We start from the raw sequence: 69,584 nt of genomic DNA, 5'->3' as shown, positions 1-69,584 counted from the left end.
GGGGTTTAAGAGGGTGCGCCCTATATTACGAGAAAAATAAAAATCCGGGTCGCGCCTAATAAAGAAAAACCGAGGGAGTAATAATAACCTTTAATTGTTTGATCTTCTCGGACTCCCGTATCTTGTTGATGATTTCCATCCTTGACTGAAGAGCTACCATTCAACTCTAACCTCTTCCACATTCATGAAGAGCTAGCATTACTTAACATACTTACACTTGACCAACAAAAAAATATGCCCAAATTCTCATCAAGCTTTTTACAAATTGGGCGTACTGTGTCTATGCCCACATTTCTGCTCACGTATTCTAAGAACCGCATATTTAGATGATCGTGTTTTCTAACGTTGCGTGCGTGTCGAGTGAGTGCAGACCATAAATTGGACTCCCTTTAGTATACAAAGAAATCACTTCGTATGAACTTTGAACTCTGCTTATTGTCACTTAAATAACAGTGCAGTGCTCCTGCAAGTTCTTCAAAAATAAAAGTATAAAAAGAAAACAGATAAGCTCTTGTAATCTAAACCGTTGGGACTCAGATTGACCCCACATGTCAGTGTGATAACGATATCAAAATTTGAAAGACCGCTGAATTGAGACTCAAATATCAAAATCTCTCGACTTGAAGGTATTAATAATTCAAAAGAAAAAATATTTTTCAGTCGGCCCCTGATCAGTTCTTGAGGCTGTTTTCAATGGTTGCCTCCATCTCTTCCCCTACCGTCCTTTAGGGGCGTACTGTAGAAACTTACCGCTCCAACGGTGCACTCCAAAGGCAACGCTATAGTGGGGGACGGTGCGAGCACACTCCAAATGAAGAGGCCGGCCAGAGCGCCCCCATCGGATGAGCATTTACTCGCGTCGCCAACTGCCGTTGCTGCGCGTGCGAGGGTGGAAGCAGGGCGGCGCAGTGGGAGTGTGGTGGAAGAAGAGGCCGGTACGCTAGCGCCCTAGTGCCGGCGACGCAACCGAGCGGCGGCGAAGGAAGGCGGCACATCAGGGAAGTGGGGCCCAGATCTGGCGGAGCCCGAGCGCATCTCCACCGACAACAGCGACGGAGGGGAAGGAGGGGCGTTGGTGGGCAAGAGCACCGGGGCGACATTGAAGCTGCCGAGGTCTGTGCGGCTCCGTCGTCGATCCAGGCAAAGTTTCGGAGATCCCTCGTCCTCGACGAAGCGCCGGCGCACAAGAAGGTACCTCTACTGCATCTCAGTCTGATTCCATGTCGAAGCTAAGGATTCGTACATTATTTATTTAGATCCATTACCGCATTAGCTTTGGGCAGTGGAATATGGAGCATGTTGAAGATTTCCTTGGTAGATCTAGGATTTCTGAGCATTCGGGCAATGGGGAGGGGATACATGTGCCTAGCTTGCAAGCTGTAGTTGCAACGAGCAAGAACCCTGGCTCTGGGGTTCACATAAAAAAACTCAAATATTTTCATGTCCCAGAACCTCACACATGTGCATGTGTCTTGATGTATGTTGCCTGATTTAAGCTAGTGTTGACGAACTCTTTCTGTTGGTACTCTGGAAATGTGTTATATATGTAATATACATTATCATGTCATATTCATGATTAAGGATATTTGTATGAGCAATGGGGAGGGGATACATGTGCCTAGCTTGCAAGCTGTAGTTGCAACGAGCAAGAACCCTTGCTCTGGGGTTCACATAAACTCAAATATTTCCATGCTCCAGAACCTCACACATGTGCATGTGTCTTGATGTATGCTGCCTGCTTTAAAAGCTAGCTTTGAGGAACTCTTTATGTTGGTACTCAGGAAATGTGTTATATATATATTATACATTATCATGTCATGTTAATGATTAAGGATATTTGTATGCGCAGACTATTGCCTAAATATAATTGTGTGTGTTTCATGCCATCTGTGTTTGAACCACAATTCTCATTGGTTTTTATATGTTCTCTTTTACAATCAGTAGCATAGTGTCACTGAAAAATTGAAATCAGGCAGGTTGGTTGTCATTCACAAAAGCTATGTACAGTCAGCTTTGAGTTTTCATTCAATTGTATTTTAACTTTGATGACAATGACCTGTGCAGGAAGATGCAGCACGTCATCAACAATGCTTACCAAGGTTGCGACACAGATGAAGAGTGGCTCCATCTTGATGCAACGGTCAATTCAGCATCCCAGCCATGGATGCTCCGCAACCAGCACTATGGCATGCATCCACAAACCCCTCCATATTACCGCTCTCCTCACAATGTGGGAATGCCTCCTCATGAAGAACCAATGCATCATTCCATGCAACAGTCAATGCATCATCCCATACAACAGATGCAAGGAGGGGCTTCTACCTCCAATGCAGCAGGGGCTAGCAGGGTAAAGCAGCCAAATTTCACCCTTGAAGAAGATATCCTTCTAACCAAGTGGTGGGTTTCCATTTGCACTGACCCGGTAGTAAACACCGGCCAGCGAAGGGAAGGGATGTGGTCTAGAATTTGCAGCGGCTACAACTCACAATGCAGCCCACACCCGAAAAGGTCAAAGAAGTCGATTACTAAGCGTTGGGAAGGCATAAAAACAGAGTGCACTATATTTTCTCACCGTTATGCTGAAATTGTCAGGATTAATCCAAGCGGAATGTCATATGCGGACAAGGTATGCCTCATTCATTTTTCAGTGTATGCATGATTTGTTACATGTTTATCAATTGTATTACATATCTATCATTTACTTGCAGACCACTGAGGCACTTGCGAGGTATGCTGGTGCCCAAAAGAAGCCTTTCAATTACATGCATTGCTGGAAATACCTCAAAGATGAGCCAAAGTGGCACGAGGAGGTAGAGAAGCCGACTACATCTAATGATGATGAGGATTGCATGGAGACTGTTGACGGAGCCCTAAACCAAGTGGACACAACCGATGATACCTCGACCCCATCTTCTGGCAACGGCAAGCGCCCACTAGGGAGGGACTCAAGTAAAGCTTCTAGGAAGAAGACTGCAGAGTCATTCGCTTCAAAGATGCATGAACTTTGGAGTGATAGGCACTCATACATGAAGGAGACTCAGAATGAGAAGAATGTGCACCTTGCCCACATAGCTGCAATCGAGAAGGAGAAGCTGGACCGTCAAGTAGCCGAGCTATATCCTACTGATTTGGTGCACGGAGATAAGTTGCACCAAAGGCTTTGATAATAGCTCTACAGAAATGCCGCATTGCCTTTAGAGCAGTGGAGTCACCAATTTGGATATACTCATCCACAGCATCAACTGGGAGTCCATATGCTAGGATCCGAATGGAGGCAACACACTTCTGTAAACTGCTCAATCCCATGAGCCCAGTGCAGTCATGTCGCTGAACGAACTCCTTGTCCACAAGCTTGACTGCATCTACTATCCTATTGAACACATGCCTTGCCATACGAAACCTGCAGTTATAGGAGTAGCACGTATTAGAAAATTGTGAAGTGTCTACTTTCACAGGTCCATTGATCATAAATTGGAACAGAAAATCAATATGCAAAGTCTTGCGCAAACCGTACCGGCGACGAAATTTTTTGGGGCCATACACTGGGTTCGGCGCAAAGTAGTGTGCCCATATCCTGTCGTGGCCCTCTTTGAAGTTACGACAAACAACGTCGCGTGGCAGCTGGGGAGCTCTGGGGATCATGTGCTGCTGCTCCTCCATGACAAACATCACGGATATCACTTCCTCCATTTCATCGAGCTCCATATCCATCTCTTCATCAGAGTCGTACACGACATCTAGGTATTTCAGCAGCAAGTTTTTGTCCTCCATGACTTCTGCAGACCTTCAGAAGTGCAACAAATAACAGACCACAAAGTTGCAAAAAGATTACATGTCACAAACTTGAATAACAGTAAAGAATTAGTACCACTAAACAAGAAACTGTAATAAATATATTCCTCGACAGCAATGACAGGAGTAATTAACATGTAAATGCACCAGTTCCTACATTATTTGCACTGAGCCTACCGTAATGACATGACTAATTAATAGCTCTGCATTGCTCAGGAGCATGAGTTTCTCTAGCTCAGGATTGTGGATCGGATGCCAAATTGTCTAATTTATGAACTATGATGTCTCAGAAATTTTTAACAAAGCATTAGTTCATACACTCTAATGGATTTCTCAGCCACGAAACACAAATCCGGGTTCCAAAATGATTTAACACAGCAGGAGACAGAGAAGAGTGGATCGAAGATGGTCCACTAACCCTGGAAAATGTAGAGATACTTGCCTTCAGCAGGTTCACCCTCTTCGTCTGCCGCCAACGCCTTCCGAGCTGACACGCAGGAGGTCACAGCAGCAGCGTCCACCCGCCTGCGCCGCGGACAACAGTCGGCGGGGATCCATCTGCTTGTTGCACGGGACGCGCCGCCGGACAGACGATGAGAGTGGACACAAACCAGCAAGGGTAGATCTGGTGTCCCAACTCTCGATCCCGCCCTCCGAAGGATCGGCGAGGGCCAAGGAGCACCGGCAGCGGAGGCCCGTTCGCCAGCGTCTTGGGTTCCCCCGGTCACCAAGGGAAAGAGAGAGAATGAAGAGGGAAGTGGTAGTTGGGAGAAAATGAGTAAAATATGTGATGGTGGGGTATAGGAGTAGTGTAGGGGATATTGTTGGAGGAAAATTTTGTGTGGGGATGGAATTGGTATAGGGGAGAAGGAATATTCTTTTTTAGAGATCGAATTTAGGAGGAACTGTTGAAAACAGCCTGATGACAATACTGGGCCCTTCGACTATGTGGGCCTAGACCGATCGCTTTCTAATTGCTTTTCTTTTGGGCTTGCTCAACTGAAGCATTGAAAAGGCCCAATCCAAGCAGTGAAAGCAAAGCTTAACGATGTTCTCATTCACTAGCCCAACTTTGGGAAGTTCCTGCCAAATAAAGACAGACAATTGTAATGGCATTTGATTACATTTTTCAGGCCTTCAAATTTGAACACTATTTTTTTTAGCTTCGCAATATTAGTCATAAAATGTGTTTTAAGAAGCATATTAATGAAAAAGGAAAAGCGAGGAAATGCTACACTCACTGAAATGTGACCTCGAGGACAAAATAGGTTATACATTTTCGCAAAAAAATGGTTATACATATTTTTCTAATAACCCTACGGAGGCGAGCGATCATATAATCACGCACATGTTCGACATATATATTGAGATTGATAAAATCACTGCATCATTAATAATTGCCATAGCATCTACTAAGTATTGAAAAAAATTATAGCGCAGTGCCATTCGCAATAAAAAATTATACACATTCCATTTGATAAGTAATCGTTACTTTCTCTACCGTTCTTGAGGATAGCAAATAGATATTGCTCTTTGTTTTCTAAGGCCAGTCTTGTACACAGTTTCATGCAATATTTGCCTATACTGAAACTAGTGTTGGGGTCACCACCTTCGGTCGGATCGCCGGAGGTACGCGAAGACAAGGAGTCAAGGGCGAGCCGACGCCGACAGCCAGCATAAGGTCACCCATCTTCGCGCGTCTTCGGGTCAGGATGCGAAGACAAGGCACCCGGAACACTGAAGCCGACGCCAGGAGCAATCGCGGAGGTGTTCCGTCTTTGCTGTTCCACGATCAAGGAGACGGAGAGGGGCGAAGACCTGGTGACGTCTCGTAGAGTACTTAGCTGCGGGCCCAGGAGCTTCGTCGGGTACGACGAAGATGTCGGGGTCGACGTGGGTCCCGCTGCTGAGCTGTGGCGCACTCAAATTGTAACGGGCAAATTACGCTCGCGTCTAGAAATATTCCAAGAATATTACCGTTGTAGGGGTGCAGTAGAGTAATTGTACATTGAAGGTGTAATACCACCTATAAATACCCTGTGTAATGTTCATTGATGGGAGAGATCTTGAGAAAGAGAACATTTACCACTCGATTTCCGGGCCGTTCATTACTGTTGTTGTGTTCGTCCGTTCCGGAGACAACCCCCACCAATAGTTTGGCGCCCACCCGTCGGTTCGATACACCACATGGCGGCGACGAAGAAGAGAGGGACCACCGGAGCCACTTCGGAGGACACGACGACGACGACGACGACGACGACGACAACGACAACGCCCTCGCAGGGCGTAGCAGCAGCAACACAGGCGAACGGGGCTAGCAGCGACGGCGTCTCCGTTGATGCCCTCGCAGATGGCCAGCTTGAAGTCAACCTTCTGGACATTGGCGTCACAGCCGAAGACATCGTGGCGATGCGTCGTATCGACGCTCGCATCGAAGAGGCACGAAGGGTTCAGCAGCAAGCCTTGGAAGCAGGACCTTCGGAGCCACAAGTGACGACAAGGGCGAAGGGGAAGCAGACCATGCTCACCGAAGCAGAGTGTCAAGAGCAGTACAACAAGTTGAGGGAAGAGGAGCTTTGCTGCAAGGCGATGCAGGAAAAGTTCCGTGCCCAGAGGCTACAGCTGGAGCAACTGCAGGCTCCACCAAAACCACCGCAGAGGGATGTAGTCGGGACCAACCCACGACATCAAGAACCACCGAGGTCCCGCCCAAAGTTCGTGCCGGTCGAAGAGATCTTTGACCACTCTGAGTCAGACGGCGAAGAGTGTTACCGAAGAAGCCATCATAAGATATCACCATTGTCCGAAGAACTGGAGGAGGTACAGTGGCCTCACCGTCTAAACCCAACAATATTGCCCCAGTTCGATGGAGAGTCAGATCCCGAAGAGTTCCTCCTCAAGTATGAAGCCACCATCGAAGCATCAGGAGGAGGCACCGCATGTAAGGCGAAGGCGCTCGTCCTCGCATTAAAGGGCTTGGCGCAGCGCTGGTATGCAAATATCCCACCGGGAACCATTCTGTCCTGGAAGCAGCTCCGCCTTGAGTTATGTTCAAGCTTCCGCGCCGTAAGGCCCGACGAAGTCACATCTTGCGATTTTCACGATCTAAGGCAAGGAAACATGACCTTGCAAGAATATCTCCAGAGTGTCATGAAGCTTCGCGCAAGAGCACCCAATGTTGCCAACCAGAGCATCATCGATTCGGTGGTGAAGGGGATCAATCTGGGACCATGCGGGGAATACATATCCCGGCGTAAGACGAAGACAGTCACGAAGTTGTTCGAGATAATGCAAGAATATTGCATATCCGACCGGGCGAAGAGGAGAAGGCTCGAGGAGAAGAACGAGCAGAAGAAATCGCGAAGCAGCGAGAGGTCCCATTCAAAACCATGGCACGCCGATGAGCCCAGGCAGAAAAGAACAGTCAACAATGTGACCGAAGAAGGACCCCGAGAGCACATACACCATCACAAGGGCAAAGGCGAGAGGGACTGGCACGAAGAAAGATCCAACTGCGATGATCGTCACCATCGCGAAGATCGACAAAACCAAGGCCGAAGGGACAGCGGTGGTCGAAGGGAGAAAATTACATTCTGTTTCTTCCACGGCAAGGATAAAGGCCACTGGACAAATGAGTGCCCTTTCGCCATTGAAAGGAAAGAGGAGTTTGATCGGCAGAATTCCCAACCAGCAAAACCAGTCAATTATACCTCGCAGCTGCCGCCTCAGTCTTCGACAACGCAAAATACTTGGGCTCCTACACCAAATTGGCCAGTGTCGTACCCGGTTTTCAATTATAACCCACTCCCGTATGCACCACCTCCGCAACAATCAATTCCAATGCTACCACCTCCGCAATACAGTCAGACATGGTCCAGAAGCTCAACACCACTGTCTTGCGACACAACAAATCTACCTCCACCTCCAAAACTTGAGCCGGGGCAGATCCCCGAGCGAGCAATCGACACACCTTCGGGCAGCAAGGTCAACATCATCAATGCCAACTCCGGAGGATCCAACGAACCAGTTCATGAGACGAAGAAGCAGCGGAAAGAATATTTCAGAACAGTCTCCCACGTCAGCGAGGGCAGATGCTTCTGAACAGCTTGGTCGCATGTCCCAATAACCTTCATGCAGGCAGATCTTCGGCTGCAGCACTACCCACATAATGACCCCCTCGTCATAAGGGCGAACATTGGCAAGAATTCAGTGCACTTTGCGGGGAATGATGTAGGGAGAATCTTGGTGGACAATGGGAGTTCAGCAGATATCCTCATATGGCAGTGCTTCGTCAAAATGGGGTTTACCGAAGCAGCGTTGAAGAAGTCACAGTATCCACTCATTGGGTTCGGAGGCAAGAGGATCGAAGCACTTGGAAAGATAGAGCTCAACGTAACGTTTGGCGACGGTGCAACACAGAGAACTGAAGCAATTACTTTTGATGTGGTCGACATCAACTATCCCTACAACGCTATCTTCGGCCGCAACACCTTGCTCAAATTCGCAGCAGTAATCCATCAGTCGTACCTATGCATGAAGCTACCCACGGCCGGAGGAATTATTGTAACACCCCTGCGTTAATCGTGCTCGCTAATCACGATTTATCTCGCTAATCGTGGACTCAAGTTGTCATTAGCGCTAATCGCGTTCGCATAGTAAACATCTGCTTAGTGATGTTCGATCTCGTTTTTCTCCTTGATCCGAGCTCCAAATCAAATTTCGCCCGAAACGAAAGTTGTAGATCTTTTAATCCTCCACAACTTCTATTTTGGCCAAATTTCATGTTCCCATATGAAATTTGGAGTTTCAACTGGTCAAACTCGAGCTAAAATCTTTCAAACGAGCAAACAGTGCCTCTCCTGTGCTCGATACTGTGCCCCGACGCCCATACCGCCGATGTGGTCGCCGGCGAGCGCGTCCACGCGTCGGCAATTGCGCCCGACCTCGGCGTTGAGCGCCGCTCTTAGCCACGCGGACGCCTCGAAGCTTCCTGTCCCGTCCCGTTCCTCCCTTCTCCTTCCTCGGAGCACAGCGAGCGGAAGCGAGCAGAGCTCGCCGTCGACGTTCCACCGGCCGAGCTTCGCCGCCCCCGATCGATTCCTCGCGCTCTGAGTTGCGCGACCCCGCCCCGAAGCTCCTCCATCTCTCCACGAATGCGGCCGTGCCCTACCCCAGCCGAAGTCAAGCCCCAGACACCGTCCGCCATCGCCGTCGTCACCGAGCTCCGCCCCTCTCCGCCGACGACCTTCCTCCGGCCTTCCTTCGTGCAAAACGAACCCCCGGTGAGCTTCCCCGCGGCCTAATCCTACTCCCCGACCCCTTCCCCACTTGATTTCGGCGCCGCCGCCGCCGAATCGCCGCCGCGGACGCGCTGAGCGCCGCCCGCGCACGCCGCTGGGTCTCCCTGCGCCCGCTCGCGGGCCACCGCCGCCCGCTCCGCAGCCGCGCGGCCTCACCGAAGCTTGCGCCGCCCCATCCCGCGGTCGCCGCAAGCCGCCGCCGCCGGCGTGCGCCGGCTGAGCGGGCGAGGCAAAGCAGGGGAGGGGCGCCCCCCCTTTTTTCTCTCTGTGTCACTGTCGGGTGGGGCCCACGAGTCTGTGAGAGAGTGGGGGATTAAGGGTAGTTTTGTTTGTTTTCTTTTTTGTGTATTTCAGCTGGTAATTCTAAATTGCTTAAAAATTCGCAGAAAAATCCTAAAAATGCAAACCCAATTTTGTTAGGTTTCTAAAATCAAGATCTACAGAGGAAAAATACTTGTTCATGTGAAATGTCAATTTTGTCCCTATTGAAAATTCAGTTTGCGTTAAACCTAGTTTAATTATTGTCGGTAGTTCCATGGCTCTAAAAATTATGAAAAATTCGCAGTGGCTTTCTCCTTTCATGTGTAGCCCACTGTAAAAGTTTCATGACCTGTTGCTATGCACTTTTGGGTAGATCTATTTATGTTTCTTTTACCTTGCTAGGGTTATTTAATGCTTTGTTAGCAGCAATTAATGTTGGAAAAATTCTATGGCATGCTTTATTGTTATCACGTTAAGCTGGTAAATTCTTGTTACTAGAGCTTGTATGCAAGTTAGGGTTTTACTTATATTTTGCTCCTAGCTACTCTTTTCTTTATGTAATTGTTGTTAGTTAATTGTTTCATGCATGTGTATCTTCAGCAAAGCTAGTTTTTGTTTCACTCCATGCTACTCTAAGCAAGTTTAATAGTTGTTGTTTTGAAGGAAACGCTTCAGGTTAATTGAGTTGAACTTCTGCACCGCATAGCGTTTCATTGTTTTGAAATGCATCGCATCATAAGCACTCATGCATCACACTGTGTCCTAACTGTTGCATGGCATATTTTATTCGTGTAGACGCCGCAAACGAAGCTGTCCACGAGCTAGTTGCTGAGCCGGTCCAGGAGCCACGGGCAGGAGAGCAGCAGGAGGACGCCGTTGAGCCCGCTCCAGAGGTTTTCGTTAACCCCGCTGACCTGCAAGGCAAGCCCCGGAGCATAACCATAATTTAAATTATTCAATATTTATCTAAGTATTGTGCATTTATGTTCTAGGAGTTGAATGGAACCATAGTATGCATGTTTTCCCTAGGTACCATGGGCCTATACTAGTATGCAAGTATCGTTAGCAATGCTTTGCTAAATAGGATTTCGGTAGAAGTCGAGTGATTACTGTCACTCGCGAGTTTAGGATCTTGATCCCTTAGCTTTGGCTTTGATTTGAGTTGATGAGTAAAGGGAATTGGAGACCGGGCGGAAATGAGTAGGAGTATTGGTATGGAATAGACGAGAAAATGAACTTCCGCCTGTGTCGATTGAGGACCGTACCATTGTTGGCCCTGATGACCGAGTTTGAACAGTACTAACCACATGCCGGAAGTAGGAGGTAGTCGAAACCGGTAAGCTAATTACCTGATTTGCAACGATACTTTGAATCGCGACCTGCTACTCTGGGAGTGGAATGATGGCGGGTGTTGGATAGTATGTCGCCTCCGGGTTCTCCGGGAGTTCGCCGTGAGGGACCCTTCACCCGAGTTTTGGCAGGCGTGATTCAGACGTCGGGGTGATGATGGGAACAGTTGACGTGTGTGGCCCGACGGGGTTTACGCGTGTCGTGTGAGTTAGGTCCACCTTGCAAGGTTAAATCGGATCGATTCGCCGTCTCTCTCGGTTAAGAGAACCTTGGTCACTGCGTCACATCGTAGTAAGAAGTGGAATCAGTATTGAAAGGTAACGATGGAATGTTGTATCTGTCTTTCTGAAGAATAAATCTGATCTACCATGTGTGCTCTAGATGATTAGGCGAACTTAGTTAATACTTGATATACTAAATGGAGCTAAAATATTGAAAGTAAGGATTCACTCCTAGCAGCAATTCAGCAAAAGAACTCCAGAGCCAAAAAGCCTTGCATGTCTAGGTAATTGGCTAAGTATACCCAAGGTCGGGTAAGCCTTGCTGAGTATTAGTATACTCAGGGTTGTTGTTGTAACCCTTCTAAGCAGGTTGTGTCCCCGCTGACTTCGAGGAGGTATGTGCGTCTTGGATTGGACAGCCGCTTCCTCCTGGGTGGACCGTTGTGTGGGCCCCGTCTTCCCCGTGAAGATCGGGCAGGTTGGCGTCACATCGGTGGGCAGGATGTGGAGCTCACCTTTTATCATCGTCGTGGTTATCGTATTGTATTCAGAACTCAGTTTTTAACCTTCCACTGTGTTTTTGAACTCTGTCGTTTATATTTAAACCTTTTATGTAAAACCTGTGTTGTAAATTAATTTGAAGACTTCTGTATGCTGGTATCATCTATGCTCGTCTTCGTACGGGTCTAAGTGCAATTGTGATCCTGGAGTACAGTAGTTTAATCGGGATTTTACCCGACAGCCTGTCAGGTTACACTGTTTTAAGTGCACAGTAACTTGATTAAGTATTAAGATGATGGTTAGTGCATTTAAGCCGGTTTAATTTGGACGGTGCTGCTACAATTATCACTGTCTTCGGCAACCAGAAAGAAGCAAGAAGGTGCGAGGACAATGCATCCACCTCAGACAAGAACGTCCATGCCATTGAAGCACCAAATGAGGACAATGAGGCTGAAAACTGCGAAGAGCCTGAGAAGCTAGGGGGTGTATCCCCAGCTGAACACACGAAGAAGGTTCCCTTGTGCGAAGATGTGCCCGATCGAATGGTGATCATCGGGAAAGGGCTTGAAGAGGCCGAAGAGGCCAGGCTTATACAATTTCTCCGCAACAATCAAGATGTGTTTGCTTGGTCCTCTTCGGATCTGCGAGGGGTCAGTCGAGAAGTCATCGAGCATGAGCTCAGGGTGAATCCGAAGGCGAAACCTGTGAAACAGGGCCAAAGATCAATGCCCGAAGAAAGGCAGAAAGCGGCTCAGGCTGAGGTACAAAAGTTGCTCGGCGCGGGCGTCATCCGTGAGGTACAATACCCAGAATGGCTAGCAAATGTTGTAATGGTACCGAAGAAGAACGGGAAGTGGCAAATGTGCATTGACTTCACAATCTTGAACAAGGCGTGCCCGAAGGATGAATACCCACTGCCACGAATTGACACCTTGGTCGATGCAGCAGCTTGCTCGGAGATGCTCAGTATGTTGGACTGTTTCTCAGGTTATCACCAGATATTCATGAACAAGACAGATGAAGAGAAGACCAGTTTCACCACCCCCTTCGGGACATATTGCTACGTGAGAATGCCGGAGGGCCTCCGCAATGCAGGATGCACTTTCAATAGAATGATCAAGAAGGTACTGGGAGATCAACTGGGAAGGAATATCTCCGCGTATGTTGACGATGTTGTTGTCCGAAGCAAGAGGAAGGAGGACCATATCCAAGATCTTCGCAAAACATTCGCGAACCTTCGCCGCCATGGCTTGAAGCTGAACCTGGAGAAGTGCGTCTTCGGAGTCCGAAGAGGAAAATTATTGGGATGCATGATAACAGAAAGGGAATAGAGGCAAATCCGGAGAAGATAGAAGTGATCAGGTGGATGAAGCCACCGACTACTAGAAAGGGGGTACAAAAGTTAACAGGCAGGTTGGCTTCGCTTAATCGATTCATATCAATATCAGCTGAGAAGTGCCTACCATTTTTCAAGGCGCTGAAAGGTTCAGGCAACTTCGAATGGGGTGAAGAATAGGCGAAGGCCTTCGAAGACCTCAAACAGTATATCGAGAAGTTGGCGGTTATGTCCAGCCCTTCGGAGAAGGCGGAGTTGTTGTTATACATATCCACATCAGGCGCAGCCGTTAGTGCCGCTCTCGTCGAAGAGCGCATGGTCGAAGGGGCATTAACCCAAATGCCCACATACTTCGTCTCCGAAGCCCTAAACGGGTCAAAGTTGCTATACTCAGAAATGGAGAAGATGGCGTATGCGGTGGTCATGGCATCACGCAAGCTTCGTTACTACTTCCAGAGCCACAAAATCAAGGTTCCAACCTCTTTCCCACTTCGGGACATGTTTGAGAACAGAGAAGCCTCCGGCAGAATAGGCAAATGGGCTACGCAACTAGCCGAGCACACCATTGACTTCGTCTCCAGATCAGCAATCAAGTCACAGGTCTTGGCAGATTTCATCGCAGACTGGACACCAGTCGCACCTTCGCAAGAGCAGCCGAAGATAGAAGCAATATGGCAACTTGAGTGTGATGGGGCTTACCAGAGAGACGGAGCAGGGGCTTCGGCAGTTCTTACCACACCCTCGGGTACACAGCTGAAGTACGCAGTCAGGCTTGACTTCACCGGGTGCACAAACAATGTAGCAGAATACGAAGGCCTTCTCTTGGGTCTTCGCAAAGCAAGAGCACTGGGAGCACAAAGATTGACTATCAGATCCGATTCAGAGTTGATCACAGGTCAAATAAACAAATCCAACAGGGCTCTCAAGCCAGAGCTGGCAAAGTACCTGGCAGCGGTGCGAAGCATGGAAAAACACTTCCTCGGGTTTAGTATCCGTAGTTTCTCCAGAACAAAAAATAAGCAAGCTGATCAACTGGCAAAGGCAGCAGCACAGTTCGATCCATTACCGCCAGATGTCTTCTTCGAAACATTAAAGCAAGCCTCCGTAAATTGTACCGAAGAACCAGCCAAATTCATCAATGCCATAACCAGTGAAGACTGGAGGGCCGCCATAATGGCCTATCTTCGCGGACACTTTGTCCCGGAGGATGAGAAGGAAGAAAAAAGAATGGCACTTCGGGCCAGAAACTACAGAATCATAGGCGAAGAGTTATACCGAGGGGGAGTCTGCGCACCACTCTTAAGGTGCATCTCACGCGAAGAGGGCAAACAGCTGCTTGAAGAGATACATGCATGGATGTGCTCTTCGCACATCGCAACGAGGACTCTGGTCGGCAAAGCTTTCCGTGAAGGGTTTTATTGGCCATCGGCTGTGGCAGATGCTCACGAGGTGGTTCGCACGTGCCCAAATTGTCAAAAGCATGCCCCCTACAGCAAATTCCCACCCGACGAGGTGCAGTTACTGCCTCCGGTGTGGCCCCTCGCTCGATGGGGCATTGATATTGTCGGACCATTGCCCACGGCTCCAGGAAACTACAAGTACGCTGCTGTAGCGGTGGAATACTTCTCCAAATGGGTCGAAGCCAAAGCACTCAGAGACATAACAGCAGGAGCCCTGTAAAAATTCTTCTGGCAGAACATTGTCTGTCGCTTCGGGGTCCTGAAGGAGGTCACAGTGGACAATGGCAAGCAGTTCGACTGTACAACTTTCAGACAATTCACCGCACAGCTTGGCACCAAATTATGCTTCGCATTGGTCTACCACCCACAGTCCAACGGCGCGGTGGAAAGGGCCAATGGCATCATCTTCGCAGGGATCAAGAAAAACATCACTGAGCTGCCGAAGGGGAAATGGGTGGACGAACAGCCAAGGGTCGTGTGGTCTCATAACACAACAGAGTCCAGGACCACAAAGTTCACACCATTCAAGCTTCTATATGGCAAAGAAGCCGTAACACCCGAGGAAATAAAACTCAAATCTTGGAGAACATCCGAAGGGGCAGAAAACATCGAAGAAGACATCAAGCCCTCAATTGACACAATCGAAGCTGGCAAGATACAAGCAGCAATCAACTTGGGAAAATATCAAGAGGAAACACAAAGATGGAGGAATAAGAAAGTGAAGCCCAGGAACATAAAAGAGGGCGACTTGGTGCTTCGAAGAATACCGAAGGCCAAGCAAAAAAGGCAAGATGTACAGCAAGTGGGAAGGCCCATTTATCGTTGTATCGATGGCAAGGCCAGAGGCCTGCAGGCTCCGCACGCTAGAAGGCACCGAAGACCCATACTCATGGAACAAGGACATGCTACAAAGATACTACGTGTAGGAAGTGTGTAAAAGCCACCGGAGGGGAATAACCGAAGGGGCTTGTAGAATAATTTTTTTCTTTTTTTTCCTCGTGTAAATTAGCACAATGTACCAAAGGGCCCGTACTCTTTTCCTCACGGGGGAAGCTTTCGAGTGTCCACTCGGGCGCCGAAGGTGTGAGGTTTTTAACGAGGCGGAACCCTATGTAACCCTTTGTGAAATATAAACAAAGCCCCCGCAAAAAGTCTCGAGCGCGCTGCAAAGGCGCCAAAGCTCCTATCCCTCTTCGTCAAAGCGAAGAGGGGAGTCATCGGCGCGAAAGGCAAGCCGTTAGCGCTTGAAAGAAGTGAGCACGAGGAGAAAACCCGATGGAGGGCTTCGCTCCCCTTAGCTCCACTTCCGAAAAAATTAACAAAAATCCCGTCGCTGGAGCGACGGGTGGAAAGTCCTGTCGCGCGAAAGCCGAAGGCTACACACGAAACTCTTCGGCTAATGAGCTGAAGGTCGTCTAACAAAATCCCGTCGCTGGAGCGACGGGTGGAAAGTCCTGTCGCGCGAAGGCCGAAGGCTAGGCACGAACCTCTCCGGCCAATGAGCCGAAGGTCCCCTAACAAAATCCCGTCGCTGGAGCGACGGGTGGAAAGTCCTGTTGCGTGAAAGCCGAAGGCTACGCACGAAACTCTCCGGCTATTGAGCCGAAGGTCGTCTAACAAAATCCTGTCGCTGGAGCGACGGGTGGAAAGTCCTGTCGCGCAAAAGCCAAAGGCTAGGCACGAACCTCTCCGGCCAATGAGCCGAAGGTCCCCTAACAAAATCCCGTCGCTGGAGCGACGGGTGGAAAGTCCTGTCGCGCTAAAACCGAAGGCTAGGCACGAACCTCTCCGGCTAATGAGCCGAAGGTCCCCTAACATGTCGCGCGAAAGTCGAAGGCTAGACACGAACCTCCCCGGCTAAGGAGCAGAGGGTCCCTAATCAAATCGTGAAGAGGCAAAAGCATGTTCCTCGGTCATCATCCCCGAAAGTCGAGCGAGGGGGGTGGCGCTTCGCAAAACAAGACACGCACGACGCCGGTGAAGATGAACAAACAAAAAGGCGCATGTAACCTCTCCCGCGCATAGGGGGGTGGCGCTTCGGAGAACACATTTGTGCACAGTCGAAGGTTAAACGCCAAACAAAACGATAAATAACAAGATACATTTCGCGCGAAGGCACAAAGAAATAAATTACAAGATACATGTTCGTCACACAGTGAAGATACACCTCGTGCGAAAGCACGAAGAAATAAGCTACATAGTCACATCTGAGGCCTCTTCCTCGAAGACTAGGCGGTCCACCTCTGATATTACGTCTCGGACCGCCACATCTATTATCTCTTCGGCCGTCCGTCGAAGAAACCCTTCGAAGTCGTCCCCTGAAACCGAGGGCAACGCACATCAACTAGAGCTCTCGACGAAGATGCCTTTGCGTCGATACATAAAGTCGTGAGGTGACAGAGGCTCTTCGTCCACTGGCTCCGGTTTCGGCTCGCGGAGACCAGCCGGAGAACTATACGGCCTATCGGTATCAAGAATCCATTTTATTTCACGACGAAGCCTGCAGTTAGCAAGGATCTTCGCGTGTTTCGCCGGATCACGCTGAAAATCGGCAAAAAAACGCTTCGTCGTGGCGTTCCGTAGGTCATATAGGCACGCCCTATTCACCCAAAATGCTTCAAACGAAACCGAAGGATAACGAATATGGAACTTCGTCCAGGACGCACCAGCGACATAAAAGTTCCCTCGATTAAGCTGGTGAGGAACAACGACTTCGGTCACCTGCGCAGGGGCCAACGCAGGGTCCTGCGCAGGCACCGAAGGTGTTAGAGTCCAAAAATAATTATTACAATCAAGACACCCTATACAACAGCCTACAGGGGCCCTCGCACCTCGCCAGCCGGAGGACGGGAAGAGGACGCCCTTGTCTGTTCTTCGAGCCCCGGGGCTAAGTCAGCAACACTGCGCCTGTTGTCGCCCTCGCCGCCAGGTCCTTCTTCGGCGGTCACAGCTTCATGGAGAATGGGCTCCGCAATGGCGTCAGCTTTCGACTGGAGCTGAAAGATTCCAATTCAAAAGTCAGCAAGTTCTCCGTTTGAAAATAACAACAATAAATAAATGAAAATCACCTGGTTCTTCATCCGCTCGACCTCGTGATGTACAAGGGCACGACCTTCACCTTTGAAGAAGCGTTCCATGAAGCAGGCAGCAATGTTCGTCGCCAAAGCCGGGAGCGTGTCCGGATTAACAGTGTCTTCGCCGGCCAGCGGAAGGAGGGGTCGTGAAGGGAACGAAATTGAGCCTTTGTCACAACGCTAGCCTGCCCAGCTTCAGAGGGGAAAAGGCTGTACACGGCGGCGCTGAGAGTACGGACGGCGACCATGGCACTGATGTCTTCGTGAAAATGAGCCCCGGCATCCAGCATGGTGATGCAGGCTCGAAGCCATTGAAAAAAGGAGCCTAGGCCAATTGTGTCGGTGCCCTCCGGGAACATATCCGGAGTCACAAGCCCGTACCGAGCGAGGAGGTCAGGCAGCTCTTCCTGCAGCTTCTCCGACCCAGTCTTTATAGCAATCTTAAAAGTGCGAAGCCGCTGTTGCATTGTATCTCGGCGCTTCGCAGCATCTTCAGCAAGTAATTTTGCGGCCCTCGCGGCGTCGTCGGCTTTCACCGCTCGATCGGCTGACGCGAGCAGCTCTGTGGTGAGAGTAGCTTTCTCCTCGGCAGATCTGGCGAGGCGCGTCTGGAGCTCAGCTTTCACTTTCTCCGGAGACGCTACCTTCGCCTCTAGGTCGGCAACAACAGTTTTTGAATTGTCTTCGGCTGCCAGTTGCCGGGCAGCACAGCGCGCAGCCACGAAGGCCTTCAGCGACAAATCTTGTGCACTCTCCAGGATGTTGTTCAACCCGCTCCCCATCAAGTCTTTTTCCATAAGGGGAAAGCAGAAGGAGTCTCCTGCTGCTGCCAGAAGCCCACGTTCGCGATCCCGGCTCTCAAAACGAAGAGATTTGATGATATTCCCGCCGAGACGCACGGCGGTGGGCTTCGCACCGAGTTCCACAGTAGTAGCTTCAGGATCATCGTCACAGACAAAGAAGCTACTGCTGTCCGACGAGCTGGATGAACTTTTGCTGCCGCTTTTCTTCACATCGGAGGAGGATGCGGTCTTTCGGGACGAGGATGCAGCTTCGCCCTTTTTCCCGAAAGACACTTCGGCCTCCTGGCCGGTGATAGGGGCTGCGCGAGGGGACGAAGAGCGGCGGGGGGAGTCGGCCACGATGTTGACCTCCTCGACATGCCCCTCGTCTTCGCTCTCCTGGACAGTGCTGAACTCGAGATCCAGGGTGGGACGGACCACCCTCAGAGGCACCGCCACTTGCGGAATGTCAAGAGGCGTCGCCTCCGGAGGAGGACGATTGCTGTCCACGCTTCCGCCATCCTCGGATTCCCCCTTGCTCTATAGAGGAGATTGCTGCAGGATGGTGTCGAGCAGCCGGCTTTTCTTTCTCGGCTCCGCGGACGAAGAAGCCTTCTTTCGCTTTGCTTTCTCAAGAGCCTTCGCTTTCTCCGGACCGCCATGACCGAGGAGGTGCCGAGAGGCCCAACGCGTGGAACACACGGTTCCGTCGAGTCCCGCCAAGATGGCCGGTGAGGGCTTTATACTCATCCTTCGACACTGACCCAACCATCTCATCGGCCCGGCTCTCGATGACAGCTGGGTCCACCCCTGCATCGCCGAGGAAGCAACAAGTGTAAGCAAAGACACGAAGCATGCACCTCCATAACGAGTGTTCGAAAACTCACGGTCGGTCCGAAGGTTGAAGACGGTCGCGAAGTCAGGCACCGAAATACCCTCGATCCAGAGGTTTTTGGCTAACCAGGCGGAGATGGTCCAGCCGGCCATGACGGGAAAACAGCCACATGCGACGAATTCTTCGATGAGGTCGCGGGTGCTAAAGGTCTTCGACAGTTTCCGCAGAAGAACAAGAAGAGCTTCATCTTCGGCGCGAACGTTGGAGGAAATCTTCGGAACGTCGCCAAGATCAGAGATATGGTCGACGACAAGAGGATGGGTCCTCGTGACGGGGTCCAAAGTAACCTTATGATAGAACCAATACGAGGACCAATCGTTGGCCCATTTGTTCTTGCTCGCCGGCACCGGGCTGGGAAGATTCTTGTGAAACACGAAGGTATAACACCCGTATTGGGGAACAGCTGATATCTCCGCACCTCCGGTCGATTCCACTAAAATCTTCTTCGGCTGGTAATGCACCCGGAAGGCACGAGCGAAGCCGTCAGCGCTCGGAGCGAGGCGGCAGGTCTTCGCCAGCCACATATACAGATTTAGGCGAACGACCGAAGTAGGTGTCATCTAATGCAAATACACTTTGAACAGACGAAAAATATCCACCACCATAGGGTCCAAGGGCATCCGAAAGCCAGCAGTGAACAAATCACGGAACACAACTACCTCATCGGCGCGGGGATGAGCAGAAATCTCACCCGTCGGAGGAGCACGGACATCGTCAGCAGAGACGAAGCCCCGACGTGCCAGGTCATCGAGGAGGAGGAAGTCATCTTGGACAAACCGAGGACGGTGGTTGTCGGATCTCCCGGTTGATTCCTCTTCGGCGCCATTTCCGAAGATGCCGAGTGTTCTGAGAGTGCCACTCTCGAGCTCTGAGAGGTCCTTCGTGAATCGAGAAGCGAAGAGGCAGGGAAGCGGGGGCGGTGAAAAGTAAAATGAAGAATAACGGGGCCACTATTTATAGGAAAACGGCGAGCATGAAATTTCACCGCGCGCGAGATGAAAAGACGCCAATGCCCCACGCCGCGCGTTTAGGATTACAAGGCTTCGAGGGTTTTACGGTGTTTTCATGTCTTCGCGCCAACGCAATTTCTCCCGCCAAATTTCGAATCCACCATCCTGCGCGCGAACTAACGGTTATGGAAACGAAAAATTTGGCTGCTTCGACGGGGGCACAACTTCTTTACAGGTGAACACGGACTGCGCTTCGACGACCACCATCGCGGCGCCCAGCCCGAAGGGTGGTGCTTCGGGACGCCGACGGCGTCCACAGGGTCGAAGCCGCGCCCCTAACGAAGATCGGGACGAGGCTCCGAGGGGCTACTGTTGGGGTCACCACCTTCGGTCGGATCGCCGGAGGTACGCAAAGACAAGGAGTCAAGGGCGAGCTGACGCCGACAGCCAGCATAAGGTCACCCATCTTCGCGCGTCTTCGGGTCAGGATGCGAAGACAAGGCACCCGGAACACTGAAGCCGGCGCCAGGAGCAATCGCGGAGGTGTTCCGTCTTCGCTGTTCCACGATCAAGGAGACGGAGAGGGGCGAAGACCTGGTGACGTCTCGTAGAGTACTTAGCTGCGGGCCCAGGAGCTTCGTCGGGTACGACGAAGATGTCGAGGTTGACGTGGGTCCCGCTGCTGAGCTGTGGCGGAATCAAATTGTAACGGGCAAATTACGCTCGCGTCTAGGAATATTCCAAGAATATTACCGTTGTAGGGGTGCAGTAGAGTAATTGTACATTGAAGGTGTAACGCCACCTATAAATACCTTGTGTAATGTTCATTGATGGGAGAGATCTTGAGAAAGAAAACATTTACCACTCGATTTCCGGGCCGTTCATTACTGTTGTTGTGTTCGTCCGTTCCGGAGACACCCCCACCAACAACTAGATAACTATGTTAGATGAATTTTATTGTGACGAAGCTCTTCTCACATCCCATAAAACTCACATGAAACTCTATCTTTCTTTTTTTTATCCGTTTGTATTTACAGTCCAAAAGGCCCAAAGTTGATGATATTTAATATTATAAAATTCTCAATGAAACCTTCGTGTGTTTTTTTTGCGGGTACAATGAAACCTTCGTTAAGACCTGCCTAATGATAAATTGACCAGTTTAGACTTTTTTGCTAGTTGATAATTTTTTATAACTCCAGTGCTGGCAGAGTCAGTGTGCATGCATTCCCCTTCCCAGCGCATTGAACACGCCGAGTTACTTGCAGGGTTATTAATCCCGACCGGTCCGGTCAAACTGGCGGGGTCCGGTTCCAGTATACCGAACCGGTTTGACCGGAAACCGGTCCAAACTGGTTGAATTTATATTTGAATTCAAAAGCCGCAGTGCTACCGGTTCGGACCGGTTTACCGGCCGGTTAGACCAGTTTACCGGCCAGTTTGGCCGGTTTACCGTTGATTTAATGATATTTTTCGACGGCTAAAAGTGGTTCCCCAGTGTAAAGTAAAAGGAAATTTCGGCATGAGCTACGCACATATTAATGTAAATGACCACACCAAAGCAACAATTTATAATCATGCATACAAATATAATAGTAATAAGCGTACATACAAATACCGAGTCATACACTTATACACATCAAATAAAAGTTCAACGTAGGAATGGGAAGACCCCCATTTGGGACACGGTTTGGTATTCGGCGGTAGACATCACAGCGATACCTCGCACTCTAAGCAGCTCAGCCTTATAGTGTTGCCAAGTTTGGCCCGTCCATGCCGATGTTGTCTGCCATTCGTGAACTAACATAGTGTAAAAATGGGGGTCTTCCCATTCGTACACTCATCTCGTTGGTGGCTGCATACTGATGTCAGGAATGGAGTAGTGAAAAGACTGCGAGGAATCGCTGTAGGAGGAAGAATAGTACTGTGGAGTGTCGTAGTCTGTCGGTCCAACCGTTCTCCTCTGCGATTGCGGTGCTCCATGGTCGGTGTCCTGAGAAGCATGTGTGAACTGAGTCTCTCCTGCAATCAACCATGTATCATAATTAGTACTCAATACTCATAGTCAGAAATATGTGTGCATTAGTATGTGCAATGTATACCTGTGAAACGAACACCACGAGCACCACCACTACCACTAGTAGCACCACCAGCACCACTACCACTACCACCACCACCAGCATCAGCATCAGCACCATCACTATCATTACCCTCATCGGCCGAGCTGCTACCATTGGACTCCTGATACGGAGGACTACGCTCACCTTCGCCATCATCAGTCTCGGTGTCGCTGCTCACTGGTTTTGCTGTTGCTTTGCCTTTTCGACGCTTCGGGTCACCCTTCGTAGGCCCCTTCTACAACTTTCTCTTCCCTAGATGAGTGTCACCCACATTTTTACGTGCCCAATTGCTGATGGAATCAATCCCCATAGCCTCACGTAGATCTGACAGGTTTATTTGATCTCTGACAATATGGGACGGGAGAGGGATGTCGCTGTCATCATCATCCTCGTCCAGAACTGGAGCCTGTATCAATCCTTGGTTGCGTCATTCCTCTTCTCCCACCAGCTGCCAAGTTATAGTCCTCCACCACAGGACTCTCCCTCTGCGAAATGGCCCTTCGAAACATTCTCTGCATAGCATTCCCCCTCGTCGAATCACTACCCCCTCCACGCTCGTATGCACCTCCTCTCTGTTCCACCCTCCGTCGGAACTCTGCTTCCGCTCTCGATAGATCGATGGCACGCTTCACCTGAGCCTCCTCATCTTCTTTCTCACCGGGATAGTTTCCCTCCGCTGCAGACTTCTCCCGTCTCAACCTCTCTCGAGCCCGGTCAGCAGTTGCCTTCTGTGCCCTATCAATGTCACGTTGAAAGAAATCCCGCACATCAGGTGGCACATTCCTGCAATGGATCACCTCCGCCCCGCGCCCAGCCAAATGTTGTTTCAATCTAGTCGCACCACCTCCTCCTTTCTGTGTACGACAATAGTTGCATCGCCATCTGGAATAAAGATTTTCACCGTGTTCCCATACAACATCTCTATCTCTGCCTGCCATTTTCTATCTGCATACATGGACAACAAAAATATATCATCTAATATTCTAACTCCTAAGTCATAGTGTCAAAAATCATCTAATACACCTAAATCAAATCTACCAAAATCCTACTACATAGTGTAAAAAATCATCTAATACAAATAAATCTTATCTATATTCTAAATACACCTAAGTCATACACCTAAATCCTAAAACAAATCATCTAATACTCTAAATCAGAGGGGGGGAAACTTACCTGGCCGCGGCTTACCGCTGCTACTGGCCGGTTTACCACCTCTCAGGGTCGGTAAACCGAGCTTCCCAGGCGGCTAACCGGTCGAGGCCGGTAGATCCGCTACCGGGCCGGCTTACCGGCGCGCCTGACCGGCTAGCCGCGTGCCGCGGGCGGCTTGTCGGGGTCGAGCGCCGGACGGGGCGTCCTGGCGGCGGACCTGGCGCGAGTGAGGGGGGAGCAGACTGAGGGGGGGCGTCGGGGCTGAGGGTTACCCCCAGTGAGGTTAACTGGACGCTCGCGCGGCATGGGCCTTAATGGGCCGTTCGTTTTTTTTCTTTTTCTTTTTTGATTTAACTTCAAATTTCCGCAAATTATACTAAATGAACGAATTTTTGAGAAAATTTAAGACCATTAGATTTGCGGCACCTTGAAGTATTTTTAGAAACCGGACCAGTTCCCATCGGTTTGATTAACCTTGGTTACCGGCCGGTGCTGCAGTAGAACATGAATGGGTGAGGCCAAAGTGGGTTGGTAGCCATACCAAAAACGAAGGTCGGAGCCGCACGAGCTCGACTCACGCCCCAATTCGCACGGCCACGATTGGCCCCGACCCTTCTTTCTTTTTGAAAAGCAGGCCCCGACCCTTATCCGACCACCGCCGGCACCTCGCCCACCAACCCACGAGGCCACGAGCACGCCGTTACTCCATGACAACGCCACTCGCGAGGTCGCGCTCCGACACGGCGGCGCCGGCGCGGGTGGTGGCACTGGCACCCCACCCGCCGTGACCCGCCTCGATCCACAGACCCCGGGCGCGCGCCCTCCCGTGGAGGCGCACATGGAGCTACCCGACGACCATGGGTGGATTCGTTCGTCTGGTCCCCAGCTCGATTTGTCAAACGCTCACCAACCATCACCACCGAGGGTGTGTTTAGTTCACTTTATATTTTGTGTTTTTGCAAAAGAATTTTTAATATTTGAAGTATTAAATGTATATTAATTATAAAACTAATTACAGATCTCGTATGTAAACTACGAGACGAATCTAATAAGTCTAATTAGAGAATCATTAGAGCATGTTTACGGTAGTATTAATGTAGCAATTTAGTGTCTAATTACGTCCTAATTAGGCTCATTAAATTCATCTCGCGATTTACAGTCTATTTTTGTAATACGATTTATTTTTTGACTATATTTAGTATATCATGCAAGCGATTTACAAAAATTTTACGTTTTGCATTTACGGAATTTAAACACGGCCCGAGTCGCGCACCGACGGCTTGGCTCCGGCGGAGCAGGTCCATTGCCTGTAGGGCCCACAACGCAGCGGCACACGGCGGATGGAGTTTCCAGATGCATTCAGCGTTTTTTTTTAGATTGGAAAGATGCATTCAGCGTTGATCGGGTAATAAACTACAGTAATGACCAAGGAATGTGATTTGCTGATCATACAGCCTATCCCTTTTTTTTTTAGGTTTGACAATGCATCTTATTATTTAGCCTTTGGACTACTGTAAAATTCTCAGCAAACATGTGGACCGGGTCCATAATAAAGTCCTCTAGCAGATGTAGAGCACCACCAGTTCCAGGCTTCCAGTCCCCCACCAAACATCACTGCCTATCTGCCTATATCAGCTCAGCTCTGAAGCTCCTTCCATTCCTCAGGAGCTGGTACCTACCGTCCTCCCATCCTTGTAGTCCCGCGCGCAGCTCCGGCGCCACCAACCCGGCACCACCAAGCTTCTTGCCCTTGCCTGCACAGAGCAGCTCCAGCGCGACACGCCTCCGCCAGGAAGAAGATGGGATCGCTGACGACGGAGCCGCGGGCCGAGACGGTGGTGTTCCGCTCGACGCTCCCGGACATCGCCATCCCGGACCACCTCCCGCTCCACGACTACGTCTTCGAGCGCCTGGCGGGCCGCCGCGACCGCGCCTGCCTCATCGACGGCGCCACGGGGGAGGCGCTCACGTTCGGGGACGTGGACCGCCTGTCGCGCCGCGTGGCGGCGGGGATGCGCGCCGCCCTCGGCGTGCGCCCCGGCGGCACGGTGATGCTGCTGCTCCCCAACTCCGTCGAGTTCGCGCTCGCGTTCCTCGCGTGCTCCCGCCTCGGCGCCGCCGCCACCACGGCCAACCCGCTCCACACCCCGCCCGAGATCGCCAAGCAGGCCGCGGCCTCCGGCGCCACCGTCGTCGTCACCGAGCCGGCGTTCGTCGCCAAGGTGCGCGGGCTCGCCGGCGTCGCCGTCGTCGCCACGGGCGGCGGCGCCGAGGGGTGCGTCTCGTTCGCCGACCTCGCCGCCGCCGACGAGCTGGCGGAGGCGGCGGCCATCGACGTGTCGAACGACGTGGTCGCGCTGCCGTACTCGTCCGGCACGACGGGGCTGCCCAAGGGGGTCATGCTGTCGCACCGGGGGTTGGTGACCAGCGTGGCGCAGCTCGTCGACGGCGACAACCCGAACCTCGACCTCCGGGAGGACGACGTCGTCCTCTGCGTGCTGCCCATGTTCCACGTGTACTCGCTGCACTCCATCCTCCTCTGCGGGATGCGCGCCGGCGCGGCGCTCGTGATCATGAAGCGCTTCGACAGCGCCCGGATGTGCGAGCTCGTGGAGCGGCACGGCGTCACGGTCGCGCCGCTCGTGCCGCCCATCGTGGTGGAGATTGCCAAGAGCGACGCCATCGACCGCCACGACCTATCCTCGGTGCGCATGGTCATCTCCGGCGCCGCGCCCATGGGCAAGGAGCTGCAGGACATCCTGCGCGCTAAGCTCCCTCGCGCCGTGCTCGGACAGGTGCCTTGTTTACCTAGCTAAACACGAACGCACGCAACCAGCACAAGACGACTAGGACGCGTTGAAATTTGACTAAAACATCCAGCAATTCTGTTTGAACAGGGCTATGGGATGACAGAGGCAGGGCCGGTGCTCTCGATGTGCATGGCATTTGCCAAGGAGCCCTTGCCGGTGAAGTCTGGCGCCTGCGGCACGGTGGTGAGGAACGCCGAGCTCAAGATCATCGACCCGGAGACCGGCCTGTCCCTACCCCGCAACCAGCCTGGGGAGATTTGCATCAGGGGCAAGCAGATAATGAAAGGTACAGATCAAGTCTCTGTGATCCAACATCCAAGCAAGAACTTGAAGGTGACAAACGGTGCCGGTCTTGGTACGCGCAGGGTACCTGAACAATCCGGAGGCCACGGCGAAGACCATCGACGCGGAGGGGTGGCTGCACACCGGCGACATTGGGTACGTCGACGACGACGACGAGATCTTCATCGTGGACCGGCTCAAGGAGCTCATCAAGTACAAGGGGTTCCAGGTCGCCCCCGCGGAGCTCGAGGCCATGCTCATCGCGCACCCCGGCATCGCCGACGCCGCCGTCGTCCCGTAAGTAGCTACCGCCACAGCTTTGTTCGCCGGACTTCCGGCCGGCAAGAACCTTCCTACGCGTTCCCGAACCGCACGGGTTCTGAACAACGCTTCCCCTGCTGCTTGCTCCGATCCGACACAGGATGAAGGATGACTCCTGCGGCGAGATCCCGGTGGCGTTCGTCGTGACGCGCGGCGGCTCCGACATCACCGAGGACGAGGTCAAGCAGTACGTGGCAAAACAGGTGAGACAAGTTAACGATTCTTGCAAGGATACTCTCAAAACCTCATCAGGTGAGATCAACAGTGTTTATTTTTAACTTCTTTAAACATTTATTAGGTTGTGTTCTACAAGAGGCTTCACAAGATTTTCTTCGTGGAGACTATTCCGAAGGCGCCATCTGGCAAAATTTTGAGGAAGGACCTGAGGGCCAAGCTGGCAGCGTGCTGATGATGCTGAGCTGTTCCTGTGCGAAAGCGACCCGGTTTTAGTAGATTCTATTATTTTGATCATTGTTAAAAGGACATATACAGAAAAGGGTGTAAGCAAGAACCAGTCAACTATATACAAGTATGTTATCTTATCTGGATAGAAATGGAAGCTGTGATTTCACTAGTACACTACTCCCTCCATTCTCTTTTGATAGTCCTATTTGAAAAACTAAACTTTTCTCAAATGATAGTCCTATTTGCTATTGGCATGAGCTATGTCAATAAATAACACTAGTAACGAGGAGTTTCCAGATAAAACATTGAAGGACCAACTAAAAAGTCTTTGTTGCATTTATTATATGATAAGTAAGATTGTTTTCCTTGATCATTGTGTCAAGTTGAAATAGGTCTATCAAAAGAGAATGGAGAGAGTATTACATAGAAAACTCAACCCCTAGGGGTTAGCCACCCCCGAAGCATTACCACGAGAGATGGAAGATTTTCTCTTCACTAGGGTCAAGAAAAGGCCAAGAACCCCAGCTATCCAGGACGTGCCACTAACGGTGAGGGCACGGATCTGCAGTCGCGCGTTCACGCTGAAACCAACAGTGGACCACGCTTTTCACTGAAATAGCACAACGAGTGATTTTTTTTTTTTTTTTGAGAACGGGGAGTCGAACTCCCAACCTGCAGTCTGCACACCCGCAAGCCCACCACTGTGCTACGCGCACATTCTTAGAGTACTATTACATTATATGATGATTCGATTATTTAGTTGCACTTTGGTGAAAAACATTCATTCCTTTGAAAGAACCAAACAATTCACTTATCTGCCCCAAAAGTACATACAACCCTGACTAATGTTTGGGCGACATTATCACTAATTAGGACGGCACAAGGATACATACAGAGAAGAAGAGAAGGTTCAGTTGTCAAATGATCAAAATTGACTAACACCTCATTGCCTTGATCCCTACAACGTACAAGCCCAGATGACAGGTAAGCTAGAAGATGTAATAAACAGAAAAAAAATGTAACAAATGGCCAACCGTGCATATGATCAAGCGCCAGAATGAGATACTGGAGATGTGGTAAATTGTCCATCTTTGAACGCATGAATATACTGCTGGGGCAAGGAATGCTCGGCCTGCAACAGTTTAACAAAAATAGTCAGGGTCAGCATACTATTTTACCAGATATACAAAACAACTATGATTTTCTTGCGAACTTCTTCATGTTTTCTCAGAATAATTCTGTAAATGATGAATGGTGAAATATGAAGTTATTTTTTTAAAAAAAACTTGAAACACAAAAATCAGAAACCAAAATTTCAATTTACTTAATTTGATTAAACTTATGTTCCAACCATTACCATTCATTAGTAGCTTTAAAATTAAAACAGAGTGCTTCTGAAGCTAAGTGACAGAAGTTAAGAGAGTGCTCACCCAGTCACCATCGCTATTTTCATCTGGAATAAGAGCATTGATTTCACTTGATTTAGCAGTTGTTATAGATGTATCCAAAGATTCCTTGCTTAAGTAAAGTTGGCAACCAGATGTGTTGTCTATTGATATAGTTGGAACCGAGCCCTGCATTATCATTAGGAAACATAAGCTATTTGCATCAACTGACGCAAGCAAATCTAATATCTTAATCATACAATGTTTGGAAGAAAAATCTACCTCACATTGGACCTCTACACTGTTGCAATTCACAACTTCAAAAGCTGCTACAACACCCTGATAACAATACATGATGAGTTATGAAGGAACAAGAATTCTTGGAAGCACATGTTTACTTCTCGACAAACTCACCTTGAATAAGACTCCAACTTTGGTGCACTTATCAATTGTTATGTTGTTCACTTTCCCTGCACAACAATGGGCACATATATGCTTGGCCGGTTATTGTTTGCTCTTACAAAGAGAATGCATCATTCATGAGAAATTACCTTTGACTTGCAGCACAGAATCCTTGCATCCATATGCGTACACTGACTGTTTGGTATCACACTCTTCAATAAGTAAGCTCTTGTTCCCAATATGATGCTCGACCACCCATCTGATGGACAGTGACATGAATTGTGTGAGATTATTTCTTCATCATAGATGCCATAATGAGGAAGGGTTCATTTGCATTTCTGGATGGAAGGAAGGAAAATGGTAATTACTTGTGTCCCATCCGGAGCTCCAATTTAGCAGGATCTTTGGTTGAGCCAAAGGACGGTGCATTGCGAGTTTCTTTTCCTTCAGCAGTTACAACACCTGTTCTGTCTGTTCTATTCTTGCTCTTCATGTCATCTGTCACCTTCCTGAGGCCTGTATGACAAGAAGGTGAAGCAGAAGTCATGACATGCATGAATAGTGGTGGTGTACAAGATGATCAACCAAAAGTCAAATGAGAACTTTTATCAATCTGACCTTGTGTCACTGGTTTTCCCGAGCTGATTTCAGCAAATACGGCTGACATTCCAGATTTGGGCTGGGATGATGAAGCTGAAGAGATTGCAAGGGATGCAGGAGGGGATGGAGCTGAAGGTACCTTGTTCGTTGCACTTCCTGGCGGTTGCCACACTGGGCCCAATGGGTAAAACCTCCTTATGTAATCACGCAAATTGGGCACATAAAGCTCTTTTAAGGCTTTAGCTCACTCCACATGATCAGGGTCCTTATTTTTGTATTCCACGAGCACCTGATGATTTTGTTATTTAACACTAGTAAGATTTAGCTGATAAATGCTTAAGAAATCAAACTCTACCACAGATGATGTGTTTGAAAAGTGGGAAAAGCCTATTTTTCAACTCTGAATTATCACAATCGTCCGATTTTAGTCCTTGAACTATGAAACCAGACATTCTACACCTCCAACTACCAAAATCGTTCGAAAAACAACTTTGACCTCAACCTAAGGCAGTTTGCTACAGTATAATTTCCGAATTTCTAAGATTTTACACTTCTCTCAATTAAATAATAGGGAAAGCATAGTTAATATTGTATAAAAATCATGATATTTTTTTGAGAGGTAGCACAAGAGACAAGGAATCTATTTTGGCTAGATGTGATACATTAGAGATACATAAATTTGAATTATAAAATTTTAAAAATAGATAGAATTCAAAATTCCTTGAATTTGTAGGTTTGCTAAACATTTACTAAAAATGCATTTAAAACATGATAATTTGTAATTTTTATTTAGTTTAATAAATTATTTTTATTGATTCAAGTTCTATAGAAAATTCTCAAATTAGAATTTTGAGGAAATAATCAAATTTGATTCAAATTTGAGCGTTGTGAAGGAATTCAAAAAATTTCAACAAAACATGTACCAATAAAAAATACCTTATTAAGCTAAATAAATAAGTATGAATTATCATGTTTTAGTGCATTTTTAGCAAAGGTTTAGCTGACCTAAAAATTAAAGGAATTTTGAATTCTACTCATTTTTAAAATTTTATAATTCCAATTTCTTTATGTCTAATGTAACACACCTAGCCAAAAGAGATTTCTTGTCTCTTGTGCTACCTCACGGCAAAATATCATGACTTACAATAGTAACTATGACTTCTCTATTATTTAATTTAGAACATCTCCAAGAGCTTCTTTAAATCACACTAGCCAAATCTAATTTAACTAACCATTTAGCTAGTCATTTAGCTATCTAAATGGTGGGAATTCCAACAGGTTCTCCATCTATCCTTTCCTCCACTCCATCCCCTTCTTCGTGAGCAGCCACTGACAGCTATGCCCCACTGCGTCGCCGCCGTCTTCCTGCTCCTCGTGCTCGCCGCACCTCCTGGTCCTCAGCGGGAGAAGGGGAGGGGGGCTGCGCCGGCGCGAGGGGGCCGGGAGCTCGGCCTCCGCCGGCGGCCGCGAGCTCCCCGGGCGCTGCCGCGGATCTGAACTCCCCTGGTGAAGTCGTGGATCCAAGCGGCCAATCACACACAGCTCAGGTGCGCCATCAAATCTTGAGTACCATACGCTAATAATCACCAATCATGTTCCAGAGGATGAGCCGCTCCTGGTGCGGAGCATCCACCACGGCGAGCTCCTCTAATGCACCCATCCAGAGGAGCGCACGCATCCAGAGGAGCATGCACTCGAGCCTTTGGCCACAGAGGTGAATGTGCTTGGTCATTCTGCTGGTGATGAGCGCGAGGGTCTCCAGCTCGGAGCTACAGGCAAGCATGTGCTCGAGCCGGTGGAGCGAGGCGCAACGGAGGATGTTGGCCGGGAGCCAGAGGAGCGAGGCACAGGTTCCAAGGAGGAGCCGACGACCGCGAGCTCCTAGGGCGCCGCCGCGGGAGGGGGTTGCGCCGCTGCGAGGGGCCAGGGGCGGCGCGAGGGGGCGGTCACGGCCCTGAAACGCGGGAGCGGGAGCGAGCGCAGGGGAGCGGATGGCGAGTCGCTGCGCTCGGAGAAAAAAGCGAGGCGAGGGAGTGAGATAGCGACGGTGATAGCGAGAGGAGTAAAATAAAGAGTTTGTTGGAACGGGTTTTTTTTTCTCCATTTTATCTAAATTTAGCTAGCCAAATGAATTTAGCTACACTGTCGGAGTTGCTCTTAGAGAGGTGTAAAATTCTAGAAATTCGGAAATTATATTATAGCAAAACCACCTTATGTTGAGGTCAGAGTCGTTTTTGGAATGGTTTCGGTAGTTGGAGGTGTAGGATGTCCGGTTTCATAGTTTAAGGACCACAATCGGATGATCGTGATAGTTTAAGGTTGAAAAATGAAATTTTCCCTTGAAAAGTTAATGGTGTACAAGATGATCAACCAAAACTCAAAATCAATCATGCTTTTATATATGTCAATGCTCTTAACAAAGTCATCCGGGTGTTGGTCTTTTCCTTTTTCTTTTCAAGGAAGCCTTCAATTTTCATGGTACTGTCTAGAAATTTTGTACTAGAACTTCTCCCCTAGTTTCGGTTATTCATTATTTCCTTACACTCAACTGCTAATAGCCCTATCCTTTGCATCTCATCTGAAATCCAACACCGGAACCATGTCTGTACCTATCGTACTTTTAGAAGTTGTCAAACGGTGCACATACCTTATTGCTGTAGAACTCTGCCATTTGCCAGCTCTCTTCTACTTGCGCCATTGGAAGAGGCATACCTGAGGAGACATCGACGAAACAGTTAGTTCCCAACTAAACATACATGAGTGACTAAAATTAGCGTGTGTTTCTGCCTCACCACATAAACCTATCAAACAGTGGCGGAGCCAGGGGTGCAGGGGGTGCTCAAGCCCCCTACCACCTTGGCTTCCATGGAAGCCCCCCCAACCCCTCTTTACAAATTTTGTGGAGGAAGAAGAAGGAAGGAGAAAATTTTGAGGAGGAAGAAGAAGGAATGAGAGGAGGGAGGAGGAAAAAGGAAAGAAGAGCCCCCTAGCTCTGGATCCTGGCTCCGCCGCTGCTATCAAAAGGTTGGAACTTGATACTAACTGCAACCTTTGCCGGTGTAACCAATCCACGCCAAAGCGGCCAGGCTACCGGCTGCTGCCTTCATATGGTTGGCGTGGCTCGATCTTGTCCCCTCAGCCAGTGCATTGGCCTCCAAGATCGTTACATTCAGAGGCCCCATAAAGGCCGCCAAGGACTCCATTGTTGGTTTCTACCAAATCGATCATGCATGCACGCATACGAGCACAATTGATCAGATCAACGATAAACGAATCCCCAATGCGTAAACAGTATGATTTTTTATTTTTATTTTTCCATGTAGGAGATTCACCTGTGTTTGCTTGGTCCTGATAAGAAGGTCCTTCCCAACCAAGAACGCCTTCTCCACCAATCGCGTCACCTCGGCGACCTCCGCCCCGATCTTTCCGGCCGCCGCGGACACCCTCCCGAGGGCGCCGGCGACGAGATCATCGAACGCCAAGATCGCCGGGTCCCGCGCCGACGCATCCTCGGACAGGCCGCGTGGCGCAATCGACGGCTGAGCCCCGACGCTGAGTGCCTCCAGCCGGGATACCGCCGCCTCCAGCCTCCCGATCAGGGCTCCCTCCATGGTGTTCGTGCGTTTGGGGTCGGGTCGCTAGGATGTTGAGGGGGGAATGTGCATTGGAGATAGGTAGGATGCGAGAGAGAATGCAGGTGCAACGTCGCCAGTTCGCCACGGCAGCCCGCCGGAGAGTGGAGAGGGAGAGAGGGATTGGCGGAAGCAGATGGAGCCGAGACAGCCGTGGTGCTCGACATCTGTATGTACGCACGCGAGTCCCCGAAAGTGCGGCAAAAAATATTAGTAGACGTAATCCGAGTTTACCCTAAAAATATCATAATCCAAAAAACTCGCTACGGGGAAGGAGCTCTTCTCGGGATAAAGCTAATCTCAATAGAGCAGTTTCGAAGATAGCCACGTAAAAGACGTGAGTGAAAAACGATGCTCCGATAGGAGAGAGAAATTTTAAGCCTCGATCTTAGCTAGCTGCCAATGCTGAGTTGAAAAATACAAGCACCGATGACAGTACAAGTCTCGATGCTTGATCAGTAGAAAACTATTGTACAACAGGCTTGTCAGATGGATGTGTAGAGAAAAGCTGAGGGAGAAGGGTGATTGTGTTTAAAATACTATTTCCGTCGTACGTTTGATCGTGAGATGGACCCCATCACTTTCGGGATCTTGTTACAAGTTTTAACCATGCATGTAAACTCATAACAACTACTAATATTTTTTTATTATAGTTTTAAAACTCAACAACTATTTAAGATTTTTTATAAATAATGAAGCTACAACTGAGCAAAATTATCTATAATTCTGATACAACAAGTATGTAAGTAAACCTATCAGGAATGTATAAAAAAATGCAAATGGGATCTGTTAGCTGTTGAGTAGCCAATAGGCCTATCCGCCAGCCAAGAGCTGACAGGCCTATTGGCTATTCAGCAGTCAATAAGAATTGTCAAGTCCTTAAAAAGCCAATAGACCCAGTCAGCGCCAACTAGTCGCGGCCTCAGCTTCACATGGGCTGCCACGAGGGCTGACGGCCCCAGCGGCCGATATACTACTAGATTTAGTATTTTACATTTTTAGTATTTATTTTCGCAATTTTTCATTAAAATACTATTATTTCAAAAAAATTCAGTAAAGGGAGATAAGCACTTCATGTGTTGGCGGATTCTCCCCTGATAACAACGTGAACTCACAAAAAAAAATACTCATAGAACAACTCATGGAACAAAACTTCTAAACAGTCTGCAACAAAATTTTAAACAATAGGAATAATTGGTATACGATTTTGGGAAAATTATAAGCATGGACCAAATCATGAAATTCACATAAAAACAATATACACATAGAAGAAATTATCAAAACTCATTGAACAAAATTATTATACATCCGGAACGATATTTGTATAGAAGAAACAATTAGTATATAAACTAATGAAACAAAAAATTGCACCAAATATTAGTTTGGACTAATCTTGCTCAACAAGGGCCGAAGTAAAGTCACTAAAAATATAAGAAAAACAAAGGCTAATAGCTGCTGGGCCGTATTGGGTATCAGAAGTACCCTTTACCATTTCTCTTAGGCTGTGTTTAGTTTGCGAAAAGTTTGGATTTTGGATACTGTAGCACTTTCGTTAGTATTTGGCAATTCGTATCCAATTATGGACTAATCAGATTTAAAAAATTCATCTCTTGCTAATCAGTTAAAACTGTGTAATTAATTATTTTTTCAACTGTATTTAATACTCCATACATGTGCCTGAAGATTCGATGTGATGTGTACTGTAGGAAAAAGTTTGGGAACTAAACAGGGCCTTAATTGGTGTCCATAAATTTTTTGAGCCCAAAATAAAGGCAAAGTATGGGGTGTTTAATTGGTGAAAAAGTTTGATTTTGGGTACTGTAGCACATTTCATTGTTATTTGGTAATTAATGTTGAATCATGGATTAATTAGGTTTAAAAGATTTATTTCATCCTAATTAGTTAAACAGTGTAACTAGTTATTTTTTTAACTTCATTTAATGCTTCATGCATGTGTTCGAAGATTCGATGTGATGGGTTTTGTATAAATTTTTTTTGGGAACTAAACACCCCCATAGCAGACTGCTCTATCGATCATAACATAGCCGTACGATACTACTCCCTCCGTCCTGAAATATAGGACATTCTAGAGTTCAAATTTTGTACTAAAATGTAAGACATTCTAAGTTGGAAGTAAATCAAACCATCTTAATTATATATCGTTTTCGGATCTTTCCCAATAAAAAAACGTGCATACAGCTATGTAGGGGGAGGTGCATGTGGAAAAGGTGCTTGGGAAAGAGCATGTTGCTTTAATTAGCATATATTTAATTACTAAAATAGAGTCCCGATGCTTAATAATCACTACTGGAGTCTGCTCGTTTCCCTAGGGTTAAAATCCTAGGGAAAGGTCCAATAAATGGCAGGGAACAATGCTCCCTAGGAAGTTTGGTAGGGAAATATGCCTAGGGAGATTTTCGACGGGAAATAGCCAGTGGCCTACGATTTTTCCTAGGGAAAGCCAAATTCCCTACAGATTTCGATTCCTAGGGAAACATGATGATATGGAGCAGCATCCTACATGGAAAGTTTGTTACCCTAGGGTTCAAGTTTCCTAGGGAAACTGCATGAGCTGCCAGCATAGCTACTATCCCTACGTTTTATTTCTCCTAGGGAAATAGTTTGAATCATATATTGCATTCAAATATAACATAAGCATAAATTCGAATTTGAATTTTTAAGTTACAATACATACACAGGGACAAAAATCATATTCATCGTTGCTGTAGATATTATCTCAAAATTACATATAAAAGTCCAACATGGACATGTCCAAAAGAGAACAGGTAGCAAATATCCATACCAATTTGACACGTGTGTAAGCTACTTTTCATCAAACTTACATTATCAGGAGAGGGATTTGGAGATGGTGAAACAACATATGTCGGAGGCGGGGGAGGCAGGGGTGAAGGAATTGCTTCTAGATTTGATGATATATGATGTATGTCATTATTATGTTGGAATTGCCACAAGATTAATGTCCAAGAATCTGTGTAGATCTCACCTCCATAAATTTCTGGATCTTTTCATCTCGATCTTGTACCATTCTACCCCCACTCCATCATGGTTTGTGCATATTCCTTAGCTAATCGACTATCACGAGCTTCCTTCCTCAATTGTTCCTCTTCCTGCTGACGTTGACGCCTTGCAGCCATAGCAGAAGCATGACTTCCCTTCAACTGAGGGAGGACTTCACTGTCATTGACGGTCCCATTAAATGTAGCCCATTTCCCATGTTGCCGACCACAAGAGCATTGGTAAAGAGCTCTAACATCCAACAGTGAATGTAGCCAATCAAACTCTGGTCCATTTAACTCAATGACAGTAGCTTTGTATGTCTCCTGCCCATACAAAAATTTATTATGAGAATTTGCAAAATACAGAATAATGCAAAAGAGGAGCAGGTGGAAACAGTGAAGAGATGAGCATCTAGGACATACCAAGCACTTTGTGGCTTCTTCTGTATTTAGTGAAGTCATATCTTCAGGATTTGGACCTCTATAAGTATGGACCCATGCCTCCACTTCAGAAACAGCTCTCCCTAATTTCCTAGACTGCAACAAAAAGAATCTCCAATCAAACTAAGTTTCTTATACTTACTTTTTTTCATCCGGCTCAATCAATGGATGATCTTGCAGATTGGGGATAATGGGAGGGAGTTCTGCACTACCTCGCAAGTGTCCCGCTTCAGTTTGCTCATCTACCGCATCAGGTTCACTGTGGCTTGAAATTGTGTTCTCCCTACGAACAGAACTGTTGGAAGATTGACTCCGTGTCACTCGGTGTGAGATTGTCATGCCTGAAAAAAATATGGCAGCTAAGAATTAGTAATTGTATAAGAAAGCGGCAATACAGTGAGATTGCCCTCCCTTGTGATATCCAATAATTTACCTAAAAGTCATCAGGATCTCTATATTCCTCTTCTGTGATATCATGAATAGATTCGGTATCTGATTGACCGTCTTGTTCAACACGTGGTTCATTCTCTACACTCACCATTTCTATGTTTGATCAACATTGTGATATCATTTGGATCAATAATCTCATCAAAGCCATCACTACTTGTGATATCATCTAAACCTAGTCCAATGTCCACCAAGAATTCACCATCTAAACTAGCTTCTTGAAAGGTATCTACACATGGTGGGTTTAAATATATACGCACACATCGGGATGTACGGGAGCTCGGCCTCACCTTTATGGCCTCCGGCGCGTTCGGACGGCGGCCTGGCGGTGGTCGGGCTCACGTAGGCTCCCCAGGCGGCGGCACCAGACCTGGTGGTGGCCCCGCCCGTGCTCCCCACCGGCGGGCGGCCCCCGACCAGTGGCGCGCCCGCGACTGCTCCTCAGGCAGTGGGTGGCCCCGACCTACTGGTGCACCCGTGCGTGCTCCTCAGGCAGGCGGACCCCAAGCTCGTGGCGCATGGGTGCAGGGGCGGCGACGCTCCATGGGCTGGAGAGGGAGGAAGAGAGCAAATGGAGGCGTCGGCGGCGCTTCACTGGGGGCTAGAGGGAGCGGAGGGAGGGAGAGAGGGGCGCCGGCGCACAAGGTTGGAGAGGGAGGAAATTTTAGTCGCGTTTGGAGAGGGAGGCTGAGGTGCAAGGGCGGCTGTAGGGTTGGGCGGCGGCGCGGTTGGAGAGGGAGGGAGGGCGGGATTAGGTTTTGGGCTGCAGAGTTGGCGCGGGGGAGGAAATTTTAGTCGATTCGTAAGCGGGATGGGGGAGATATTCCCTAGAAACTACAATGTTTCCTAGGGAAATCTGCCATCTGGCCACCAACGTGTCCTTGGCTAGCCAGCGCATCGCAGCAAATTCAGATTTCCCTAGGAATTTGATCTACGGTTCTAGGGAAATAATCTTTCCCTACGATTCATCAAGATTTCCTAGGGACAAAAAACAACCCTAGGGAAACATGTGAATTCTAGTAGTGAATTTGGGGGAGGAGAGTCTTTTCTCCATCTACATATCTGTTGGAAAAAATTCTAAAATGACCTACATTTAAGGACGGAGGGAGTAGTCAATATCAAGCATTTTGTTTTTGACAGAGATTAACAATTTCTATTCAAGAGGCTTGTTAGCCAATCAGCCGGTAGTATTTTTCTCTTACATCAAATTAGTATCAACCAGCAGCCAGCATTTGTTAAAAAAATAAGAGTGTCCGAATCCTTCTTACAAAAGACAAATATTATTTTTATCATTTCACATCATGCATTTGTTTACGTGTTCGGTTTTAGAATTGTATTTATTTTGAGACGGAGGGAGTATTTTGGAAGGGAGTGAGCAGGAGAAATGAACTGCAAGTTCAGTAACAGTGAACTAATGGTGTGTTTAGTTGGTGAAAAAATTTGAGTTTGGTACTGTAGCATATTTCGTTGTTACTTGACAAATAATGTCCAATTATGAGGTTTAAAAGATTCAGCTCGTGCTAATCAGTTAGACTATGTAATTAGTTATATATTTCAATTGTATTTAATGCTCCATGCATATGTTTGAAGAATTAATGTGATGGGTACTGTACAAAATCTTTTGAGAACTAAATAAAGTCTTAAAATAGGGATAGTTTACGAAAGTAATTTCACTGCAGTGTACTCCAGGGCCACGCTGGCACGCTGCTGCAAGCCTGCAAATGAGCCGGTAATCTGCCAGGTCCCACCGGGAAGAGAGACGAGGGCGAAGCACGAAGCACCTACACCAACTGCCCATCACAGCCAGGGGACCTGGAGAGATCTGAATTCCGAGCACACTTTCTCTTCCCCGCTCCATCGCCGCCGATGGAGATCCCCACCGCCGTCGTCCACCGCATCCAGTCCACGCTCCGCGAGGCTGCCGGCGGCCCCGCCGCAGACGCTGCGCCCGCCCCTCCCTTCCCCACCGTCGCCGACGCCGTCGCGGCCTTCGACTCTGGCGCCGCCACGGGGGCAGTCCGGTGCGGGCGCTGCGGCGCCGCGGGAGGGCTGCTCCGCGGCGCCAAGTCCGCGCTATGCGCCTACTGCGGGTGCCCCAGGCGCGGGGAGGAGGTGGAAGGCGGCGGCATCGCCTTCCGCGACGGCGCGGCCTACCGGTGGCTGCTTGGCTCGCTTGGGCTCGACGGATCGGTGAGCTCTCCTTCCTACATTATTCGGCACGAAAGTTCTCTACATTTGGGTCTCGTTGCTTAGGATTTGTGAGCTCTTCTTTCTAGCAAAGCTGAGCCTCGGCATTTGGCCTAAAGGAAGAGATTTAGGATTTCTCTCTATGTGGATGTTGTGCTCCTGGAGAACTTCAAATATACTTGTCTGCGGAAGTTCTATTGCGCGTACACTTTTTAATAGTATAATAGTCGTGGTTCATATGTTTGAAAATTTAGAGCGCTCAAAACTCCAGAGCTATGAAAACATAGCTAGGATTTTTGAGTTATGTGGCAATCACAATACAGAAAGAAGATTTATCATACTATTTAGGTAGGAGCCTGCGAGACATGAAGCATAGCCTAGTTAAATCTGGACTGAATTGGGATAGAGAACATATACTCTTTTGTATAGAATGCTGCATTTGTTGGATATTTCGTGTTTATAGTAAATATGCATGCATACTTGCTTAACTGTTTGTTTGTACTGGCTGCCACACCATTAGCATGCAGTTCTTATTACTTGCTCTTTCACCATGTAATAATCATAATGAATGAGAAAAGGTCATTTGTGGAATGTAAGGTTTTCAGACCATTGATCTTGCTTCTTGCATACATTGCAATTACCCATTACTTTAAGTAAGATCGAATCTTCCAGTAGACTTTGTTGGTCTGTTGGACAAATGGAAATTTAGGTGTACGCTCATTTATCTTTAGTACTTAATTCTTCCGAATTCATGTCACTGTCCCAGTGTTTTCTTTAAATTCAAAGTAGGCAGGAACTGTAGCCTCGTATATCTGAAGCTTAATCCTGGTTCTACTCATAGCTGATGGAGGATTTTCCCTCCCTTTGCTTCACTTTTTCATTCAGGAGTTTGTAGAGTTTGATAGTGATACTACGGGTTCAAATAAAAGCAAGGAAGCACCAAGCAGTGGGATGATCATATCTGTTCTACTGGACTTAAAACTTACTTGCCTCCCTGAGAATAAGGAAACACCTGCAAATTCCATAACAAAGGAGCAATCTTCTTCTGTGGATACACTAAATTTATCAGCTGCTAACCTAGACTCATTTTTCGTTGAAAGAAAAGAAGAGATGACTGCTGCTGCTTCTCTTCCGCAAACTTATACTGTGGTGCAAGAAAAGAAAAGAACGGATAACAAAAGCCATGAATCTTCAAGATTAGAGGTGCATGCAGCATCTAAAGGATTAATGAGTTCTCAAAGAACAAACCAGATAGAAGCTAATCCAGCATTTGCAAGTTGGGATGCTGATTTTCATTCTGCTAGCTCAGGAAGTGCCACAGGAGACTCCAATCAACCTGATCTATTTAAGAGCTCTTCTGCTGCTGAGTTTAGTTTCCCAGCTCCTGCAATTGCCACTAACCCTGCAGTAGGTACTGAAAATAAAACAAGTATGAAAAGTGCCATCCTAGAACATCATTCAGAAGATTTGGCTTCAGCAAGCGATGTTTCATTTGAGGATAACCTTTCTAATCAAAAGGTTGCCCCTGTCTTGGAGAGCAATGGTGGAATTGTTCCTGAAAATAGTGCTCCTGAGTGCACTGACTCCTCTTTTGATACGAATTTTGCTAAGAGCGATCAATCGCCTGGAAGGGATGATACTGGAGTCAATGATGATGAAGCTTTTGATGACTGGCAAGATTTTGCAGGAAGTGGTAATCAGGGAAGCCTATCGAATGAGGGAGAACATATAGTGGAGCCTTTAAAGAGATATTCATCTGACATAAAAACAATGGATCCCTTGCCAGTAGGTAGCATGGAATCAACTAGCAATGCTAATGAAGACTCCTCTGATGATTGGCGAGCCTTTGCCTCTATTTCTGGTCAACAAGGAGATTTAGTCAATTCGGTGGAGGGATTAACAAGTGGCGATGGACAAGATTTGGTGAGATCAGTTGGAGAGAAAATGAGCAGCATCTCGCTTGAACATTCTAAAGAAGTTAATCCTGTTGATTTGTGGCCTGTTGGCAATGTTAAATTACAAAACACGGCGGAAACGGGTAAGGAAACAGATGATTCTTTTGATGATTGGCAAGATTTTAGTACCTCTGGTCAAGTGCAGCCTACTTCGTTGAATAAAACTGCAGACATGATGGAAGTCCCAAAAGCCAATCACAGAGAAACAGACATGGATTCATGGTTCATGGGAGATTTTAGGGAGCCAGCAAATGCTAGTATAGAGAATAAGAATAATATGTTGGACGATTGGCAAGGCTTCACTGGTTCTGATCCAGCGCATCAAACTTCATCTAGTACAGGTGGGGGAATGATGAGTGCTTTGTCTGAGCAGCATGAAGGAACTGTTGCTGTGCAATCCTGGGTGCATGGCAGCAATAAGGAAGCTGCACAGACATCCCCAACAAATGCAGAAAGTGATGCATATGATATTTGGCAAGATTTTTCTAAGTCAGGCAACCTGCAAGAAAATATGTCTAATCTTGGGAGGGAAGTTACTAGTGTCTCACCTGAGCCAGCTAAAGAAATTGATTCTTTGGATTTGTGGCTAACCAGCAACTTCAAGGAATCCAAAAGCAGTGAAGGTGTTGGGAGAATTGATGCCTCATCTGATGGATGGCAGGATTTTGCCAGCTTTGATCAAACTCAGACAAATACTAAAATTCCTGGAGAAGGAAACCTGGTGAAAGATCCTTCAGGAACTGAAACTTTGGACTTATGGGCCTCAAGTCATGCTAATGAAAAGAAAACTGAACAGATAAGTGAAGATAATGATCCATTTGATGACTGGCAAGGTTTCCAAAACTTCCATCCCCTGCAAACAAGCGTACAAGTTTCTTCAGATGCTTCATTATTTGATATACCCTCAGCATCACGGCCTGATGCTTTAGGAGGAATGGAATTTGATAGTGTTTTGCAGCTAGCTTCATCTGAAAATAAAAAGGAGGATCCTAATGAATCCAAATCAGTTCCATCTGATGAACACTTGAAAAGGTTAGTGATTTACGGATTATGATCATGTGAACCTTTGTTGTTTACGGTATGGGAAGAACTGGGTTATATCAATTATATATACTTCAATGACCCAATCACCCAATATTCACTTCATGTATATTAACCCGGTGAGCAAGCTAGTAGGTCTCAAAGCCTCCAAATTATGTTGCTGAATTAGGGGAATTATTGTAATTCTTTAAAAACAAATACATATGGTTCATGTATAAAGGCAAATACAACAGGTGGTTAGGACTTATACCAGTGTATATGGTGCTGTAGGTTGCCAGACTCTTCTGATCCTCTCTATCTACTTTCCCCGGGTTCTTATGGGAAAACCTAAGGTTTAGCAGATGAGCCAAAAAAGGAAACTATTGTAGTAGTGGTCCAAGCTAAGCCTTAACAGTGGACTTACTAACCGCACCCAAAACTTTATGATTACCCAGTACTGAACTCAGTAACATGTCTTTTTTTTGTTGACCTTGTCTGCGTCAGGTGGCAGAATTTGGAAACTAGGAGATGATTGTTCATTAGATGTCTTGCCTCTTGTGGTTCATGCCATCTAATGTTTATCTAATGTTTATATCAAGTGATACCCATTGTTAATAATATTATTTATTCACGCATTTATGTTATGTGCAGCACAAATGGAATGCAGCAGATGGGCAATGTTGATCCACTATCTTCATTATGGCCAACTAATAGTCTTGGTAATAATGCCATTAGGAAACAAGAGTCTGTTAATGCAAATGTAGAACAGTTGCTTGCTCAGATGCATGATCTGTCCTTTATGCTCAAAGATGAACTTTCAGTCCCTGATAAACCTGTGGAGCATTCGAAGCCCTGAAATGCACAGCAGCAAAAGTTGTGTGCTGCTACAATCAGCCAGGCAGATCGATGCTGAAAACCCTTTGCAAGCTGGTCTGCTGGACGAATCACACCAAATATCCCCGGGTGAAAAATGCAAGTCGCAGGAAACCTTGTTTTTCCAACAGTGTGCCCTTTATCAGTACATTGATCAGCAGAGGATTGTATTTGTTTTCTCTGTTGCTTCAGTGCGTTGATCGTCAGTCAGGTTTGTTCCTCGACTGTCGCTGAGTTGAGGCGTGAAAATCATGTTTTATTTTTCCTGTACCTGCATGTGTGTGTACCAATCCACGGCCTGTACGCTGTACACAGAGTACCAAACTTATCTCACAAATCAACCTATTCTTTTTGAGATCACCTTTGTTACGGTTGTTCTTGCTACTTCGCTACCACAGGACATCTTGTTCCAGTATCTGGTTGTTTGCAGCTGATGCCTGATGGTATTTTGTTGGTCGCTCTGTAACTCTGTAGAATACCATCATGGACCATCAGATTGTCCAATACTGAATTACTGGCAGTTACTTGGATCTGCGTCTACCCCTCCAAAAAAAAAGTACGGTCCTCTTTGATTGAATTACTGTCGGTTGAGTCATGTCGCGATCCGCGCAACAGGATGCACGGCGACAGGAGCCAAGTGTAACCGAACCAAAACCACTCTGCAAAAGGGCAGACTGAAAGATCCAGACCTGCAATTTAAAGCGTTGGTTGAGACATCCTTGTCTAGTTTGAACGCACGCTTTTTATCCGCCAGGACAAATCCATACCGGGGTCAATCAACCGTTGCGAAGTCAATGGCTTAGTGCCCGATTAAGGCATCAACGCCTGTCCCTGACGATGTGCGCCACTAGCAGAATACATTAGCGGATTATGTATCCAAATCTTGTGTCAGCGATCTCGAAAGGTCTGAGGTTAACTAGAATGCATGCATCAAGGCACCAAGTAGCACGGCAGCGACGGAACGAGAGGTTTTGCCTTTGCTAAGCAAAGGCATAGGCCTTGTTTAATTGCACAAATTTTAAGATGTAAAGTACTGTAGCACTTTCGTTTATATTTGTTAATTATTATCTGATTATGGGTTAACTAGGCTCAAAAGATTCGTCTCGCAAATTACAAACAACAACAACAACATAGCCTTTTTTCCCAAACTGTGTAATTAGTTATTTTGTTTAGCTACATTTAATACTTCATGCATGCGTTCAAAGATTCAATGTGATGAAAAATCTTGTAAAATTTTGGAATTTTGGATGCAACTAAACAAGGCCCGTGTTCAGTTACAAAAATCAAAATTCCAAAAAAAAATTCCGGCACCTGTATGGAGACTTAAATCTAGACAAAATAAAAAACGCATTGCGACTGCTATCTGTAAATGGCGAGACGAATCTAACGAACCTAATTAGGCTGTAATCAGACGACGCTAAATTGCTACAGTAATGCTACAGTAAACAACCTCTAATGACGGATTAATTAGACTCATTAGATTCGTCTCGCGATTTACAGACGAGTTCTGTAATTATTTTTGTGATTAGTCTATGTTTAGTACTTCAAATATAGAAAAATGACTTTTCAAAAATTTTACATCGCGCAACCAAGGCCAAGGATATGGTGTAACTCTCGGTCCTCTCTGATCTGGAGTCTACGCCCAGATCTGCGTACTGAGCTGCAGTAGCAGTACTCGTGCTACAGTGCCATAAACAGTGCCCTTGCTACAAGATTCTCTGCCTTCTCGATCAGCCATCAAGGGTGCGTTGTGCCTTTGCTTAGCAAAGACACTGAATCTGCGTCCGTCAGCTACGCACTTCACTATCTGTGTAGCTCGAATGAGCTGATAATTTTCTTTCTTGAGTTATAGTCTAAAATTGGCTTAAGTCGAGACCAGAAGGACGGTTGGAAGTTGGAGTGAACCTTTTTCTTCAGTACAAATTGAAACTGACCCACGCCCGCACGCACACGGACATCTGAGCGTCCTTCAAAAGAAAAAAAAAGAAGGATGCTTTGCAACTTGATGAAGCAGTGGTGGTTGGTTGTCGATTGTCAGCCACCGGATCAGGCTGGTTTGCTTACGCGCTTTACAGCCCACGAACTCAACGATGCATCTCGCTCGCCCTTTTGTTTTGTTTCCCCCCTCGTCACCTCCATTAGCACAGTACAATCATTGTCATCTTCCCCTTGCTCGCCCCGAAGCTTCTGCCTCTCCTCACCTGCGCGTTCCCTCGGGTCCCCACCTTCCCCGCGAAGTAACCACCAGTAGGCGCCGGTTCCACACGCCGCATCTAGGTCTCCGCGGCCGGTACAGTCTCCCCCTCCTGCTCCCACACCCTCCTCGCCGCCGGATGATCGCCGCCGGCACCGGCTCGATGGGCCGCGCCGCGAGTCCGGCCTCCGGGGCCCAGCCCTCGCGGTGGCCGCGCACCGTCGCGAGGCTGCGGCTGGCGCTCAGCTCCTCGGAGGCGGCGGCGGGGAGCGGCGGCGGGCGGTGGACGGCGAGCTTCCGGCCGGCGCCGTCGCCGGCCGCGGCGGGGACGGCGGCGGTGAAGGAGGCGAAGGGGAAGCCGCCCGAGGTGGAGGTCGAGCCGGCGCGCGGCGGAGGGGAGGACTCGTGGAGCGCCGGTGCGGCCGCGGAGGTGGCGCAGGGCGGGGGGTTCCCCGAGCACCTCGTCATCATGGTCAATGGCCTCGTCGGGAGGTGGATCCGCGTGCGCTGCGGCCTAGTTGGTTGCCCCGGCTTGCGCGTGTTGGTTTGGCGTGGCTTAAGTTTTGCCCCTGTTGTCGTTTTGCAGCGCGGACGATTGGAAGTTCGCAGCGGAGCAGTTCGTGAGGCGGATGCCGGACAAGGTGATCGTGCACCGTGAGTAACCCCAATCCGTTGCGGATTGCACTTCATTCTTGATTGTTAAATGTAGTTGTTCGTTGAGTCGAGGGTTGTCTGGCTAAGTAAGCAGGCAAAGGCATCTTCATTTGTGGAATTGTGCGTGTGTTTTAACTTTTTGGGGAGGTTATTGTGATATTGGTTTAATATTCCAATTCATGCTACGATTTTGGATGGTTGAAATACAGTAACTATCTAGGAAGTAGAGTGTAGACGTGCACTGAAAGAATGCTTAGAACAGACATGATGGTGACTTCATAAAGTTTTTTTTAGATTAAGTGACAACATTAAGTTGGGAGGTATGAAATAATTATGGAAGATTGAGTGCCTGTCAGTCCATGGCAACTTGCAAATAGTTGTCCAGTTGACGAGAAAGTGGGAGGTTAGGCACTTCTCATTTAGAGGGACTATTTATTACTCAAGCTACTGTTTGAAAGAGAAACATGAGTTTGTAGGCCGATCCACCACACAGTGTGACTAAGTGCTCTGACAAATCGGTTAGGAGATAGTGATGTAGATGGGCAACACAACTTGGCATGGAGGTGAAGTAACTGTGTGTCTGTGTCCTCCTATGACCACTTATATATGAGAAAGTCTGTATTAGCCTTACTAGTTTGTGACACTCTTTCTTCCTACACAATCATAAGATGCATTTGTGGCATCACCTAGCTGGCTAGTTGCATGCCAAATCTTGATCCGAGAAGTCTCAGTTGACATGACCTGGTTATAATCCAATAAATTCTCTTATTAAGTCTATCTAAGTTCAAAGGAACTCTGCAAGTATATAAGATCTTTTATTCCTTTTTTCTTGGACTGTGTTTTGTTATTACTAACTAGTCTAAGTGTAGTTGTTTTTAAAAGTGCTATCTGAAATAAGTTCGTAGAAGTATAATATTGTTTATAGCTTGGGTAGTGTAACTGTAGTTTTGTGAAATTCCTTTTGAATTTGGCATTCATATTCTCTTCGTTCTATGATTCTTCCTTTTCTTGTAAATAGATTTAGACTTCACCTTTTTGTGCAGGAAGTCAATGCAACTCTGCAACTCAGACATTTGACGGTGTTGACTTAATGGGTGAAAGGCTTGCGAATGAGGTAATATATTTTGTGTTTACTAATCATTTCTGTGATTAACTACATGTGCATGGTTGGCCAATCCATCTAATTCGTCTCTTTTTATGTAACATTAACCACAATCTACAGTGTTTTTGTTATTATATACAAGCCCTGTTGAGGTTAACAATGTCAATTATGTGTTACTTTGTGCCAAGCTTCTGGGCTTCTTTTCATATATTTTAACCTTATCATTTCATATTGGAACCTAATTAAATTATTATAGGTTCTATCAGTTGTAGAGCAAAGAAGTGGTGTGAAGAAGATCTCGTTTGTGGCACACTCTCTTGGTGGTCTTGTTGCCAGATATGCTATAGGAAGGCTTTATGAACCTAATAACAGAAGTAAGTTTTCTGCCGGGAAGAGCAGAGATGACGTTGAACACTCGGAGGGTCTCATTGCTGGCTTAGAACCTATGAATTTTATAACATTTGCATCGCCACATTTAGGTTCAAGTGGAAACAAACAGGTAATACTGATCTGTTTCGCCATTTATATAACAAGAATAAAATCGATCAGTTTGTTATTTCCTGTGTTAACTTCACATGGTTGAACTGTACCCTACCATTGTTTGAATTGATTATGAGAAATCTTAGGTTGTAGCTACATCTGTGCAAGTTAGCCAGCCATGCAACATCATAGAACTTAGGTTTTTGTCATTTCTGCAAATTTACTGGATACTCAGTTTTTCTGTTAATTTAGTTTTCCTATGTGTTATTATGCTCACGAAATGCCTTGATTTCACTTGAAGTAGAGCAAGAACATTCAAATTCTCCAGTAATGTTAGTCTCATGTTCAGATTCTTCCACCAGCTGCCTTTTCTATGTGGCCTGCCTTTCCTTGAGAGAAGAGCATCAGAAACTGCACACTTGATTGTTGGGAGAACTGGAAAGCATTTGTTCCTTACAGACAATGATGATGGTAGACGGCCGCTCCTCCTTCGAATGGTTGATGACTGTGATGACTTACAATTCAGGTTGTTACATGGAATAGTTGATGTATCCGTTCTATTTGAAATGGTTGATATTATGGGTTTGTATGGAAATGAAGTCCTATTCTTTCTTCAGCTGTGTCAAATCTAAGTACAGTTTATTCTCTTATGCAGGTCTGCATTGCGCTCCTTCAAACGGCGTGTAGCATATGCTAATGCCAATTTTGACCGTATCCTTCAAGATCCTCGTTTCTTCTCTGTGTACAGTACTAATTATCCATGCTGAGTTACATTTCTCACCTCTGACATGGTATCCACTTAACTTAAAAAAAGATATGGTTGGGTGGAGAACGTCATCAATCCGGCGTCAGCATGAGTTGCCAAAAGTATGTATTGACAGTACTTTCGTTTTATACTTTCTGCTCTGTAAATAAATACACTATCAATTGTATTTATTATTGAATCAATTTACCTTTCTTCGGCACCTGTAGCATCGTCTTCTAGTTCGTGATGAAAAGTATCCACATATTGTCTATGTTGAGAAGGAAGTTGCAAACAATAATGAAACAGAAGCCCGTGCTAATCTTTATGACCCAGAAGGTATGCTGACTTCTCATTCAATCTGTTTTTGATGAGGAATGTATGCAGAGCCATTAAATACTGGAATTTTTTAAGTTACCTTTTGGCTGTGCTGTACCTCGTAGTTCCTGCCTCGAGATAAATGAATCACACATGTCTTTCCTTTGCCTTTTTTCCCTGTGCTGGGAGAATTATGCATGTCTTCTGGTAGTGCTGCACTGCTGCATCTCCAACCTCTGTTTTTGCATAGTAACTATGGAATATTTTTGTACATGAAGTTATAAAGATTGTATCTCCAGCCATTCAGTCAAATTTGCTACATGGAATAATTTTAATACTGTCCATTAATGATTTCGATATATTTCTCAACTTCCTACATAGTACATACCCTTAACATTATTCTTTCTTCAGATTAGAATATTAGTTTATTCCAAAATCCTAAGATTGATTTGTTTAACAACAGCTGACAAGAATTCCCTCTATATGCAGAGGAGATGATAAGAGGCCTTACGCAAGTTCCATGGGAACGTGTTGATGTGAGCTTCCAGAAAAGCAGCCAAAGATTAGTTGCACATAACACCATTCAGGTACATTTAAAAAAAAACTATTTCAAATTGCAGTTTCTTTTGATTAAGTTCACACTTTTGACTGGATGACTTGCATTTTGTGGCATCTGAACTTCCCTTGGGCAGCTCAGATGGATAAAGTAGAACGTGAGGCAGCGAGAGCTCGCTAGAGTGTATTTTGTGTGTTGCGTCTAGTATTCCTAGAAGATATCAATAAGTGCCTGTGAGGAACTTCGCTATTTCACTCACCAAGTTCAAATGTTAGTAGTATAATCCTTCTATCTGTTCGTATTGGTAGCAGCTTTGTCAGACCTTCAATATCTAGTAAATTCTGATCCAATACAACTAAAAAAGGACAAAAAATGGTGAAGTATACTCTTGCTTGCAGGGTTGCCTTTTCCCTACTTTACAATTGTTTCTATTGTATCATGCATCAAACTTACAAGCTTAGTAAATTAATTGTTAATATGTTTCTGTACTTCAGATTGACTGGTACTAACATTTTTAATTCTACCTTGAATCACGGGAAGTTTTTATTCTTTTGTTCATTAAAGATGACATTGCTCATGTTAGCTCTGGCTCCAAAAGATCATGTCTTTCACTGCACTTTTTGTGATAACATTGCGTATGCCTGGTACATGCCCATTACAATAATCTTGTACTCTTCCAATACCAGGTGAAAAGCTATTGGCTAAACTCGGACGGAGCAGACGTGATCAACCACATGATGGACAATTTCATCGTCTAGACCATGGAACCTACACTGCGGGTTTGGCGAATGTCACTGTCGCAATTTGTTGATCAGTGATCCTTCAATGTTGCCTTTGCATTTTTTTCCTTCTAGGTTGCAGTTTCCTGCCCCAGGTAATGTGGTTGATTCTTTAGGCCCGTGCGCTGCAGATAGGGGTGGTAATGGGCCATGGCCCTAGTGGCCTCTTCACAACCCAACAAGGGCTCTTAAATTTTTTTAGGTCAAAATTGTATAAGATTAGAGCCCGGCCCTTTTAGGGTCCGGCCCTTAGATATTTTAATTCAAAATTTTGGGCCCTTTACCACCCCTAGCTGCAGACGAAGAGTGGAGCCCCAGATTCTAATCGTCCTCCATCAGCAACGCTAGCTCGTCCAACTGTACCATAATCTGCCCCCTCCCTTGTATAATTGTATGTATTGCACAACTAAGTAAACAGATGTTGCTGGAAATAGATCTCTCCTATCTGATTCTATTTACATGCAAACTGAAGCTTGCAATATTCGAGTGATCCATCGACACACTTGCACTGCGTGCATTACACTCTTAATCAAAGTTTATGTTTGCAGCGTGATTTTTTATATAAAAAAGCATGAATTACTCCATCTTAATAAAAACAAGTAAATTGGGATCTTAAAATTTTTCAAAAAATATTCCGTTTAGTATATGCATGCAAGAGCATGGGTTACTCAATTAGTACCAAATATGGTTTTTACCTTCTTAATCTCTCAGGACGCTTCAAAATAGGAGAGCATTTTATCTTCAGAAGACGTGAGAAAAATTTTACTGGGCCTTCCTGAGTCGGCTCCAAGCGGGTTCGGCTTTGGGCCAGAGCCCACCTGGCGTCTGGCCCGCATGGAACCAACCAACAAGTCTCCGTGCCCGGACCCCCAAACCCCGTGCCCGGACCCAAACTCAGCGCCGCTCTGCGACTGCGAGTCCCGTCTCCCATCCTCAACTCGTCTCGTCTCCATGGCGGCCACCGCCTCCAACCCCTTCCCGTTCCCCTCCCGCCGCCCGCCGGACGACACCCTCTTCTACGCTGTCTACCCGCTCCCGCTCCCCACCAAGCTCCCGGCGCCCGCGCTCCTCGCCTCGCTGCAGACCATGCACCTTTCCCTCCTCTCCCACCTCGCTCCCTTCCTCTCCTCCCACCTCTTCCACCGGGACCCCTTCACGCTCTCCGTCCCGGCCGACCCAGCCGCCCCCTGCGCGCTCTGCGCCTCGCCGCCCGTGCCCCACCTCCACGGCGCGCTCCGCTTCGGCGACTCCCTCCCCGACGAGTGGCTCGCCGTCTCCCTCCTCTTCGCGCTCACCCGCGCCTTCCCCGACATCGCCGCCCGCGCCTGGGACTCCGACGGGGAGTTCCTCCTCATCGAGGCCGCCTTCGCGCTCCCGCGGTGGCTCGACCCGGAGTCCGCCCCCAACCGCGTCTTCATCTTCCGCGGCGAGCTCCACATCCTGCCGCCCTCCCTCTTCCCGGACACGCCGTCCCTGGAGGCCGCGCTCGCCGCCGTCCGCGACGACTCCATCGACACCCGCGCCCCCGACGCCGTCCGGGCGGCGATACAGCGCCGCATCGCCGGGCTGCCCGAGCGGGCGGCGGAGAACCTCCACACGGCGCGTGTTATCGTCCCGGCGCCCGTGGCGAAGGTGCTGAAGGAGGAACCGTGCCTGATCGCGCGAGCCGTCGAGGGGTTCTATGACCGGGACATTGACACCATGAAGCACGCGGCGAGGATGGAGAAATTCGTCAAGGGGCCCGGTGGGGATGGGGTCGAGATGGTGAGAACCTCGGTGCGGATGACGCGAGCAATGTACGCACAGCTCGTGCAGCAGAACTTCCAGGCGCCCAGGGGCTACCCAATGCCGAGAAGGGAGGAGGGGCCGGAGAAATGGATGGAGGCAGAGCTGGGGATGAAGATTGCCTGCGGATTCGAGATGTTGTATCAGGAGAGACGACACCAGGGGGAAGAAGGTAAAGGGAGCACGTGGGAGGTTTACAGGAAAAGCTTGGAGGCCACTGGATGCTTTGAAGGGCTGCTTCCTGGGTCAAAGGAATACAATAGGGTTATGGAGAATGCAATGCAATATTATAAGAGCTCCACTTTGTACTCAAGAACGAGGTATGTGGATCTAGCTATATATTTCTTTTTTATGCCAAACAATGTGATCATGCAATTATTCCAATCAGAAGCTGTTTTAGTTTCTACCCTTGAGAAAAATCAATCTGATTTTATATTCATTATCTGTTCCTTCCTGAAGTGCAGTCATAGCCATGTTCTCTAGGAAAATGATAAGAAAGTAGTGAATGACATTCCAGATAATTCTTGAGGCTACCTTGCTAGCTTTACCATACTGTGTCAGAGACACCTATTTGAACCACTGATAATATCTTTAAACTAAATTACTGTACCAGGGACAGTGCAATTCTTTTCAATGTTATAACACTCTTGTGGTATCTCACAGGGAGATACTAAGTGAACCAGTCTGTCGAATTGATGAAATCCTATCAATGCCATACTCAGCTGATGAATTTAAAGGTGTTGATCTTCCTCCCAGTGATGATGACTCCTGGTTATATGGTGGGGAGGAGGAGTTAAATGCTGAGCTCCGTGAAAGGGAGAAAGAACTGGAAGAGTATGAAGCTGCAAAGAAGCACCGGAAAAGTCAAAAGCAAAGTGTCTCTGGCAGGTCTAAATCCCAGGCAGACCAGTTTAAGCTGGGAGAGATTACAGAATCCATGCAAGATTTTGTTCGCAAAATGTCCAGCTTCGAGGGAGCTGAAGTTCCTGCGAACAGGTTTTCCTCTAGATTCATTTTCATTTTTATAACATAGGTTTCTGTTTTGATTAACATATCACTGAGTGAACTTGTCAGTTGGACAAGTTCTTCGGAAATTGAGTTTTCTTTCTTCGATTGTTGCTGGCATCTGTGTTCTTTAAGATATAGACAGTTTGTCCAAACTTCTCATCCCATTTACAATCACTGAAATATCCACTACATCTCGGAATACTGAATACATATAGGATTGTAAGTAGGAACATCGGTTATGAAGCTCTAGAGAACTTTAATCTACCTGCCAAACAAGTAACCCCAACAGACACTATGTTGCAAATTTGTCAGCTGTAATTTCTGCCATCTCTGTGCCTTTTGCTACGAGTGATTGGTCTATATTGTTACTATGGTATGTGAATTTGTTTCTGTAGTAGGTACCTTCCAATTTGTTGTGTCTTGTATTTGAAACGCTTCCATCAGTCCATCTTTTCAGAACGTGTGCCTACATTAATATGTAAGAAGACATCAATGAGCATCATGTGATGGCCTTATCACATGAGGATAGCCTAGGACATATCTTGATCTGACAGTTGTCTGCATACAATGCTATTGAATTGATTAGGTTTATGCATGTTGCCCTAGATCTGGGGTGGCTTTAATTTATAGCCTTAATAGTTGGGAGTTGAGGCTGAAGGATATTTGCAAGATTGAACTCATTTTTTAATAGACGAAATGTAGAGCAAAAACAGTTGTTACATTGTTTTCTGTGTGCATCTGAGTTGTAATTGGATTGTTTTGCTAGCACTTGTGCTACCTGAATGGTTTCATGCAATTTAACCTTTTCTATTTATATCTACTTAAGTGAGCATCTTGCTACTGAAAAGCTTCTTTTGGTGTTCATCAACTGATTTTTTTCCTCTTGTAGGAGAGAGATGGAATCAGTGGACCTAGATGTCAACCAGTTCTTCAAGGCCATGGAGTCGGTTTTTGGTGAAGGTTCACGAGGGCAAACTGGCAGCGATGATGGTTTTGATAGAGAATCCTCATCATCTGACATGGACTTTGGTATCTGTTTCTTTCATCATGCCATTCAAAATCCTTTCTTTTACCTATGTTACATTGTCAGTTATTAGTGTTGGCTATTCCTAGAAATGGTTCGTAGTGTTGGGCCATCCCATGTGGTGAAGATTCCTTTTCCTTTTTAGAAACTTTTTTTGGAGTGGAGATGGCTTAGTTTGAGATCATTGCAAAAATGCAAACTGAGATCTATTACTTGCTCATGTCTTTTAGTGTATATGATTAAATCGCTGACATACTTTGATTTCCTATGTGGTTAAATGGAAACTGAACAGATGTGCCTAGTAGTTAGCAGGGTAAGGGGCTGTAAAGTAACTATGATGTTTGGGATTGGTCAAACCGTATAGACTATATTGTTCTACCTTTTCTAGTTCATATGTTCATCTATTACTAGTTATTCTTTCCGTTCTTAAGTATATATATCTCAAACTTTTTTATGGCTTCATTCTGCTGCTTCCATGATACCCGAATCTTAGTTTTGGACCTCAGTATGAACTGGAAGTTACTGATTTAGAGTGTTTGTTGTGGTACAGATGATTCTGATGAAGAGAATGATTTTCCTGAGGAATTAGGTGACAAGGATATGGATGATTCTTTTATGGAATCATATTCAGATGTTTTAAATAAAGAGCTAAGCAGTACAACTCTTGAGAAAAGCTTTGCTCGCGCACCACGCACAGGCACCATCGATGAGGTAGCCTTGTCTATTTGAGATGTTGCCTGCTTCTATATTTTTTCATCTTGTGTTTAGGATAGGGCACTGCCTCGTGGACTCTTGAATAAGAGTAGGTAAAGTTGACAGACTTTGTATCACTGTATTAGCTAAATTGGTTCTTAAAAGTCCTATCATGATGATGCTCTCTCGGAAAAAAAAAGTCCCTAAGTTGCAAAAAAAAAAATCCATATTGAGGTCCAATTGAGGACTATCTTATGCTGTTAAGGTTCCACAAGAACTTTAAAACACTAATGATCTCCCAACATCTAGATGGTTCTTCATTGGCTTTTAATTTCCTTCCTAGTTGTTATATTGTCATTTGATCTCAAGGTTTCTGTGCCATGTTTTAAATTCCAAGGATGCTGCCATGTAGTAGACCTGCTACTGACATAGTCCAGTTGGATTGACTAGTTAAATATATTGGTCAGCTAATCTTGAAGTTGAAGAAGTTTATCACTTAGCATCTTTCTCTATAAATCTACGCAGGAAGAAATCGATATATACAATCTCCTATTCGTTTCTGTGACATGTGTCTGCAGATTTTTCTTATTTTGGATTAGCATGTGTCTGCTTTTCTTACCAGTTTTCCCTATCATTTGCAAAATTGTTCAAGCCTAATGCACATCCAACCTACTCATGATCAGTGAACCAGTATTTGGGGAATCCATTTCCATATTTCCATATTTCTGGTTCTGACTTATTGAACTCTTGATTAGGAACTAGGCACTGCATTCATTTTCGCTAGAAGTGTTATTTCATTTTACTGATCCAAAACATTGTGGAGCCTTGCAGGGCCCATCAAATGTTGCAGCTACTGATGGGGAGATGACTCCAGTTGATGTGGATTTGAATCTTGTGGAGAGCATTCTAAACTCTTACTCTTCTCAACAAGGCCTTCCCGGTCCAGCTTCGAATCTGCTAGGACTTATGGGCGTAAAGGTACCTCCCGATGGTAAAAAGTCTTGATTTTGTGTATTAGTGTACACGTGAGATCTCAGGGAAAAATAGGAATGACTTATCTTACATTTATGGGCAGTTACCCGATGTATTGTGATATAATGTCTTGTCTAACCTTGATATCATACTTGTATGGAAAACGTTGAGACTTGAGAAATAGAGTTTGGCGGTGTGGCATGGCATTTCTGCCCACAGAAGGCAGAAGCATCAACTTGGACTGGGCCACTGAGGCAATCTTTTAATTTTTTTTTCTCTGACAAGTATGGACTACCAATCTACATGAGCTGTCAAGTATAAACATCTATATAATGTATCTACTTTAGCAGTTATTACGGCTTGATATAGTCGTAGTCCTTAAGATGTAGTTGGCTATGCAGGTTTGGGTGAAGTAGTGCATCTTCGGGGAAGCTTATATACTAGCAACTTCTTGGATTCTTACCATTTCTGTTGCAGCTATCGTGTACTTTGTGGAGGGGTCATTCTTTCGTGATCTGGATAAGCTAGAGGTAGCTAACGGAAACAGTCCCGTGGTCTCATCGAGTTCGATTGAATTGTGAATGCTTTTGATTAAATTTCCATGAAGTTTATAGGTGTTACACAGCTATATTTGCGAGTCTTGTAGTTGAAAGACATCAATTTGGGAACAGCCAGCAGGAAATTGGGCAGGGACGTTACGCAGTTATGTTTTCCTTTTTGGATCTTTCTATGGAAGCGAAGAGAAATAAATGGGTGCCGCTAATTTACGGTCAACCATATGGAGGGGTTCCGTACGGTCGATTTTCCGACCGTTCGGTTTTTTTCCTATTTTAGTAAGTTTTCTGTCGTTTTCTGATTTCAAGAAATTTTTTCAAAGAAAAATTTTAGAGAAAAAAATTTTGGCGAGAGACATAAAAAATTTTCTAAGAAAAAAATTGGCGAGATAGAAAAAATTGACGAGAAAAAATTGAAAAAATATTTGCATCTAAATAAAAAAAAGTTTGGGGAAAAAACTTTTACAACCTAAACTAAAAAACAATAAAAAAATTTTGCATCCAAAAAAAATAAAAAAGGAAAAAAAAGGCTAATTGGGCGCCACCGCCGCTCCCAGCCCCGCCGTAGCCCGCCGCCGCTCTGCCCTACCGCCTCCCCGCCGCTGTGCCTCCCCACTGCCGGCCCGCCGCGCCTCCCTGCCGCGGCGCCGCCCCTCCGCGGGCGCACCGCCGGCCTGCCTCCGGCCCGCCGCGCCGCCCCTCCGCGGGCGCACCGCCGCCGGCCAACCGCCGGCCTGCCTCTGGCCCGCCGCGCCGCCCCTCCGCGGGCGCACCGCCGCCGGCCAACCGCCGGCCTGCCTCCGCCCCGCCGCGCCATGGATCTGGCCTGTGGAAAAGGAAGGGAAAGGGAAGGGGGAGGCCAGAAGGAGGAGGGGCAAGGATCCCCCTGCGCTGGATCTGGGGAGGACGAAGGAAGAGGAAGAAAGGGGAAGGGGAAGGAGCCGGGAGCGCTTGAGAAAAAAGAAGGGGAAGGAGGAGTGGTGGGGTCCACCATGTGGTGGAGTAGGTGGAGTTGACCGTAAGTTTCCACCGTCCGGTCACCCGTAGATTCATCATCGGGGAAATAAATGGCCATGGGAAGAAACGTGCATTTTTTTAACACTTTGACAGTGACGACTGACGACGAGTGATGAATCAGCCAAGGTACACTTGAAAGATTGCGAAAGAAAAAAAGGTAGGTATAGAATACTTGTGGCAAAGCATGGCTTTTGCTGTTTTGCAAGAGGAGTGCGGGGGGTCGAATGGACGATGAGAGTGTGTGGCTAGTAGCTCACTAGCTCCTGCCTCTTCGGTGCGTCAAACGGACACTACGTCCCAAGCCCAATTTTCTGCTTATGCCAAGATCTACCACGAGTCCGTGTAATTGCTTTCAGCGGTAGCAGAAAATATGGACCCGGGAATCACAACTCCACCGCAAGGATAGCATAAACTACTTACTGAAACAGTACGGGCGATCATGCTTCAATATGTTAATCCCCTTCTACCAGCAGTCCGACATGGCAGCCCGGCCACTAGGGAGGGAAGGAAATCTCCCAGCAAAGTGTGGGCATCGCACCAAGCCACTGCTACCACAAGACGATGGAAGCAGACAAGCAGGGGAGCCAGTGAAACAAAGAAAACACCCCCAGCCCCAGTTGTCGCGTACGCGGCCACAAGCTAGCGCATCTTTCTTTTTTTTTTAACAAACCGGTAGAAGAATTGCCTGTGATATTAATTAGAAGGAAAAAAAAGTTAAAAGAAAGCTAAAGATACGATACGGCGCCTACCCACGGCGCAAGAATCTTTCTTGTTCTTTACAAGAGGAAACAACTGGCGTGTCGCCGTATCCCTCCTCCCTCCCCACCTAACCCGTGGCCAGCGATCTCTTTCACGGTTTCACCAGTCGAGGTGCCCGATCTGCTCCGGGGCGCGGATCCGCATATCCCTCCTCATTCCCGTCGCCCTCGCCCCCGGCTGCGCGGAGCCACGTTTCCGCGCGCGCACGGCGTCTCCGCACTTTCCACTGGCTGGAAAGCAGGGGCACGGCGGCGAGCCGGCGAGTCCAACGCGAGCTCGCTGCCGCACGTGGGAGTGAGACGGATGGAAGCTGCGACGAAGCTTCCCTCCCGGAGTCTGGCCGGAGCAACGGAGGGGATTTTCCACGAACTATGTGAAAAGTAAAAAAAAAAAACAGAGAGAGAGTAGAGTACCCCGCGGCGCCAGCTTTGGAGAACGACGGGGGGAATGACCGGGCGGTGGGGTCAGGTGCGTCCCGTGACGTCACCGCCGAGCTGTGCAACTTGCTCGAGTGTAGCCGGTCGCTTTGGGTGGGTGCGTGCAATTTGCACCGGTGCTTTTGTTGTACTTTTACTCTTTTTATGCGGAGTGGATATTCTGATGTTCTACTTTTTGCGGAACGAATTCGGTGACTTTCACGCTTTTACTGTTTTTGAAAGGATTTCAGCCTGTACTGTGCAAAGTGTGCAATGATCCTTTGGTAGGATCGTTTCCAACGATATTAGGCGGTGGCGTAGGCAAGGGAGCTGATAGTGGATGCCCCGAATCAATAGAAAGGAAAATGTATGCTAATGTTACGAGGAAGAGGACGTCCTCCCTCTCTCCGGAAAGAGCCAAACCGAGGCTGGTTGTATCCATATAGGCATAATGTGGCGAGAGATGGTTGCAAGAGGAAAGATACCATTCTGTTGACTGTTAGATCGGCCCACGGGAGTTTCACGTTTCGTGACGGATAGAACGGGCCACGACACGAGAACCCCATGTCTTGGGATCGGACCGCATTACCGGCGAGATACCAGGAGCTCCTCAGCCGTCCATAACCGAGAAACACTGGACACTCATCCAAGACCCCAGGAAGGGCAGTCAACCACCGGACAGAATCCGTGTCCAAATTTAGGTCCAGCGCTTACTCCAACTTTATCCATGCTTATCCACAGCAACTACAACTTAGCAGCCAAAATTAGCACCTCAGCATGCCCGCCAAGCACAGCCCAAATTGCTCTCGCCAAACACTACCAGCTATGATGATTCCTGCTCTGCTCCATCACAAAAGAAAATTGTCGAATTGAGCATCCGGGGTTCAAATGAAAATATCTGACGAACAGGATGCGCCGATCCCCATTAATAACTCCCGGACCCACCCTTGAAACAAAAGCGCTCCCCACTCGACTCCCCAGAATAACCCCACCTACCTCCTCCACGCACCAGCCCCCATCACCTCTCGCGTTTATAAACCATCCTCCTCTTCTTCCCCCGAGGACCTCGCCAGCCAGCGAAACGCGGACGCAAATCACCACCGGGCGGGATCCGAATCAGCCACCCCACCACACCAGAAGGCAAAAGCATGGCCGCCTCGCGCGCGCTGCTCCCCACACCGCACGCGGCCGCGGCCGCGAGCCCCGCGGGGGCGCGGGCCCGCCTCGCCGCCGCCTCGGCCTCGCTCCGGTCCGCGGCGCGGGTCCGCGTCCGGTGCGCGACCCTGTCGTCGCCCGCGCCCGCGCCCGTGGCGGCGGAGGCGCCGGCGCGGCGGATCTCGCGGGACGGGTCGGGCGGGGCGCCGCGGCCCAAGCCCGCGGTGCTGGTGGCCGAGAAGCTGAGCGAGGCCGGGCTGGCGGTGCTGCGGGAGTTCGCGGACGTCGAGTGCGCGTACGGCATGGCACCCGCGGACCTCCTCGCCAGGGTGGCCCAGTTCGACGCGCTCATCGTGCGCAGCGGCACCAAGGTGACGCGGGAGGTGCTGGAGGCCGGGCGCGGCCGGCTCCGGGTCGTGGGCCGCGCGGGCGTCGGGATCGACAACGTCGACCTCCAGGCCGCCACCGAGGCCGGCTGCCTCGTCGTCAACGCGCCCACCGCCAACACCGTCGCCGCCGCGGAGCACGGCATCGCGCTGCTCGCGTCCATGGCGCGCAACGTCTCGCAGGCCGACGCCGCGCTCAAGGCCGGTGAGTGACCCTGATGATCAAAGCGCTCTCTCCTCCTCGGCTCGCTTGGTTGGTTGATTAACTTGGCCTCCATCTCATTTGTCTTATGCTGCGGGTGGTTAATCATGTTTAGCCTTGGGTTCACGTGCTAGACAGAGAGAGGGGCAGGCCAAGCCAATGAACAGCAGGGTCCTTCTAGAATCACCCTTGTTTAGTTGCAAAGTTCAAAATTCCAAAAAAAAATTTCGACAGCTGCATAGAAAATTAAATCTAGGCGAAATAAAAAACGCATTGCACAATTTGTCTGTAAATCGCGAGACAAATCTAATGAACCTAAGTATGCCATAATTAGACGCTAAATTGCTACAGTAATACTACAGTAAACAACCTCTAATGATGGATTAATTAGGCTCATTAAATTCGTCTCGCGATTTACAGACGAGTTCTGTAATTTATTTTGTTATTAGTCTATATTTAGTACTTCAAATATAAAAAATATCCTTTCAAAAATTTTACACGGCATAACTAAACAAGACCTCAGATTATTTGCATTGGTCCGGATGCGAAACAGGTTGCATTGTTTCATATTCATGTCGCCATCGAATCTGGCAACGCAAATAAAATAAACCTAGAGCAGTTGATAGCCTCTGGTGCTCAGTGATCCATCACAAACTTTCTTCTGATTAGATAAATACTGTATTTCCATTGGAAAGTTGAGGATAGCACTGGCTTTTGATGCCTGATGTCACGCATGAGCATTCCCAGCTTAGGCAACAGTTTCGTCTCAAACAAATCTAAGCACTTGTTTATGTCGTCATCGAATCTGGCAGATCAAAAATAGACAATAAAATAGAGCTTGAGAGCTCAACTAATTGCTGGTGGCTATTGATACCCCCACAATGATTTGTTTATGCAAACTTTCTTCTACAGTAATTGATTATTCCCATTGGGTCCCGTAAAAAAAATTCCCATTGGCATTGATATTTTGTTACACTGTCTACAGTTTCGTTCTTATGGTTAAGATAGTGCGATCCATTTCTACAGTAATATACTTTTTTTAGTTTTACAGTTCAATCATGACAGGCTGGCTGGCTGCGCACCAACTTTGCATGTTTGCTGGGTCCACGTGCTTCTCTAAGTTCTCTTGATTATATTAACCCTGTGATGGCCAAATATTTCCAGTGGTCCCCGTTAGTCAGTGTATTGATGACACTAGATACAGTAGTATACTGAAAGATGGGCAAATTCAATGAATCTGGTTGCCTACAGGTTCTCTACTCTTTTTTTTTTTTGAGATCATACAGGTTCTCTACTTGTGCCCAACTCACAACGAATCAGGTTCCACATAAGCACACTGGAACAAGCCCATATATCACGCGTACAAGCCCCACAACAAGCCCATATATCACGCGTACGAATTATTCTTGCCCCCCTGAGGAACTACAGGGTGGGCCTATATAAAGATCCAATTATTGAAACAATTTGAGGGATCTTGCTTCCGGTGAATAAATTAGAAATAGTATTTGCCGGAATTTGTAACCACCACACCAACAGACCCGTCGGCCGTTGTTTGGCCCTTCTTTGGGCCACTGACGTATGGGCCTGGATCCACACGGTACCACCAAAACCAAAGAAGTCGTCACTACCGATCCTTTTTATGTGCTGCTACTACCTACCATGCAGATCTGATTATACTCAATTTACTGAATACTATACATATGTAAGGACAACGTCTACTTCAGCTAATCACCTGACCCTACAAAAGGTTACTGTACACATTGCTAAGACTCTTTTAGCCTACGATCTAATTGATTGTGATGCTGGCCTATTACTGCTACAGTTGATTGGGAGTCCATTGCCCATTTTCAATCCTGTGAAGTCCCTTTCAGATAATGACAACCCACCAATTTACCCTAGTCAGTTTGACCAAAATAAATGCACTATAATTCAGGATAGGCCAGGTGATTATGCTGTTAGTGTGTCTGGAGATTAAGAATTTAAGATTGAAACCTCAAACTGTTCTGTCCTTTGGAAATGCATTACTGCAGCAAACCTTTACACATGTAGTGATCATAACATTCAACGTGTACTGTGAGATAAAAGTGGTTCAAATTCAGTTGCTAGTTGCTGCTTGAGGAATCTACCAACTACTACATTGGTAACATGTCCCTATTAATCTTTTCCTTTAAAAGGAACCTGGTGCCTCAGCAGATTAGTGGAGAATTCGATCCATGAGTCTAATCTTTATAGAAAGTGAATATAGCTATTTACTAAAACTTTTCCAGACAGCAATGCTAATTGTATTAGCCATTTGATATTTAATATCTGGACTTCTGGATACTACTTATAAAAAAGGGACACACTTTCTACTTCCTGCTTCGGATGACACCAAAAAACATTTTGGCTTTTCTAATTTGAAGCATAGTATATGTAAGTCCATCTTTATTGAATTCGCCTGCTAAACTTGATATCATTACTGGGATGCGCTTATCTGTTGTGGATGCTAATTATATGACGATGTGACCTGAGGAATAATACAAAAGCAAGTATTCCATCTGGTTATGCTAGTTTAATGATATGACATCACCAAAAGGAAAATTCTTATGTGTGCTGATCTTCTTGAAATTCCCTGTTAAGTCTTGAAGCAACTGTGCAATCATTCTCTCCAAGAAATGTTCTGATTAGAATTTTTCTCCATTTCACACAGGTAAATGGCAAAGAAGCAAGTACGTAGGGGTTTCCCTGGTTGGGAAGACTCTTGCCATCATGGGCTTCGGTAAGGTTGGTTCAGAGGTAGCACGGCGAGCGAAAGGGCTCGGTATGCATGTGATCGCTCATGATCCCTATGCCCCAGCGGATCGGGCACGTGCCATCGGAGTAGAGCTGGTTTCTTTCGACGAGGCCATAACAAGAGCCGATTTCATCTCCCTCCACATGCCACTGATACCGACAACATCCAAGATCTTCAATGACGAGTCCTTTGGCAAGATGAAGACCGGTGTTCGGATCATCAATGTGGCCAGGGGCGGAGTGATCGATGAAGATGCTCTAGTGAGGGCCCTTGATTCAGGCAAAGTTGCGCAGGTGATCATGACAAGTTTCTTCAATTCAAGTTCTATTCTACCACAACTGGTTGTGAAGATCGATTCGGCGGAAAGCTGACCTTTTTCTTTGCCAATGTGGAGCAGGCGGCTCTTGATGTCTTCACCGTGGAGCCCCCACCTAAGGACAGCAAGCTGGTGTTACATGAGAACGTGACTGTAACACCCCACCTTGGAGCAAGTACTGTGGAGGCCCAGGTCTGCATCTTACCTACAACCATGCCCTGTATTGATGCAAGCCACTTGCCGCTGTCTCTGATTGTATAACTTAACTGAACTCGCCAAAATTGCAGGAAGGTGTCGCTATCGAGATTGCGGAAGCTGTGGTTGGTGCGCTGAAGGGCGAGCTCGCAGCGACAGCCGTGAATGCGCCCATGGTCCCAGCTGAGGTAACAAAAGCTTCTCTCTCTATCTCGACAATCGACATGTCACTTGTCAATCGGGTACGCTTCAATTGTGCATGTACCGGGAGATGATTGATATGTTTGTTGCCTTTGGCAGGTCATGTCAGAGCTCGCTCCTTACGTTTCGCTGGCAGAGAAGCTCGGCAGGCTGGCTGTGCAGCTCGTCGCCGGCGAAAGCGGCATCAAGGGCGTGAAGGTGGTGTACACCACGGCCCGCGGGCCCGACGACCTGGACGACACGAGGCTCCTCCGCGCGATGGTGACCAAGGGCCTGGTGGAGCCCGTGTCCAGCACGTTCGTGAACCTGGTGAACGCGGACTACAGCGCGAAGCAGCGCGGTCTCCGCATCACGGAGGAGCGCGTCGCGCACGACAGCCCGGCCGCCGAGGCGCCGCTGGAGTCGATCCAGGTCCGGCTCTCGCAGGTGCAGTCCAAGTTCGCCGGCGCCATCAGCGACGGTGGGGACATCGTGCTGGAGGGCCGGGTCAAGTACGGCGTGCCCCACCTCACCCTCGTGGGGCCCTACGAAGTGGACGTCAGCCTGGAGGGCAACTTGATCCTGTGCCGGCAGATCGACCAGCCCGGGATGATCGGCAAGGTCGGCAACATCCTCGGCCAGAGGAACGTGAACATCAGCTTCATGAGCGTCGGCCGGACGTTCCGCGGCAAGCAGGCCATCATGGCCATCGGCGTCGACGAGGAGCCCGAAAAGGAGACGCTGGAGAAGATCGGGGGCATCCCGGCGATCGAGGAGTTCGTTTTCCTCGAGCTATGATGGAAAGCGAGATTTATGTAGGATTGATATTTGAGATAGTACGTGATGAACTTGGGGATTTGACGTCTGATGGCCACAGGGAGGAACGCGACCCGTGGCGCTGTCTGCCTGTCCGTCTCGGGAGCTCTACATTTTTTACGTCGGTAGTATAGTAGCATACTATGGTGAAGGGTGCCTTGGGTAGTTGGGTTGGCCACTGGCCCTGTCTGAATAAGGTATATGCATGGCGTTATTATGTCTGTATAAACATTGTATCTTTTATCGGCATAATGTGGTTATAAGAACAACATCACGGCCGGAAATGCAGACTTCTGTACCGGTATTGTGTGGTGGACTAAATTGTGATATTGTTTCACGAACCCAAATACTGGATACAAGACCATGGAGTATGAGAGAAGAAAAATAAAATCGAGAAGCTTCTAGAAAGTTCTACAGAGAAAGAGGAAGAATTTTACTATTACTAATTGGAGGCTCATATAGAGCCTCCACGTGAAGCCACCTAGGATTTTATGTGGACACTCTAAAAAAATAGAGAGATTCTATAAATTCTCACAAAAATCAGAAACATTCAGCCATCAATTCAGCAACTCTAATTATAATAACCATAGGATCTGTTATCTTTCCTAATAAATTACCCATATCTGCCATTATAAAAATAGACTAAAGTAACCCCCTAAACATGTATCTAAATTACCCACCTCTGCCATTATAAAAAAAAATCTAAAGTAACCCCCTAATCTTTGTGTAAATTATCCACCTATGCCATTATAAAAATAATAAAAATACCCCTCTAAATTTGCATATAAATTATTCAATTATGTCATTATTATTACAAGTTAAATTACTCATAAATCTGAATCTAAATTATATAATTATAATAATATATTAAAGTGTACCAATATAAAATTCTAAAATTATTATTTCTATCATTATTATTATATTATTTATATAAAAATACTACCCACGATATATGTCACCATATATTCATGTATGATGGAAGTGATAAGAATATCAATTCACAAACAAATAGTTCAACCAAACATATATTGAATACATATAGATGTGCACAAAATAAAATCTATTATAACTAAATAATGATAAATAGATATTTTAGAGTATGTGTTAGAATATTTAATAGATGAAAAGGGCGTGAGATAGATAATTATAATTATTAATCTTATTTTTATATTAATTCTAATTAGCCTGTACGAGAGCACGGGGTTGATAGACTAGTATTTCTGAATCGGAGACCACTAGACCAGCCGATTCTACTCCGTTCTCTTTTCAGCTGTTCACTTATCCTGAACTTGTGACCTCTCATCTCAAATTCGTACCCAACTGTCACCTGTACCATAGCCAAAAAGAAAAAAAAGCTCACAAGTACTGCATCCGTTCTAAACTGTAAGTTATTCCAACTTTTTAAAAATCAAAATATTTCAAATTTGGCCAAATTTATGCAATAAAGTATTAATATTTATGATACCAAAGTATCATTAATTTTTCATTAAATGTACTTTATAATATATTTATTTGGTGCTATAAATTGTTATAATATTTTCTGTAATTTGGTCAAACATAAAAATAATTTGATTCTCACTTGTAATTTGAAATGGAAGGAGTAGCAAACTTTATCGGATGTATAAAGCTTCAAGCTTGTTTTGTAAAACTGCTATTGGTTCTCGTTCTTAAATGAATTGGCAGTGTTTCGGGTCTTTCAAAAGAAACAAAAGACATGACCGCCCGGCTTGGGCGGAACGAGCAGCCGAGCAGCACGGCGGTGCCCCGGCTCCGCGCCTACAGTCTACAGTCTACACTCTACAGAACAGAGCTGGTGGCATGGTGCGTCGTCGGACGCGGACGACGCGCGAAGGTCACTAGACTTGGGCCGCGAGACGTCAGCTGGGCTTTCTATCTGCCGCATCCATAATGGCCCTGGTGTGCCTGCCGTGTCATGTGGGTCACATGTGGCTGCAAAACGGCCGGGGCGGGCAAGCGTCGGGCCGGCCTTTGTCTCAGATCTTAAGTGGGCCTCATCTAGCAGGCCAAATACCCGCGCTTTACTTGTGTATCAAAGCACCACGAGCCCAAGACCGTGTTTTTTCTATGCTCTTCCTGACACTGCACATGCAGAAAAATATGCTTCCAGCTAGGGGTGCAAATTAACAATTTTAGATGCACCTTCAATCTTTTTTACTTCTTTATAATGTATTTATTCTACTTTTTAAAATAGAATCTTATTTTAAAGAAATAGTTAAATATTTGAAGTAAGAAGAATTAGAGATGCATCCCAAGGTCAACAATTTACGCCCCTACTTCCAGCGTCCGTCCATCCCTATCTGAACGTGAGCAGCACCGGAACAGAACTGACAAGGATTCTTCTATTCTTCATTCTTGTACGGAGGGAGATTCGCTCATCCCAGCTTCGCAATGCCCCAAGGAACGGAGCTCGCCGAGTACCGCGACGCTTCACCTCAGCCAGCAGCAGCAGCAGCAACAGACAACAGGGCGATGCGACGCGAGCCGCTGCGGCACTCACGCGGCGTCGCGTCGCGTCCCCCTCGTGCACGGTGCACGGCCGGCCCAGCGCTGCCACCAGCCAGCCACCGCCCGCCCGCGCCCCCGCGTCGGTCTGCGCCGGTGCGGCCGTCCCTCTCCGGCGGCTCCTCCTCGACACCTGAAGGACGCCGCCCCGCGCGTCGCCCTCCGCCGTCTCCCGCATCATTAATTATTCCCCCACCCCACGCCAGATACTGCCGCTCTCCGGTGGGCGGTGGCCGCCCCCGCCGCGTCCGCGTCCGCCCGTACGTGTCCGTCGCGGTCGCCGCGACGCCGAGCCCCTTTGTCTGAGAAGCCTCCACCGGCCGGCGTTCAACTTGTAAATGTGTGACCAGGAGCCGGTTCCGGTGAATTGCATACGACGAGGACATTGCCACGCATGAATCCAAGTGGCACGACTGGTCTTGTTGATCGCGTAACGACGTAAAGGATGCTAGCGTAACGACGAAGCTCCATCCAAACGCGGCGCCCACTCGCCGACCGATCCGTACGATCAAGCGGCCGGAAACGGACGCCCGGCTGTACATAGGACCGTGCCAATAATGGAGCGGGGGCGCGCGGCGCAGCAGCACTGGCGCCGCGTGCCAATGCCGTAGCTGGTGGCAACCCCACGGCGTCGTCCCCAGTTGGACATGGACGCGACGACGCGGCGCGCGGCCAACCGAGCCCATCGAGGAGGGGGGGAGCTGCGGCTGTGGGGCTGTTCGGCTGATTTAAAAGTCGGCTGATTTCGGCTGATTCAATAGTATCATGTGAGAAAAAATAAACTAAAATAAGTCGAAATAAATCGGGAAAGGAGAAGCGAAGAGGCCCGTCGTTGCTCGCTCCCTCGCTCGCTTCGGGATCACGCCACACATGACAGGGATGCCTGCCATCTCTCTCCCCCCACCTCCGACTTCCCGGTGGTCCTACTCCTAGGCACGAACGCGAGGGTCTACTGCTAGGTGCTAGCTCTGTACCTGGTTGCGAGCAGCCGGACAAGGAGGGAGCACGAGAAGAGCCACTTGGGGTCGGGGCGCCACATACACGCCAGCGCAAGTTGTTAACAAGGGACACCATGGCCCATGGCTGAGATGGAACTCCACTTCAGCACTTGCGATACGAGTGATGCCCATTGCCCGAGCATGAACCAGCTGGAACAGCACCAGAGCTCACAAACAACACACGATACTGTGTGAAGAGATGACATCAGGATACACAACATTTCAGATTCCTTCGTAGATCGATCAGCACAAAGGCTTGGGCACAGTACGGGTCAATACAATTTCCAGATTCCTTTTATTGTAAAAAGAAAGAACAAAAGGTTTGTGTGTGCGTGTGTGTATACCTACTATGTGCAAACAAAATTACTGTATTACTACAAGAACAACAGGTTAAAAAAACAGAGGGAAGAATGAATATGAGGAGCAAAACAGGCCATGATGGACGCCGGTTGTGGTCGCCTGCGATGCGGCGGGCAACTTAGACGGGTGCGTTGGTGGCCGTCGTCGTCGTCTGATAGCTCCACTGAATCTTTCTTCCGTGCAGCCTCATATACATCTTGTCGGTACTATGTGGTAGGGATACCCACTTCTACTGTAGCAAAATAGGACTCGCGTATTTATCTGTAACTACGCCTTAAGGGGCGGAGCAGCCGGGCCCCAGGGGTCAGGCTCTGACCTCACCGGGCCAACGGCCCCGGACCCGCTCCCCGCTCTGGAACGGGTCCGGTGACGCCACGTATCCCTGAGGAAGGGAAGCTCCGAACCAACAGCCGAAGGCGCGGACCCCCCTTAGGGGTCCGGGGCCTCCCGCGTCCATCCGGACCTCCCAAGCGCGAAGAACCAACATACCGCCGGGGGGTCCGGAGCCGCCACGTGTCCCGCAGGCACGAGTGCGGGCGCGGGACTTCCGCTGGAAGACTCGCCCACCCACTGCATTTAATGCGGGTGATTGAGGCATGCTCTGCCGCCGCGGCACGCGGGACAGCCTTTGTCAGGTCTCACTGTGGACCGCGAATTACCGAGGTACACAGTGCAGCCGCCTGCGCCGCATCCGCATAGAGCCCGTCTGCCGCATTAATTGGATACGACGACACGGCACTTTTCCATCATGCCGCCTACGCCGCAAGCTACACGGCCCGTTCGGCCAAGCTGCAGGTGACGCCGCAAGCTACGCCTGGCGCCGTTTCGACAAGACATGGCATGGATACGCTGGACGGAGGATCCCCGCGGGCAGGCAAGGAAATCCAGGAATGAGATCTCCTCCGCCTGCAATGCCATAATATATGAACAGTACGTTATCTTATACTACATCATTTGGGGCCCACCTGTCGGGGACCCAACGGCCATGTACGCGCCTCCCTTGAGATATAAAAGGGAGGCGCTCGCTGCACAGGACAAGCTCTCTCGAGCACACACACACAGACCAAGCTCTCTCCGAGCTCACCCAGACTCAAGCAATACAGCACACAGTGGACGTAGGGTATTACACTCCGGCGGCCCGAACCACTCTAAACCGGTTGTGTTCATCGTGTTCTTGAGCGAGATCGAACTAGTCATAGCTAACCCCCGAGTACTCATCCTCTGGGCATAGGCGGGTGCATTCCGCCACCCGGCTGTGGTTTGCCACACCACGACATTTGGCGCGCCAGGTAGGGGGACTTTAGATGGTCTTAGATCATCTTTGCTCGTCTCCATGGTTCATGCCGCAAGGTGGCAGCGGAGGTTCATGCCCAGTGCATCCCACCGCTCGCCACATCGCCGCTGACTGTCGCGAGATCCAAAAACTCGCGAAGCGGGTCAGTGGGCGGCGTGAGCAGTCCTCCAAGGACGGCTCACCTCCTCCTCGCCAGCGGTCTGGAAAGGAGAAAGCCTCCGACAGCGAGACCGCTGCCGGGGAGAAGGAGCTGGGGTACCAATCCCCCGCTTGGGAGCTGAAGGGCGTGTACCACGATGACAACTCTGACTCCGACAACGACGACCGCCGCAAGAAGTTGTACGTAGTGTACGGTGGAAGCTGGG

The 69,584-nt window shown here is 47.6% G+C and overlaps 5 protein-coding genes and 1 pseudogene across 8 annotated transcripts; 5 read left to right on the top strand and 1 right to left on the bottom strand.

The window, feature by feature from the left end:
• The first annotated feature begins 24,680 nt into the window (after nucleotides 1-24,680).
• Nucleotides 24,681-27,183, top strand: LOC120679861 (probable 4-coumarate--CoA ligase 5). The gene is made up of 5 exons (XM_039961524.1): nucleotides 24,681-25,986; nucleotides 26,089-26,287; nucleotides 26,367-26,580; nucleotides 26,705-26,807; nucleotides 26,903-27,183. Exons 1-5 carry the CDS (start codon nucleotides 24,991-24,993, stop codon nucleotides 27,011-27,013), a joined length of 1,623 nt encoding a protein of 540 aa, XP_039817458.1. The 5' UTR covers nucleotides 24,681-24,990; the 3' UTR covers nucleotides 27,014-27,183.
• Nucleotides 27,184-27,796: 613 nt separating this feature from the next.
• On the bottom strand, nucleotides 27,797-33,132 carry LOC120677340 (annotated as a pseudogene).
• A 5,556-nt stretch (nucleotides 33,133-38,688) lies between these two features.
• LOC120678449 lies at nucleotides 38,689-43,328 on the top strand. The gene is made up of 3 exons (XM_039959635.1): nucleotides 38,689-39,123; nucleotides 40,006-42,107; nucleotides 42,747-43,328. The coding sequence occupies exons 1-3, from the start codon at nucleotides 38,800-38,802 to the stop codon at nucleotides 42,949-42,951; spliced, it is 2,631 nt and encodes an 876-aa protein (XP_039815569.1). The 5' UTR covers nucleotides 38,689-38,799; the 3' UTR covers nucleotides 42,952-43,328.
• Nucleotides 43,329-45,005: 1,677 nt separating this feature from the next.
• Nucleotides 45,006-50,274, top strand: LOC120677711 (putative lipase ROG1). Of its 3 annotated transcripts, none has more exons than XR_005676428.1 (10): nucleotides 45,006-45,654; nucleotides 45,749-45,816; nucleotides 46,860-46,930; nucleotides 47,175-47,417; nucleotides 47,761-47,924; nucleotides 48,054-48,109; nucleotides 48,213-48,265; nucleotides 48,371-48,479; nucleotides 48,922-49,045; nucleotides 49,701-49,757. XR_005676428.1 is itself a non-coding variant. In XM_039958880.1 (10 exons), exons 1-10 carry the CDS (start codon nucleotides 45,059-45,061, stop codon nucleotides 49,770-49,772), a joined length of 1,530 nt encoding a protein of 509 aa, XP_039814814.1. In that variant the 5' UTR covers nucleotides 45,029-45,058; the 3' UTR covers nucleotides 49,773-50,274. The 3 variants fall into 3 exon arrangements, 2 of the variants coding, with proteins under 2 accessions (XP_039814814.1, XP_039814815.1); XM_039958880.1 differs by having other exon boundaries at nucleotides 45,029-45,654; nucleotides 48,948-49,045; nucleotides 49,701-50,274; XM_039958881.1 differs by having other exon boundaries at nucleotides 45,049-45,664; nucleotides 48,948-49,045; nucleotides 49,701-50,274.
• LOC120677710 (protein ecdysoneless homolog) lies at nucleotides 50,087-55,510 on the top strand. 2 transcript variants are annotated; one of them, XM_039958879.1, is made up of 6 exons: nucleotides 50,087-50,184; nucleotides 50,505-51,898; nucleotides 52,335-52,574; nucleotides 53,476-53,615; nucleotides 54,161-54,321; nucleotides 55,135-55,510. In XM_039958879.1, the coding sequence occupies exons 2-6, from the start codon at nucleotides 50,628-50,630 to the stop codon at nucleotides 55,306-55,308; spliced, it is 1,986 nt and encodes a 661-aa protein (XP_039814813.1). In that variant the 5' UTR covers nucleotides 50,087-50,184; nucleotides 50,505-50,627; the 3' UTR covers nucleotides 55,309-55,510. The 2 variants fall into 2 exon arrangements, with proteins under 2 accessions (XP_039814813.1, XP_039814812.1); XM_039958878.1 differs by having other exon boundaries at nucleotides 52,242-52,574.
• Nucleotides 55,511-59,068: 3,558 nt separating this feature from the next.
• LOC120677752 (D-3-phosphoglycerate dehydrogenase 1, chloroplastic-like) lies at nucleotides 59,069-64,313 on the top strand. Its single transcript, XM_039958934.1, has 5 exons — nucleotides 59,069-59,767; nucleotides 62,454-62,830; nucleotides 62,935-63,045; nucleotides 63,141-63,236; nucleotides 63,349-64,313. The coding sequence occupies exons 1-5, from the start codon at nucleotides 59,170-59,172 to the stop codon at nucleotides 64,024-64,026; spliced, it is 1,860 nt and encodes a 619-aa protein (XP_039814868.1). The 5' UTR covers nucleotides 59,069-59,169; the 3' UTR covers nucleotides 64,027-64,313.
• The last annotated feature ends 5,271 nt before the right edge of the window (nucleotides 64,314-69,584 follow it).

The sequence above is a fragment of the Panicum virgatum genome, chromosome 6N (genome assembly GCF_016808335.1).
Source record: "Panicum virgatum strain AP13 chromosome 6N, P.virgatum_v5, whole genome shotgun sequence".
Classification (NCBI taxonomy): Eukaryota; Viridiplantae; Streptophyta; class Magnoliopsida; order Poales; family Poaceae; genus Panicum; species Panicum virgatum.
Note: the sequence above shows the minus strand (reverse complement) of the source record. Positions and strands in the feature narration are given on the sequence as shown.

Bases quoted from the DNA above. Each gene is read 5' to 3' on its own strand.
- LOC120678449 (XM_039959635.1), top strand. From the start codon at position 38,800: ATGGAGATCCCCACCGCCGTCGTCCACCGCATCCAGTCCACGCTCCGC. The intron at 39,124-40,005 runs GTGAGCTCTCCT...TTTTTCATTCAG, and splicing joins CGCTTGGGCTCGACGGATCG to GAGTTTGTAGAGTTTGATAG. The intron at 42,108-42,746 runs GTTAGTGATTTA...TGTTATGTGCAG, and splicing joins TCTGATGAACACTTGAAAAG to CACAAATGGAATGCAGCAGA.
- LOC120679861 (XM_039961524.1), top strand. From the start codon at position 24,991: ATGGGATCGCTGACGACGGAGCCGCGGGCCGAGACGGTGGTGTTCCGC. The intron at 26,581-26,704 runs GTAAGTAGCTAC...GATCCGACACAG, and splicing joins GCCGACGCCGCCGTCGTCCC to GATGAAGGATGACTCCTGCG. The intron at 26,808-26,902 runs GTGAGACAAGTT...AACATTTATTAG, and splicing joins AGCAGTACGTGGCAAAACAG to GTTGTGTTCTACAAGAGGCT.
- LOC120677752 (XM_039958934.1), top strand. From the start codon at position 59,170: ATGGCCGCCTCGCGCGCGCTGCTCCCCACACCGCACGCGGCCGCGGCC. The intron at 59,768-62,453 runs GTGAGTGACCCT...CATTTCACACAG, and splicing joins CGACGCCGCGCTCAAGGCCG to GTAAATGGCAAAGAAGCAAG. The intron at 63,237-63,348 runs GTAACAAAAGCT...TGCCTTTGGCAG, and splicing joins CGCCCATGGTCCCAGCTGAG to GTCATGTCAGAGCTCGCTCC.
- LOC120677710 (XM_039958878.1), top strand. From the start codon at position 50,628: ATGGAACCAACCAACAAGTCTCCGTGCCCGGACCCCCAAACCCCGTGC. The intron at 52,575-53,475 runs GTTTTCCTCTAG...TTCCTCTTGTAG, and splicing joins GCTGAAGTTCCTGCGAACAG to GAGAGAGATGGAATCAGTGG. The intron at 54,322-55,134 runs GTAGCCTTGTCT...GGAGCCTTGCAG, and splicing joins GCACAGGCACCATCGATGAG to GGCCCATCAAATGTTGCAGC.
- LOC120677711 (XM_039958880.1), top strand. From the start codon at position 45,059: ATGCATCTCGCTCGCCCTTTTGTTTTGTTTCCCCCCTCGTCACCTCCA. The intron at 46,931-47,174 runs GTAATATATTTT...AAATTATTATAG, and splicing joins GTGAAAGGCTTGCGAATGAG to GTTCTATCAGTTGTAGAGCA. The intron at 48,110-48,212 runs GTATCCTTCAAG...ACTTAAAAAAAG, and splicing joins TGCTAATGCCAATTTTGACC to ATATGGTTGGGTGGAGAACG.